At 37.7% G+C, this 72,089-nt stretch overlaps 1 protein-coding gene, 1 non-coding gene and 1 pseudogene across 3 annotated transcripts; all 3 read right to left on the bottom strand.

Moving 5' to 3' along the window:
• Nucleotides 1–15,033: 15,033 nt before the first annotated feature.
• On the bottom strand, nucleotides 15,034–41,860 carry Rnpc3 (RNA binding region (RNP1, RRM) containing 3). 2 transcript variants are annotated; one of them, XM_059266126.1, is made up of 15 exons: nucleotides 41,603–41,860; nucleotides 39,980–40,027; nucleotides 35,872–35,990; nucleotides 33,287–33,370; nucleotides 32,775–32,886; nucleotides 31,870–31,938; nucleotides 30,738–30,880; nucleotides 26,974–27,099; nucleotides 25,580–25,728; nucleotides 23,542–23,703; nucleotides 22,140–22,234; nucleotides 21,975–22,033; nucleotides 18,691–18,823; nucleotides 18,034–18,105; nucleotides 15,034–15,215 (listed from the first exon to the last, which is right to left on the bottom strand). In XM_059266126.1, exons 1-14 carry the CDS (start codon nucleotides 41,792–41,794, stop codon nucleotides 18,049–18,051), a joined length of 1,548 nt encoding a protein of 515 aa, XP_059122109.1. In that variant the 5' UTR covers nucleotides 41,795–41,860; the 3' UTR covers nucleotides 15,034–15,215; nucleotides 18,034–18,048. The 2 variants fall into 2 exon arrangements, with proteins under 2 accessions (XP_059122109.1, XP_059122108.1); XM_059266125.1 differs by having other exon boundaries at nucleotides 15,034–16,985.
• LOC131913906 (U6 spliceosomal RNA) lies at nucleotides 28,499–28,601 on the bottom strand. Its single transcript, XR_009379981.1, has one exon. It is a non-coding gene; the product is annotated as a U6 spliceosomal RNA (small nuclear RNA).
• Nucleotides 41,861–43,790: 1,930 nt separating the features above from the next.
• Nucleotides 43,791–44,659, bottom strand: LOC131913846 (large ribosomal subunit protein uL18-like; annotated as a pseudogene).
• Between the last annotated feature and the right edge of the window lie 27,430 nt (nucleotides 44,660–72,089).

The following is a 72,089-nucleotide window of genomic DNA, read 5'->3' on the forward strand; positions in this document are numbered from 1 at the left end:
GGCTTCCTTCTGATTCCTCAGGTTACAGGCCTTCCCAGCCTTGGATTTACAACCCTGAAGCCTATTGAAGCCAAGCAGGCCCCTAGAAAGGATCCCAGGAACTGATTCAAGAGAATGAGGCTACCCAAAGCCAGAAGGGCAGACCTGGGGAAAACAGGAACCCCACATGGAAACTGCTGGCTGCTGTGGAGAGCGGCTTGTTCTGGCTCCCTTCATGCAGGTGCACCGATATTGCCTGGACTCTCACCTCGCTGCCTGCTTGCTCATCTTGCCACAAGGCTGTTTGTGAAAACCTTATATATGCAGGTGTCCATGCACTTTATGTGTGTCATGTCTGGAGATGGGGGTGTATTAACAAACAGATGTATGTATGTATGCACCCCAGTACCAGGCTGGGCCTATATGTCTATGAATTAGAATTGCAGACATGGGTGGGAGTAGAGGGTCAGGGACACATTCAAAGTTAGTAGGTTCCAGATCCCTGTTCTTGCCAGCCCACTAAATAAGTCTAGGGCAGTAAAAGAGAGTTCATATAGTGAGAACTGGGGCTGGTGGTGTTTGTTGTTTTATTTTTGTTTTTGTTGTTGTTAATTGAGACAAGGTCTCAAAGACACTTGTCTCAAGACACGTCTGGCCTAGTACTTACGTAGCTCTTTCTAGCCTACATTGATAGCAATCCTCCTGTCTCAATCTCCCAAATGCTAGGATTACAGAAATGCACTAATATGCCTGGCTGCTGATGTTTAACAGAAAGACAACTACTGTATATTCAAAGGGATGGGAAGGAAGAGAAGCAGGAGTGAGTGGAAAGAGATGTTAGAGACAGAAAGAGCTTGAGAAAGCACCCAGATGTCCATAGAGTGCAGTCGAATTGGCCCCACATAGGGTCAACATGAACAGCAGGATGTGCACGGGGTAGAGAAGAGGTCCAGAAAGGAAAGCAGAAAGGACAGAAGGGAAGGTGACTCAGAAAAGGAAGGGAGCCAGAGTGGGAGGTGACCAGCAGGGAGGACCATTTGTTCCAGAAGGCACCACGACCTGGGTTTGGCAACTGTTTCCAACATAACCACATCTGTGAGTGGCAGCTCACTTGGCAGCAGGATCCAGGGCAGCCTGCCCTCTGGCTACTCCCCTGCCACAGATTGGCAGCCACCCAACCCCAGCCCAGAGCACAAGACTAATGAGCCAAGCCAGGCCAGGCATCCAGAAGCAAACTTGTCACCTCTGAGAGTGTGTGTGCACAGAGCAGGGGCTCCATGTGCAGACATGTGTGAGCTGATGTATGTGAATAGGCACCTGGCAAAGTCCAGCTGGGACCACTGTAGAAGTGTGATACCCTTCACATGCCTGGCGCTCCACAGGACATTTCTGTCTTGACTACCCTATACCGCTGTTAAGAGAGAAACTATTTAGCTATTTCTTTCTACAGCCCTAGCAGTTCCTTCACTTGGCTCTACAAAGTCTTCCCTTTGTGTCCTTGACTGTGTAGCACAGGAACTTTTGACAAGATTGGCTGGGTTGGGCTGGCTGGACTGGGTCAACTCAGTTCCAGCAGCCTGAATCAGAAAGGCCAGATCTGGTCCTGACGATGAAAGTGAACTTCAGCTCACTTCTTCAAACCAGACTACACTGTCAACCCCACTCTATGGTTTGAGGTGCTGTACTAGATAGGGGAATCTGTGTTTGTAAGTGTGCATGTTGCATGTGTCTGTGTCTCTACGAGTTATGGATGTTATGAAAGCATCCAGAAAGATCAGATGTAGGGATTGCTCAGCCAAGTATCATGTGGACCCCAGGTGTCAGGAAGAAGCCCCTGTGACTATAATTCTACAATTCCCATACTTTACTAGCTCAAATGTATCCTTCTCCATGAAGCTTCCTTAAGACATAGCTAGAAATGAGCACTCTTCCTCTGTGCTCTGCTAGGATGAACAGAATACAGCAATTGTTTATTGTCAGTGATTTTTATGCATCCAGACATGCAAAGTGACATAACACCTTGTGCAGGGAGGTGTAGGGGTTCCTGTGATCTTCACCTCCTGGTGTTCATGACTTTGTATAATAGCCCCCATCTTTGAATGTAGGCAATGCCTCTGATTTGCTTCTGATATAATCAGGAAAAGGGGATAAGACGCCTCATGACATTGGGTTGAGTAGAGCTTGGTCTATTTCCTTCTAAATTCAGATGGTGATTCTTTCAGATGGTGATTCCATGACCATTATGGCAAGGAGCATAGCAGCAGACAGGCAGGCATGACCCCAGAACAGTAGCTAAGAACTTACATCCTGATCCACAAATTGGAGGGAGAGAAAGAGATTTTGGGATGGTATGAGCTTTTGAAATCTCAAAGCCCACCTCCAGTGACATACTTTCTCCAACAATGACATACCTCCTAATTTTTTTTTTTTTTTTTTTGAGACAGGGTTTCTCTGTGTAGCTTCCCCCTTTCCTGGAACTTGCTTTGTAGACCAGGCTGGCCTCGAACTCACAGAGACCCGCCTGCCTCTGCCTCCCAAGTGTTGGGATTAAAGGCATGCGCCACCACCGCCCGGCACCTCCTAATTTTTTTCAAACAGTTCCACCAAGTAAAAATCAATCAGCCGACCATGTGAGTCTATAGGAATCATTCTCACATTCTCATTCAAATCACCACAGTGGTCCTTGGCTCTTGCAGTGAACATTGTCAGTCTAAATGAAAAATTTTTATTTAAACTCTACATGTGGATTTATACAAATTTACATGTATTATGGGGCTTTAAAATGTAGTTAATAATAGGATTTCATATGACTTTTGCAGATATCATTATGGTTATTCTACCATCTCCCTCCCCATACTTTTCTCCCATCTCACTCCCCAATTTAGAATCCCCCTTTTTTCCTATTTCACCAATCAGGTCTTTTGTACCCTGGTATTCTTCTCTATTGATCCCACAACCACTCACCTTGTCAATGGTCTCATTTCCTGGTTTCTGCAGTTACTCCATTATATGTACTCATATCTAAAGATTTAGAGCTAGGAGACTCCAAAGAGAGAACATGTGACATATGTCTTTCTGGGTCCATGTTACCTCACACAATATGGTCTTTTCTAGTCCCATTCATTTATCTGCAAATTACATGGTTTCATTTTTCTTCTAAGTGAATAGTATTCCATAGTGTATATGCATACTCTCATTATCCACTCCTTGGTTGAAGGACATTTAGGTTATTTCCGTTTGCTAGCAAATTTTGAATAGAGCAGCAACGACTATGGCTAAGCAAGTATCTGTGGTGTATGATATTGAGTCCTTTGGGCATGTGCCAAGTAGTAGTATACCTCAGTCATATAGTACATTTGTCTTTAGCTTTCTGAGAATTCTCCACACTGGTTTCCATAGTGACTGCACCAGTTTTCAATCCAACCAGCAATCAGTGTGGGATAACTTTTCTCTCAACCATCTCTATCATTTATTGTTGGCTGTTTTATTGGTCTTTGCCATGATCACTGGGGTAAAATGAAATCTTAGAATTGTTTTGATTTGCATATCCCTAATTGTTAAGGCTGATGAACATTTTTTTGAGATACTTCTTAGACTTGGTTTCTCTTTTGAGAACTCTCTTTTTGGATTTCAAGCCCATTTTCAATAGCTCATTTGATTTTTGTTGTTTTAGGAGTTTTATAGTCTGGATAGTAATCTTTTGTCTGACATATAGCTAGCTGGCAAAGATTCTCTCCCGTCGTGTGGGCTTTCTCTTCACCCAGTTGATTTGTTTTGTTTTAGCTGATTGTGCACATTTTTAGTTTTATGAAGTTCCATTAGTCAGTCATTGGCCTTAATTCTTGGGCAAATGGAGTCCTATTTAGAAAATATTTTTCTACATCTGTATCATGAAGGGAACTGCCTACGCTTTCTTCTAACAGTTTTAGTATTCCCTGTTTGTTTTAGGTCTCTGATCCACTTGGAGTCACTTTCTGTGCAAGGTAACAGATATGGGTCTTATTTCATTTTTCTCCATGTAGACATCCAGTTTTCTCACCATCACATGTTTAAGACACTTTCCCCGTCCAGCTTATAAATATTAAATGTCTAAAGTTATGTGTACTCATGTTTGAGTCTTTGATTTTTTTCCCCCGCTGGCCTAAATGTCTGTTTTTGTGCCAGCATCATAGTTTTTATAACTATAGCTCTGTAAAATATCTTCAAATCTGGAATGGTAAACCCTACAGAATTTTCATTTTTGTTCAGTATTGTTCCAGTTATTTCATCTCTTTTGTGTTTTCATATGAATATAAGATACCTTTTTTCTGTATCAGTGAAGGAAGATGAAGTTTTTGATTGAGGTTTATTGGGTCTGTAATTAACTCTTATAGTTATTTTCAAAATATTCAATCTCTTACCCCTTGAGCATTGTGTGTTTTTCCATTTTTCAGTGTCTTTATCTTCTCCTTCATAGATTTGAAAGTTTTATTGTAGAGGTTCTTCACTTTCTTGGCTCTGTTTATTCTTATTTGTCTTTGAGGCTTCTGTGAATGGGAGTGTGTTCATGATCTTTTCTATATGTTAGCTGGTGGTGTATAGAAAAGCTGCTGATTTGTTCAGATTGATTCTGTATCCTGTCTCATTGCTGAATTTACCCTTTCTGGGAGGTTTTACATAGAACTTGAGGTATCTTTATTGCAGAGTATAATGCCTTCTGCAAAGAGCAAGTTTGATTCTTGTTTCCCTACACGTATTTCCTTTAATTTCCTTCTCTTGCCTTATTGCCTCAGTTACTACTTAGAAGCACAACATTGAAAAGGAGCAGGGATAGTGGAAATTCCTATTTGGTTTCTGACATCTATGGGATTGCTTCAAGCTTTTCTTCATTTAAGATGATGTTTTTATTATGTTGAGGTATATTCCATCCAGTTTTACATTCTCTAGGATTTTTTTTATCATGAAAGCCCACTGAATTTTGTCATAAGCTTTATGTGTGTGTGCTTATGATCGTCTGATTTTTGTCTTAATTCCATTTACATGGTTTACTACATTATTGACTTGAGTCATCCCTATAAGGATAAAACCAACTTGGTCATAGTGTATAAACTTTTGCAGGCATGTCTGTATTGTTACATGTACTTTATTGAGCATTTTTGAGTCTATAGTCCTTAGGGATATTGGCCTGGTATCAAGGTGATACTGGCATTTTAGAAGGAGTTTGGGAGTACTTTTTCTGGTTTCTTTGTATAGTCTACAAAGGACTGCTGTAGATCTTCCTTAAAAATATGGTGGAATTCTGTTGTAAATCTATCTGACCCTGGATATTTTTAGCCGAAAGGCTTTTTATAACTGTCTCAATCTCATTTATTAAAGATATGTTTAGGCTGTTGACTTCATCTCAGTTTAATCTTGGTCATTTCACTGAATCTAGAAATTCACCCATTTCACCACCCTCAGTTTAATGGAGAACAGGTTTTTAAAACACTGCCTTGTAATATTCTGAATTTCTTTGGTATCTGTTGTAATAATTATTCATTTTTAATCTGTATTTAGTGTCCTCTTTTTCTTTTGGTTAGTTGTGCCAAGGGTCTGTAAATTTTGTTTATCCTCTCAAAGAACCACATCTTAGGTTCATTGAATCTTTGTATTGTTTTCTTTTTTTCAATTTCTCTGACTTCTGCTCTGATTTTTAATATTTCTTGTCATCAACTGGATTTGGACTTGAGTTGTAATTGTTTTTTCAAATTTTTTTTTAGTTCTACATCATGTATTAACAAATTTCCTAATTTTTTTTTTTTTTTTTTTTTTTTTTTTTTTTTTTTTTTTGAGACAGGGTTTCTCTGTGTAGCTTTGCGCCTTTCCTGGAACTTGCTTGGTAGCCCAGGGTGGCCTCGAACTCACAGAGATCCTCCTGGCTCTGCCTCCCGAGTGCTGGGATTAAAGGCGTGCGCCACCACCGCCCGGCCCAAATTTCCTAATTTCTTAATGTAAACACATAGAGCTATAAATTTCCCTCGTAAGACTGCTTTCAATGTGTTCTGTTATGTTTTCATTTAGTTCCAGGAAATCTTTGCTTTCTGGATTTCTTGTTTTACACTCATCATTCCATAATGATTTCTGTAATCTCCACTAGTGTATTTACTACAGATTTGTTTGGTGTCAATTTGTTTAATTGCACAGTGGCCAGATGAGTTACAAGGAATCATTTCAAGCTCTTTGAATTTGTAGCAATTTGTGTCCCAGGATGTAGAATATTTTAGAAAAGCTTCTATGTGTTGCTGGGTAGAATATTTTGTAGATATCTGTTAAGTCCACTTGACTTTTATCAATTAACTGATATATTTATTCACATGACCTACCTATTGGACAAAGTAGGTAATTGAAATCACCTGCTATTAATGGGTTGATATTAATCTGTCTTTCCATCCAGTTGTATATTTTTAACGAAACTGGGCAACCCAGAGTTTGATGCAAATATGTTTAGGACAGTAGTATCGTCTCAATTAACTGTTCCCTTAATTAGACTGAAGTGTCCCTCTTTCTCTTTTCTGATTAGTTTTAGTTTGATGTCTCTTTTTTTCCCCAGATATTAGGGTAACAACACCCACTTGCTTCCCAGTCCCATTTGATTAGAGTACTATCATCCATCCTTTTACTCAAAGGCGGTGCCTATCTTTAAAGCTGTGGTTCTTGTAGAAGGAAGCCAGATGGATTTTTCTGTCATTCCTTATAGATTTTGGGTCAGTACAAAATCTTCTGTGAAGCTTAGCAGTTGGGGAATATTAGAGAAATAATAGTGATTCTTTTTGGTAAACCCCTTTAGCAACATAACTGCTTGCTTTTCCTGAATTTACAGTGGGACACTGCTTTCAATGTTCCCAGAAATGACATATTTTCTATAATATATAATTACTTTGTAAAGTTTGTCACACACAGACACTCACAGACATAATATATATGTCATGTAGTAAGTAGCAGTAGTAACAAGTTTTAAATGTTTATGTGGACATTTCTGCTAAACAGAACTGATAAGTTGGTGTTATACTGTTAACATGGAAATCAAGGTTCAGAGATGTATGAAAGGCAAGAATTAAGACCAAAAATTGCATTAATAGCTGCAGATACAGGTAAAATGTTCCAATTAATAGCAATAGTAACAACGAATATCCTCAAATGGGCTTACAGAAATAAAAATCAGTGATGAGCCTGGCTCTCCACCCAAACTGAAGACACTTCATACATAAAATAGATCAGATTTAGAAAAATCCTTGAAAGGCATTCTTAAAGGAAATTACTTTAAGGGAGAAAATGACATGTTTAATGTTTGCTAATAGCTTGGTATCTAATAACAAAGACACTCAAGGTGAATCAAAGCTTATCATGAGAAATTCTATACTACTTGTCACAAGGATATACACAAATCACAACGGGCATAAACAGGACAAATACTTTATTATGAAAATTTCACATACAGTAAAATCTATTGTCTGATGTATAGATCTATAGTTTTGAGAAAGTACCTTTTTAAATAGAACCACAATACAGAATGAAGTTACGGTATCCTAAACTCTCACATCATTTTGTACTCAACTTGTTCATCTACTTTTGAATTCTGACTAGTTGTGCCCTGTGTATCCTAGAGTCTGCCTTCACATTGTTTTTTTAAAATGCCGTCACAATAAATTTTAAGCTTGTTGTCTTTATAGTTATTTCTCAATTGCATGTAATGTTAACAATTTGGTGCTAAGTTGTACCCATTAGTCCTTAAATTAAGTGTCTATTCAAATTTGTTCCTCATTTTTGTATGTTGCCCATTTTCTGCTCTTTCCTATTTTGATTCCTTTATGTGTTTTAGATACAACTGTCATCAAGATATGCTTTACAAAAATGTTTCTCTATCAATTGTCTCTTTATTAAGTGCTTTTGCAATGCAAAATGTTGTCTGAAATCCATCCCTTAAATGAATCCAACAAGTGGTGGTATATGAATTCGTTGCTTAACTGTAGTCAGTGATTTTATCTTTTGTTTTTAATTTTCAGTTTTCCATTCTACAATAGACACATCTTGAATGTTTCTGTGTGAACAATATATAGTTTTTAAATGGTGTTCAAATATTCTATTTTGTGCACAGATATACTTAAAAAAAAACACCAAGACACTACTTTATGCCTACTGAATTGGCAATTGGTAGTAGTAGATGCTGAACGAGTCCTGCATCTCCCAAAATAAATACATGGCAGAACTGATGGCCACAAAAAAATTACATCCCCTTCCCCCCACTCTCATCCATTCTAGCTACCCTCCAATGTCCTCCTCCCACTCTTAAGTTGCCTTTATTATTATCATTACATAATATATACCTGTTAAGTTATGCATGTGTCTTCACTAAATTTAAGGAGATGTTTAAAATGTTAGGTTTTCACAATTTGGTGAATATTTGAGAGATTTAATGATACTATGTTGGTTACTGGTCTTTTGTCTCAGCAGTGTGGGTAGGACAGAAGATTAATTGCATGAATCTTTTCTCTGAACCAGGTTTGTGGATTCATTTTTAAATTCTATTGTTTTCTTCTACCTGTTTAGTCCATCTAAAAGCTTCTGAAAGTACAAAGCTATTAAATTAGCCTTCCCTTCTAAAATCAGTAACCTTTATACACTCCTTTCTTTAATTGTATCTCATAATTAAGTTTCTCATTTCCAATCTATTAAAACACTTGATTTCCTCAGAGAATCTTGCTTTGACCCATGTTGAGTAATGTTAATATTCAAAAATTTTAAGAATTTTCAAATTTTTATGTTGTTGAAGCTTTCAGTTATAATAGAAGAATATACATTACATGATCTTTTTTAGATTGTAAACTTGTTTAGTTTTTCTTACATGTGTTTTGTCCCAGAGTGCAGAGGGAGAAAAATCTGTGCATGGACAGAGCATGCACAGTATAGAAACAGACATACAGTATATTGTGTTTGGAATATTTTGTCGTGGAAATTTCATGAGTTATTTAGTAAAATTTAGCTAAGGTTGGCCAGGACTTCAAGATCCTCTTGCCTCTATTTCTAGAGTACTGAGGTAACAGGGTACATGCTGTTAGCAATTTTAGTTCCCTGTTTCTTTTAAGGAAAAAATAAACTATTCACAGAATTGCTCACTGACCCTCAAACTTTCTACTAGGAAACCAGAGAAATGGTTCAGTAAGAGTGATTTCTTCAAAGCCCAAAAAGCTGAATTTGAACTCTGGTACCAACATGGTAGCAAAGAGGTGTGCACCCACATACCCACATAGATACATACCACACTCTCACAATCTAAATGTAAAAATTAAAAGATTGTATCTTACAAAGTTGATAGAATCATTTCCACATGTCATATATAATGCTGTATTAGTTGATTCTATTAATGTGAGCAATGTACGGTGATGGAGCCCATTTGGGTTTCCTAGTGGCTTTACCCGGCAGGTCTGCATAGAGAGGATGATTGGTCCAAGGGCCTGAGTGCAGGTGTCTGAGATGGTCTGCACTTGGCTGTGCTGGGTGGAGGTCCTTTGCTCCACCCCTTGGCATTCCTATAAATACCCTAGGGCAGAGACAGTTGGGGCCCAATGGATTCGGATCCAGGCCCTCTCGAGGCTAGCCTGCATTTTCTGTTTCTCTCCCCTCTATCCTTCTAATATTTCCTGCTGCTCCTACTCACGAGTACTCTGGGGAAATGTGGGGGTGAGGGATGGTCCCCCACAGTAAGGTAGCATCTTGCATAGCAATCTTTTTCTAAGTTCTAGAATATCACATGCAAGTCCTCAGTTTCTTCTAGCCTTTAAATTTTCAAAGATCTGGTAAAAACCATCCCTTTCTTTTTTAAGATGCATTAATATCTTTTGATCTTAAGTTTCTTAAGTGTTTCCTTTACAAAACTTTCCAAGAAAAAGCAACTTCCAGGCTAATTTGTGTGAAAATAACTTAATTAGGATTATGCAATTCCACTAGAGACAGTAAATTTACATTCTTGTGGGAGTGACTGTTCCCTTAACCTTTAATCCTGACCAGATCATCACACAGCAGCCTGGCCACCAGGCCATGTGTGGTATAAATGGGAAAAGATATGCAATTGAGCTTTATACAATGAACACCAAGGTAAGCCATATGCTTTCAGACACTTCCTATGCAGTCTTCTGCTGACTTTTCAGTGCTATACTTTCCCTGTGTAGAACAAATTCCCCTTGTCATGTATTCAAGAGAAAACTTCCTCTCTGTAGTGTCATTATCTGACCTCCATTTAACTAGTTATGCCTAATTCTTCCACTAAATAGTAAGGGACTTGGTTAAAGTAACAGAGTATTCATTTGTGGTGACATTTTATTTATATGTTAATAAATAAAGTTGCCTGGAGATCAGAGGACAAAGCTAGCCATAAACAAGTCAGGTGGTGGTAGCCCATGCCCTTAATCCAATCACATGGCAAGCAGAGTCTCTGTGTGGTCAAGGACACAGTCAAACGTGGTGACATAAGCCTTTAATCCCAGTACCAACCAGAGGCCTGGAGGTCTGTACAGACAGGCAGTGATGAGGAAGTCATGTGGCTGGGCTTAGAGCCAATGAAAAGGCAGAACAGGAAGGCAATAAAAGCTCAGTTTAGACAGGAGGAAGCTTGCTCTGTGGAAGCTACTATATGGTGGAAAGCTAAGGCTAGTCGTGGCTATTGGCTCTGATCTCTTAGGCTATTACCTCTGTTTTGGCTTGGGTGTTTCTTATTTAATAAGACTATTTAGAAATTCGTCTACATTCCTTTTCTACAGATTCAAATTACATTCTCATTACTTCTCCTCTGTGACAACTCTAGTTTTAGTTCACAGATAATGACAATGAACTGTGGATGACTCATAGCACAATGGAAGGCAACCCTTGACTTGTGGCCTTATTGCAGGTGTAGCCTTGTTGGAGAAAGTGTGTCACTGGGGGTAGGCGTTGAGGTTCCAAATGCTCAAGCCAGGCCCAGTGGGTCACTTTTTCTGCTGCCTGCCAGTCCAAATGTAAAACTCTCAGCTCCTTCTCCAGCAAGCACCATGTCTGTCTGCATAAAACCATGCTTCCCACCAAGCTTCAGAGGACTAAACCTCTGAACTGATAAGCTAGCCCCAATTAAATGTTTTCCTTTGTAAGTATTGCCATGGTCATGGTTTCTCTTCACAGTTTTAGAACCCTAACACCTGCATACATGCTTTCTTAAACTTGTCAAATAACTCAAAGCTCTAGATGAGGAAAGGGAGGTTAAAAAAAAAACATAGAGGGCATCTCAGAGATAATTAAATTGGAAGGATGACTAAGGAATTTTCAAACACTTTGTGATCTCTACCCAATTTACAACTGAGTTAGTTTGATACTAGTTTTGACATGTTTTAGTTCTTCCTGTAAGAGGTTAACATTAGTGGCTTATTCTTTGGTGTGATAATGTTAAAGTGATAGAATCTTTTATGAGATGGAGCATGGTGCTAGGTGGTTGGGTCTCTAAGAATATATCCTCAGAAAGGATTGAATATTTCTCATGGAACCCCAGTTAGTTCCCCCAAAATAATTGCTATAAAAGGGCAAGAGCACTCCTTCAAAATCCATTCTCTGCTCTTCTGCTTTACTGCAATTTGTCCCTCTAACCACGCATTCCAATGATGGTGATGCCATTTTACTATGGAACCCCATCAGAATCCAGTGGAAGTCAAAGCCAATCCTGGCCCCTCAGAGATATGAGCTAAAGAAACTTTATTCAATCTCAGATATTTCCTTATAGCCACGGAGAACAGATTAATAAGTTGATAACATAACTAAAATCTCTTACTTAAATCTTACCGTTTTATGTTTACATTTTATACTAACTTATGGACTAACACTGTAGATACTATTATCCCTATAGAAATGAGGCACAGAATAAAATAATTCTCCTCATGTTATAATTTAGGCTATAATGTAGTATTTAAATTCAATGCATTTTATTCCTGATGCTACTACCTCCAGGACAGGTGGCATATGCTTGAGATCTCCACATTGGAGGCTGAGATAAAGGGCTATAACCTCAAGGCAAGCCTAGGTCCCACTATAAGACCCTGTTTCAAACAAACAGAAAAACAAAACAAAAAAAATAACAAAACCAAACACAATTATAATGTTTGTATTATTTAAGACTGAAACTTCGTATTACCATTGTAGGACATGAACACAAAATTAAGCTTATTTTAAAAACTCCTAATTTTATTTATTCTATTCCTACTTGTATCTCCTTTATTTCCAAGTCCAACTTCTAGGAGAGAACCCTAAGCCATCTTCAGCTGTACCATTAACCTGTATATAATTATGGTATTTTCTACAGTCTCAATCTCTTCTTTTTATGTGTGTTTTGCTTTTGCATTTTGAGACAGAGTTTATCTGTGTAGCTCTGGCTGTCCTGGAACTCAATTTGTAGACCAGTGTTCTCAAACACAGAGATCCACTTGCCTCTGTCTCAGGAGTGCTGGGATTAAAGGCCTATGTCACCACCCAGCCTATCTCAATCTCTTTTTCACTTTATTCCTTAGATTATCCTTCCTATGTTCAAAACCCTGGTTCTTCTTCAGTTTTTGTTATATTCATTTAGGAAAATCTCACCTTTGATTAAATTCACATCCTGAACCTGTATTTAAGGATAGCACTTAGGCAGAACTTCAACACTCAATGCACTATTTTGAGAGGTACTGTAAATTCTTAGAAGGAACTTACATGGAAAATATTGGTCACTGTGGGTTTTTCTTAAGAGCTGTGTCTTGTCATGTCCCTTTCAAGTTTGTCTCTTTAAGGTTCCTGTCTGCTGCGATGTAGCAACTCTGTTCTAAATGGCCCTCAACCATGTTGTATTGTCTCACCATAGCTCCAGAAATAATGGGAGTCAGAAACTACAGACTAAACTCTGAAACTTTAAGATAAAATAAATCTTTCCTTCTTTCCTAATATTTCCTAAAAATATCTAGGCTGAAAATTTGTCTTTCACAGCATTAGTATTAATGAGCTACTTGTGTTCCTCTTTAAAACTATCCTTTCTACTTATATGCAAGATCTACAATTCAGAAACAGTCCTTTCCTTTCTACAATGTTTCTTCCTTTATCAGCCCCATTACCAAACCAATTTCTTTGCCAATCTTAAAAGCAAAAAGCAAAAAAAAAAAAAAAAAAAAAAAAAAAAAAAACTTGTTAACAAATGTCCCATTAAAAACCTATTTCCCTTGTCCAATTAAAAGGCAGCTTTTGCTGGGCGGTGGTGGCGCACGCCTTTAATCCCAGCACTCAGGAGGCAGAGGCAGGTGGATCTCTGTAAATTTGAGGCCAGCCTGGTCTACAAAGCGAGTTCCAGGAAAGGCACAAAGCTACATAGAGAAACCCTGTCTCAAAAAACAAACAAACAAAGCCGGGCGGTGGTGACGCACGCCTTTAATCCCAGCACTCGGGAGGCAGAGCCAGGTGGATCTCTGTGAGTTCGAGGCCAGCCTGGGCTACCAAGTGAGTCCTAGGAAAGGCGCAAAGCTTCACAGAGAAACCCTGTCTCCAAAAACCAAAAAAACAAAACAAAACAAAACAAAAACAAACAAAAAAAGAGCTTTTAAGAGTTATCTTCTGAGTGGATGATATAATAATAATGCAATACACTAATAATGCACATGTAACTTCAAAACAAAACAATTAAATTTTTTGATAACTGAACATACAAAGAATATACTTATTATTTACCTGAGAGAGAATTGTTTTCAATTTTTATTAAAAATCTTCTCGTCCATTTTACTGAATACCATCTCTCTTTTTATCCAGCTAACCAGTTCACTCTGATCCAGGTCATGTGTACAGCTAAACTTTAATCTTCTTTAGTGACTCATTGAGAAACTTCTATATTTGTCTACTGTCTGCATCAGATCTCAAGATTTTCCTTCTTGTTCTCTATTAAAGGTTCTTTAACTACTTGACCAGCTAAACATTATCCGCATTTCCTAGGGTTCACCTCTATTTCTAATTCTTATTGAATTCTTTTATTCTGCCCATTCTACAATGCCATAAATACAAGGGAAGAAGCTATAATTCTCAAGGGCATATCGGTGATGGCACCAGCTGTAGCAGGAATCTTAAATGGAGCCCGGTATTGGGGTGAACGCCAGAACATCAGAGAAGCAGAACAAGCCACAGCTTCCTCACCTCACCAATTCCTCAGCTGATCCTGTTTCCTCAGACTGGAAGCTTCTGTGTCCTCATCCAAAAATGGATCTCAGCTGAACTGCTGTTCAAAGCCTGAAAGCTTAACCAGCTAGTTCCTGGTTTTCACGCCTTATATACCTTTCTGCTTTCTGCCATCACTTCCTGGGATTAAAGGCGTGAGTCACATGCCTGGCTGTTTCCAGTGTGGCTTTATACTCACAGAGATCCAGATGGATTTCTGCCTCTGGAATGCTAGGATTAAAGGCGTGTGTGTCACCATTTTCTCGCCTCTATATCTAGTGGCTGTTCTGTTCTCTGTCCCCAGATAAATTTATTGGGTGCACAATATTTTGGGGAACAAAATACCACCACAACCAGCCTTTGGGGAGTCGCTCTAAGGTAAAGGTATATTCTATATAAAGGTATATTCACCGGTGACAAATAAGAACTTTTGTAAAAATCTAATTCTTCTACCAAAAATAAATTTTACTAAGAGAACAAAATAATTTACTATAAGAAACAGGTTTACCTTTGAGCAATGGTTCTACAGAAATTAAGTTTACAGATATAAAATTCAAATTAGAGGTTAGAAATGGTCACAAATATTAACACTTTATAACAGATAAATCTACCATTATCAGGAGAGGGGGCGGTGATAGTCTCAATAAAAATTGAAACTCTTCTTAAAACAATTGCCTAAATAATACTTGTAAAAATATGTGTAAAAGTGTATTGTATGTAGGTAAGAATGAAAAATAAAAGTATTAAGAATCATAAAGGAAAATGTATAGTAAGTACTAAAAAATTAATAGTTCATATTCACTGCTAAGTAACAATTCCTTAGATATATAAACAATAAAAAATTATAGACACTGCTGAGAAGAAAATAATTTATTATATATGCAATAAACTATTATAAAATATCTCCAAATACTAATGTGAAGATATGAGACTTTTGAATGCTTTCAAAGTTGTTACGCACAGTTCCAAGGTCCAGATCGCCAATTTCTTCTCTCATAGTTCCACAGTACTTGAAAGACAGAGAACTCAGAAGGAACCTAAAACACCACAAAAGCCCATTAAAAATAATAATAATTCAATTCATTAACTTTAAAAAGCCCAAATACTTATATGTAGAAAATTAGTGAATCATGTCAGCACAACAAAATATATATTAATGACTGCTACTTATAATATTATAATACTTAAATCTAAACTAATTCAATTGTGTATATCAAGAGAATATAATCTCAATTTTGGTAAGTTCCTAATATTAGGGTGACAAATAAGAGAATTTTGAGTAGTTTTATAGCACTTATATTAGCACCATTTCTGACAAAATGTTGAGGATTTTTATTTTACTACTAAAAAAACATTGTATGACTAAGTTGGTATGCAATGGCCAATCACTTTAACTAAGTAGCATTTAAACTTGTCAGTGGTGCTTTCTATTACTAAGGGAACCTTTCAAATTATATTGGATGTAATTTCAAGTGATTTTGATTTATAGTTCTAAGATAAAAGTCTAAAAATATTTATACATAGAAACTCTTCCTTGGTGGCTCTCTCTATATTAATAAAATACTAGAATCAAACTCTAAGTCAGAAAACGGGTGATATATTATTACCTAATTTAGAGTTATCAGGATTTAAGTGTGCAGGAAAACTTGAGACTAACTGTTCTGAGAGATTCTAGTCATCATACAGCCTGGAATCACTGTTCTTATTTCTACAAGATAATTTACTAAGCTCTCTGAAGTATAACATGTTTTATCTATTATTCTTTTCAAATTTATATATGTCTATCAAAATTTATATATACATATATATATATTTAAATCTACTTTAATTTTTCATTTTTGTTTTGAAAAGACCAAGAGTAAGAGAAATCCTTCCACTTGTCAAAGACATTTCATTTAGACTGTCGATATGGTATCTGTTACTCTACTTTGAGATTTTTATAGAATTTTGTTAATTTCAATATATTTATTAATAAAGGGAAAAAAGATCCTTTCCCAGTCAAATTTTAGAACATGTTATACAGAACAACTCTGCTGGATAGCCTTGTCAACTTGACATAACATCGAATAACCTGGGGAAACAGTCCTAATAAACCATTATCTAGACTATGCTGGTCTGAGGACATAAGATGGTCTTGATTATTAACTGATGAAAGATCCAGCCAATTTTGCATAGCACCATTCCTTAGGAAAGGTGATCCTGGACAGTGTAAGAGAGCAAAAAGCTAGCTCAGACTAAGCAAGTGAGGATCTATACATTTATTCTCTCTCTGCTCGACTGCAGATATGAGCTTTTAAACTCATGCCTCGTCTTCCCCACAACAATGAACAGTAACTTGGAATCATAAGACAGATAAACCCCTTCTTCCCTAAGTTGCTTTTGGTCAGGGTATTTGTCACAGCAACAGAAATGAAACTAGAATGATACCTCAATGGGATATACCAGGAAACAGAAAGCCAACAGAGAAGAAATACTACCACACTCTGCAGTCAAACATAGGTATACACTAAGTGACCTGATTCACTAACTTTCTCTGAAAAAAACTCCTTGATTATATGACAACATAGAAAGTTAAACAGTGAATCTAGAATACATGTAAAATATTTGTTCAGGCTACAAAACTAACTTGAGAACCATTTCATTTGAATGAAGTATAAAAAGTTTTGCTTAATCTGGATAAATGATAGAAGGAAGACAAAGCATTTCTAGAAAATAAAAAGAAACAAAACCACTGCCCCAAAAAGGATACAACAAGAAAGGATACACTTGTATGACAGTATTACAGCAGTATTTACGCAGGAATGCTTCTAAAGAAGAACAGCAGAATGTAGTTTATTTTTTTTAACTTGGTAGCAAATAGATTTATAAACGATTTACTAAAACACAGACTGAAATTCTTTATTTTTTTCTGTACAGTACTTATGAGACATCTGATTGTCTTGAAAGAAAACTGAAATACTCCAAGAAACTCAGAGAGTCAACATTAAGCAAATTTTTCTATTTTTATAGTGTTTTTCCCCAGTTAAACAGCAATTTTGACCAATTATTTTCATGTTCTTCCAGGTTCTAAGAGTAGAAAAACTACAAGTAAAATACCTCTAACTCACACCCAAAAAAATCCAGAAAGAACTATTTCCACTCATTTCCCAAAATAATATAAAAATTTAAAATCTATAGCTCTACCACTTGGAATCATTTACTTACTTACATAGGTAGTCAATGTGTTCCAAATAAATTATGCCTCAAAATCGTGTTTGTAAAGAATGTTAATCATTATAAATACACAGTATTGTAGAACTGTAGTAACTGTTTCCTTCAGTTTTCAGTGCCATCCCTGACCAAACACCTCACTGTCACCTAGGAACTCAATGACTGTGCAATTGGTCTGGTGTCAGTAAGAATACCCAACTAGTCCTGGCTTCCATGATACTGCCCCTTTCAGCACTGTAATTACTGCATGCTGAGAAATTCCTTAATTACAGGATAAATGGGACTACCTGTCACCAACCTCAGAACTACTGACACAGAAACTCTTGGAGGGAAGGACCAGCAACCTCTTTTTATCAAGCTCTCCAAGTGAGTACAACATAGGTTAGAAATTAAAAACATTATCATGCAGGAACATATACAAAATAACAAGCAATACATTCCCTTTACAAAATTCTCTAAAATGGTTACATACAAACTGACTTTATTCTAGTCATAATTTTGAAGTTAATGAGAATGAACTATATACACCGCAATTTTCTTAAAAACTCATAAAATACATCTGAATTAGTAACCCATAAGATTTTATGCTTCCTTACTTTTACTCCAAGAAATTGTCTTATCTTTTACTGTTTTCTCCATACTTACCTTTATCCATTCCTATCACTTTCGTTTTCCTTCTTTAGAGTCTTGTTTTGGTCTAGCAGATCGAGCAAACTGCTAATGCATTAAAATTAAGGCTTCCATAGAGAACACAAGTGATTTTTTTATCATCAAAATCTAATATATAAAAATACATACTATACAGTTCTAGTACCTAATATAAAAAATAGCACTAAAATTATTTTCCTAATTCTTTATAACTGTCACTTTTTTTACCTGTACCCTCACTAATTCTAATTTAAAACTTGAATTTACTACAAGACAGTTATGCAATGATATATTTTGGACATTGGAATACCAAAGCAGAAATGTGAATTATAATAAAACTTCAGTGGAATCCCTTCCAGTTACCCCAGTATATTTCTAGATAGTATGTCTTGACGTTAACATGAGGAAATAATTCAGAGCTGAATAAATGTATAAACTTGGCTGAACTTTTCCTTACATTGCAAAAGTTATATTATTTTCCAATAATGATTAAGAAAATTTGTCATCTGACCTAAGGCACGTTGAACTGTTAAGTAAAAATGCAACCTTGAATAACAATTGTTGATATTATCATAAATGGTAACTTGAAATTAATTATTTATACCCCACTGCCAAAAATCCCAGGAATTTAGAATGGATTGGTTTAAAGGATACAACCACCATGGGTTTTCCAAAAAGAACATAGCCATTAGCTTCTTTTAAGGCTTTAGCTGCTGCTTTTTCATTTGGAAGTCCAACGAAAGCTTGTCCTTTCATGCGCCCTTCTTTCATCAAGCGGATATCAAACCTAGAAGTAGTAAAAAAAAAAAAAAAAAAAAGTAATTATGACTTTAAAACCATGGGTCAAAGGTTTTAACAATCCACAACTTGGCCATTTCAATGTAACAACAGAACTATTAGATAAGTATTAAAACTAGATATTCTAAAATTCTATTTTGTATTATTCTTAACAAGGAACAATTATATTATGCTCATAATTTTAAAATTATATCACTAGCAAAGATAAAAGCGAACTCTTAATTTGTTGTACTATGATCCAGGGTTCTAATAGAGTTATATTATTAACAAAGCAAGCTCAAATTTTTTATTTAATCTTTTTTATCACACAACTTACAATGAGTTCAATATTATACACTCAATGATTTATGTGTAAACCACGTAAGTGGTTTACATTGTTGAATTTACATTATTATAAACATTTAGAGACCAAAACGGTAGATACTTAACAGATACTCAAAGCTATCATTTTATTAATGGTACGTGGACACAGAATGACTCTTCCAAGCATAAGGATAAAGTCATACATTATTCCTAGTATACTCTCCCAGTATCTTATTATACAGTACAATCATATATAAACATTTTCAAGAGATAACTGTTTTTAAAAGCTATTTATAAAAATGAGATTGCAATTTACAGTGAGAACATGATCTAATATTATAAACCCCAAAAACATAAAACAAAAAGCTGGGCATGGTGATATATGCTTATAATTGCAGAAGTAGGGAGATAGAAACAGATGACCACGATTTACTGGCCAGCCAGATGAGCCATCTTCACAACCTGGTGAGTATTAGGTCAATATAAACTGTGATGTAATTCTGAACAGTTTTATTGAATAAGAAACACAGAGCCAAAGGCAGAGTTAAAAGCCCAAGAGGTCAGAGCAGCAGCCAAGAGCTAAGACCAAGACCATCTCACTGTCACTGTCATCTTTCCTGTCAGGAAGAGACCTACTTCCTATGTGTCTGTCTTTTTATTGACTTTCTGTTCTGCCTTCTCATTGGTTGTAAACCCAACCACATGACCTCCTCGTCACTGCCTGTTTATACAGACCTCCAGGTCTCTATGGTTGGTATTAAGATTAAAGGCGTGTGTCTCCATGCTGGTGGTGTCCTTGAACACACAGAGATCTGCCTATCATGTGATCGGGATTAAGGGCGTGTGCTACCACTGCCAGACTTCTGTAAATGGTTTGTTATTAGCTGACACCCAGGCACTTTTATTTATTAACATACAAATAAGATCACATTTCAGCACAAATAAAGTATCACCACAATAAACACTTGTCTCAAGCAAACAAACAAACCTTAAAAAAGGAGGGTGTTTCCATGTTCTGGCTATTACAAATAATGCTGATATGAACATAGCTGAACAACTGCTCTTGTGGTGTGGTTGAGCATTGGGATCGCCCAACGACAGAGAAATGGAATGAGATCTACATGAACAGCCTGGACATGAGTGGGGGTAGTGAAGGGCGAGGGTCGAGGGAAAGAGAGCTTGGGGGAGCGGGAGATCCCAGCTGGATCAACAACAGAGAGGGAGAACAAGGAATAGGAGACCATGGTAAATGAAGACCACATGAGAATAGGAAGAAGCAAAGTGCTAGAGAGGCCCACAGAAATCCACAAAGATACCCCCACAACAGACTGCTGGCAATGGTCGAGATACAGCCCGAACTGACCTACTCTGGTGATGGGATGGCCAAACACCCTAATTGTCATGCTAGAAACCTCATCCAACCACTGAGGGATCTGGATGCAGAGATCCATGGCTAGGCCCCAGGTGGATCTCTGGGAGTCCAATTAGCGAGAATGAGGAGGGTTTATATGAGCGAGAATTGTTGAGACCAAGGTTGGATAAAGCACAGGGACAAATAGCCAAACGAATGGAAACACATGAACTATGAACCAATGGCTGAGGGGTCACCAACTGGATCAGGCCCTCTGAATGGGTGAGACTGTTGATTGGCTTGATCTGTTTGGGAGGCATCCAGGCAGTGGGACTGGGTCCTGTGCTCATTGCATGAGTCGGCTGTTTGAAACCTGGGGCCTATGCAGGATCACTTGGCTCGGCCTGGGAGGAGGGGACTGGACCTGCCTGGACTGAGTCTACCAGGTTGATGTCAGTCCTTGGGGGAGGCTTTGCCCTGGAGGAGGTGGGGATGGGGGGTGGGCTGGGGGGAAGGTGATGGGTACGGGAGGGGGGAGAACAAGGGAATCCGTGGCTGATATGTAGAACTGAATTGTATTGCAAAATTAAAAAAAAAAAAAAAAAAAAGGAGGGCGTGTGCTGAACACATAGAGGCACATACAAACACACACAGGTGTAACCACCCATCTATGCATGTTTGTGAACACACGTGAAAATGCAATGCAATTATTTTTTTTTGCAGTGAAATTTTTTTAAACATCATTACTTGTCTCAGAGGAAACAATCATTTGGGGATCTACAGCTTTTTCTAAATTGATATTTTCTTTCACCTCAAATTGTAAGAAGAAAATACCGAAAATAATCTTTACAATATACATCTTGTATGTACTTGTATATGAACATAAAATATATCCAAAAGACACACAGGCAAGTAAGATTTTAAAAGTATTGGTTTCACTTAGAAATTAAATAGCTAATGTTATTTTAGAAATGCAAATTTATGAGCTCTGACCCAACTAGAAAACCTATCTTTGGAGGTGGGCCAACAAAACCAATGAACCTAGCTCTCCAGGTGGATATTAGGCAATGCAAAAAAAAAAAAGAAAGAAAAAAGAAAGAAAGAAAGAAAAAGAAAAAAGAAAAGTTGAGTAACAATGCTTTAGTGTCAAAGGGCTTTGGACAAAATATATTAGAAGACCTGTATGTATAAATAAGGATTTAGCAGAATATAACAATAAGGATTTCTTTACATTTAGTTTATCAGCTTTCATACTAGGAAAAATTGAACAGTTGTAACAAATATCTGATTTAAAATATTAAAAATTTTATTTGCTCACTTATCAAGAAATTCATCTATTCCTGTTCTATACTTCTAAAAAGACATTTATGTAAGAGAACAAATGATTCATCATGTGGGTTTTAGCACTAAAAAAAAGAAAAACCAAGCATAACATGGTTAATATGTAACAGCTAAAACATAATTTGAGATTATGTCTGCCACTTACATTATCCGCTGTGTTTCTGAAGAAAAGTCAACATATCTTCCAAAGATAAATTTAAGGTCCTAGAATTTGAAAGTAATAATAAAAAAAGGTAAGAAAAAAATAGACAAATAAGATAACTGGGGGAAAAAGTACAATAACAAAATCAAATTGCAAATTTTACTTTACCTTTTCTTGAACATGTCTAGCTAAATTCTTTACATAAATTCGGCAGTTTGGTTCACCAGGTTCGTAACTTCTGAAAACTGAAAGGTTTTCCATTTCTTTTTAAGAACAAAGCAAAATAAAGATATAAAATTAAAATACAATTAACAAGTTTTTAAATAAAATAACATTCAATTGTAACTGCTAAAAAGGCAAAAATAAGCTTCATGAAAATGTTAACAGATAATAGTAACATTATAAAAATAGATATGAAATTATTCACTAAAATCTAAAATGAATTATATAAAAAAATTGAACTTTTGTTTAAAATTTCTCAATTCTATAGAATTAAAATTTGTCCCCAAAACCAGATTAAGGGGTCTTTAAGAGGAGTCACTTTATTAAAAATCCTAAATATGTGATGATAACCATTTATATAACTATTCTGCTTAAAATGAACTTCCCAAATCACTAGTCACTGTCGTATTCAAACATAAGAATAATGCATTCAAAATTAATAGCCAGAAATATCAGACAAAAGTCTTCAAAGTCCTAACAGTTCCTCATATTTACTGCCAGTTATCTGCTTTGGGAAACTAGATTTTATATTCAAATATATTAATTGGAGGCTGATTCCTAATTACTGTGGAGAAACGTATTTGTAACAACAATGACAAATCATTAAATTAAAAAATAAATAAATAAAAAATCATTTAGTAGTGTGGTGGTTTGAATGTGAATGGGGCCTATGGGCGCCTATGTTTAAATACTTGGTCCCCAGTTGGTAGAACTGTTTGGGAAGGATTAGGAGGTGTGGCCTTGGAGGAGGACATGTGTCAGTGGGAGCAAGCTTTGAGATTTCTAAAGACTTGCACCATTCCTGGTATGCTCACTCTTCCTCCAGCTTGTGATCAAGACATGAGCATTCAGTTGCTCCTACTATGATGTCTTTGTTCTGCCATCATGGACTCTAAAACATGAACCCAACTACATGCTTCTTTTTTAAGTTGCCTTGGTCCTGGTATTTTGTCATATAGAGAATTATTAAAATATATGAAAAAAATTTTAAAGTAAAGAATATTGGAATATTAAATTCTAAATTCATATTTCTAATCACCTTGTATCGACTTTAGATATTGTATAATGATTTCTCAGCTATTTTATATACAGAATATGTAACTTCAGACTTGTGAGACTTACTGATTACCCAAATATTTACTGCAAGCATTGTATAGTAGAAACTTCCCCCGTGCTAGGTGAGTCTTTAAAAGAAGAAATGTCAACAAACTAATTATAGAGAGACACTAAAGTGTCCATATTAATGTAAATGACCCATAGAGTTTTCTAATTTCAGTAAGACATGAAAAATAGAAGTAGAACACTAAATACAAGATGGATTATGAGGTGGTTTATGTGATTATATTACCTTCTCTAGAAATTCGACCCTTTTCCAACTCCCTTCGAGAAATACATTGTGAGGGCATTTCATCAGAATCATCTTTAATCTCTTCTGTGATGCTCAAATTAGGCTTGGGGAAAATTTTTCCAAATCCTGTATTTGAATCATCAAGTCCAGTATCTGGTAAATCTAAAAGTTCAACATTAGCATCAGTCATTAAATAAATAAATGAATGAAACAAACCAAAAAAAACCTCATGTTTGAAAACATACTTTAGGTTTCTTTTCCTGTACAACTTACAAAAGTATCATTTGGCAATTTTTAGTGTTTCTCAGTATCTCAGGACAGAGGCAGGCTAATCTTTTTCTGTAAAGTCCAAAGAATAGTGGTTTAGGGTTTTGTGGGCGAGGACAAGAATTTGATTTTGACTATTTAGTTCTGTTATTGTAGCATGAAGGCAGCCATAGACAACAGCTAAAGAGTCAAAGGTTTACTTTGAAGTGTTAGTTAAGGGGCAAAGAGAAAGTAAAAAGGAATTAAGCTTTAGCATACTCAGTTTGATGTACCAAATGGGAAAATGATGAAAATCTTAGATAAGATTGTGTATATTGGTATGTAACAATTGATTGTTTAACCTCTCCCTCCAAAATAGTAATAACTACATGTTAAAATGTGTAATTAGTTAAATTATAAAATTAATAGTATTCTAACCAAATACAGTGACTCAAAATAACATACAATGGTTATAAGAACTTCATAATACAACATCAGAATATTGTTAAACAATCTTACTGCTTTCAACAGAAATTAGAAGATTTGTGTCAACATGTTAGGCTGAAATGAACAGAACAAAAGAGTTCATTCCATTTGGGGATACAAAAAGATTCCATTAACCCCCTCCCCACCGCTCCAGGAAAAGTAAATAATAATGTTCATCCTTCATGGACAACTATTTCATACTTAAAAAATTATTTAACTAAGCATTTTTCAAGTTAACATTTTACTTTAGATAGCAACATACTAAATTTTAAAAATATGAATTTTAGCATTAGCAGTAACTGACTAGAACTGGCAAAAAATGTTGGATGATGAATAGGGTTAAGTACTACTAGAAATCCTCCAAATAAAAGCAAACACTGGAAACTCAAAGGTTAGCTGGGGAAATGAAACAAAACATGTTACATATAAGATTATAAAAGTCTTAATATAGGAAATATATTATACAAATAGAATATCTGTAGTCTAAAAACATAAAACAGTGAAAAGACCTCATGTTTCTACTATCCAACAATTACAGTTTTGACACTGATACAGAATGGGATGATGGACTTCCTTTCATAAACATATAGAATGTTTTATTCGAGCATAAAATGTATCCCATAAATGTGTTTAATTTTTATTTATCAATTATACTAAAAGAATATTAATGAAAGGTGACTATCCGTTAAATGAGAAACAATGAAAAATAGAAACATTAAAAATAATGCTAATTCGGGGTGCAGAGATGGCTCAGCAGTTAAAAGCACTGGCTGCTCTTCCAGAGGTTCTGAGTTCAATTCCCAGCAATCATATGGTGGCTCACAACGACCCATAATGAGATCTGGTGCCCTCTTCTGGCATTCATGCAAGCAGAACACTGTATACATAATAAATAAATAAATCTAAAAAAACAACATAAAATAAAGCTAACTCAAAAGGCAATACATTGTTACTTATATGCACAAAAAAAGGAAAAAGAAATGGACCAAGAAATTAAAAGTTCACTCACTACATATACAGTCCTTAATAGAATTCTTTATTATAAAAAGTAATCAAACATGCAACAAGAAATATACTCTAGTATTTACTCAACAAATTAAAAAGAATGAGGCTGGAATTACAAGCTTGCTCAGTTTAAGAAGTACTGGTGACTAACCCAGAGCTCTATGCATGCTCTCTACCAACTGAGCTACAGCCTCAGTCTGTAACTGCATACTTCAAGTAAAGCAGACAAACACTACTATAAAATTTGATTTTAACATAAAAAAAGGTTGTCAAGTGTATGAAATAACTAAAGTTTTCTTACCAGAATTTTTTTCCTCGTTGTTCTGTTCCTTCTCCAAATCGTTCTTAAATGCTGCTGGCATGTTGGTAGATATATTGAATTCAATTTTTTTATTGCCTACAGGTTGTGGTTGGTCAAATACATCTGATGGCAACAGCACAGGATGCAAACTGGTATGTATAAACAATCATAAGATTATTATTTAAAATAAAATTCTAAGAACATTATTTCAGATTTTCTTTATATTTAAAAAGCTCATGATGATAAAACATTCTATACATTTTAGACACTACACAAACTGACTAGGTTTAGTACTCCAATAAGCTCAACAGATAGTAATGGTACTATTAAACACCTAATTTATAAATGAGGGAACTGAGGCCAAATCAAAGTTTAATAAATAAAGTCATTTGGTAAATAAAGAAGTTGGGACTTATCTATTCATTTTAAACAGCAGATTTACCAGGGGCAGGGAGGTGGGCACTTGTTCAGTCAGTGTAAAAGAATAACTTTTGTTTGTTATTTATTTTTTATGTGTGGTGAGGAACATTTTTAGGTCAGAAGACAAACTGTAGTAGATAGCTCTTTCCTTCCACCATGTGGATATTTAGGATCATACTCTAGTCATCACCACTGGCCACAAGAACCTTTTCCCATAAAAGCACCTTGCCAGACCATTTAGCACAGGAGTAAGCTTGGTAGATGTAGCAGAGAATTACTTTGAACTTCAAATCATTCTGTGTCCCTCTCCCAAGTGCTAGGATTACAAGTATATACCTCATCATCTGGCAGTATTTTTAATACAGTATATATTGTATACTATGTAATCAGTGCTGTGGTATGCAACTTAACAGTCACTAGCTACATGTAGACAGTGAATTTCTATAAAGAAAAATGTCTAACTACTCAACATTTTTATACAGATTGTATGATGAAATATTTTGAGTATAATGGATTAAGTAATTATAACTAGCCTTGATTTGCTCATTTTTACTGTGTAGTACGGCTACCAGAAAATGTGGCTTACATTGTTTTTGCTGTTTAGCATTGTTAAGAGTTAAAAGCATGGGACTGCCATGTCAACACAGAAAGAGGTTAAGGTGTCATAATTTACACATAAGATTATTTCTATTAAAACGTAACTTGTAGAAAAGTTAAATGAAGTTAAAATTGCAATCACTAGTAAGAAGTAGTAAATATGCCTAATAAGAGAAGATACGAATGTGAAATGAATACTGAATATTATTAAATGCTAGTAAACAAATAGAATTTTGAAAACTTCCTAAGTTTGGCAAACAGAAACCCAGTAATCAAGTAAGAAAACTGACAAACTGCCAGACTGAAGAATAATGAGTTAAGTGAATAATCAAAGCACATACAAACAACCCTCATTTCATACGTATACATAAAACTACCTGTGTGAAGTTGATGAAGGTATATTCAACATATCCTTTATTTTTCGCTTTTTTCTCACTTGGCGTGGCTTTGTGGCTTTGGGTCTTTTGGGCTGAAGATTTGCTAGTTCCATTAGTTTGTTCATTCTGTTAAGAAAAGGGAAGGTAAACAAGAGTTGATATTCTAGAATATGGTTTATATCTCTAATACGAATATATTTAAAACTAATTAGGATAACTTTAAAGCCACCAATAGGCATAATCAATATGAACAAAATTCACATTCTAAATTGACCTGTACCATTTAAATCTTAAATTTTTAATAAAACCATGCGTTTAAAATATTTACACAAAGTGACTAGAGAGTCTGTCTAGTTTTTTTATCATTGATTTTGGTGTATCCTTACAAAACAATGTAACAAAAATTCAGGACATTTTCCCTTTCTATTTTTAAGCATTCTGTCTTATTAACCTGTTTTCCTATGGAACATGAACAATGCATCACAAAGGTATTCCATAAATTCCTTGTGCATGACTAGATGTCTAGAAATTTCTTATTCTGATCATTATTTCTCTTATTACCTCATTAGCATCACCATATTTATTAATTTCTCTATCACATTTAGTTGAAGAAAAAAGTTGCCAAATACTAAAGTTGCTTATAAATAACAAGTAGAAACTGACAACTGTTATCTCATATACAACTTTCTTCCATTATGACTCTGGTCAGTTAATGTTTAGAATGGATCCTATTTGGATAGTTTGCTATCCGTCACAAAGAAGCAATTAAAAACAACTCAGTACAACTCTCTCAGGGCTTCATTTATGAAACTTGAAGGTAAAATGGATATACACATACAACACATTATATAGAAAGGTGGGTAGGGCTAAAAATTTTAGGCTATTTTTCTAATAAACAGGTGAAAGTATAAGCATGTACTACATAGTAAGAAATTTCACAACAATCAAGTCTCATAAAAACTTGCATTAAAAAGTTGAGCACAGTAGCACACGGTTGTAATCCAGCACTCAAGGAGCAGTGGAAGGAAGATTTCAAACTTGGCGCAGTATATATATAGCAAATTCCTGGCAGCTAGGGCTAAAGAGTGGGACTGTTTCTAGAAGTCTCCAAACCAAACACAATAAAAATGTTATTAAAAATACAAACATTTGAATATTCAAAACACACGCTAAGCATTAAAATTATCCACCCAAAATATAACAACCTTCTAAAACAAGACCAGGCATATAATAAAAATTTAATATATATTTGACAACTAAATATATTTCTTAAAAAATTTGTCTTATTCCCAGCAGGTAATAAAAATATTCATTAGAAATTGGATTTGTTTTCTTAAGACTCAAGATGAATTTTAGGCAGAATTTCATGCTACATTTCTAATTAGAAACTTACAAAAATTAAAATGGGTTTAGTCTAGAATATTAGAGCATTTATAATTAGGATCACTACTTTTACTTTTTAAAGTATTCCTAAATAGCACTACAAGTTTACTAAAAAATTTTTAAATTATCTAAGAGAATAATTAACAAAATGTAATATTTTATATTACTCTTTTGCTTGAGCAGAGGTCACACTAATCTTCTCTGTATCGTTCCAATCTTAGTGTATGTGCTGCCGAAGAGAGCTCTACTAGCTTGTAGTAAAATAGATTACCATGAAGAACTACCTGCTTTGCTAAATATCTCCCTTCCAAAAAGATGCTTTCCATCTTACTTAGTAGTTTGAGTCCCACCAGCAATTTGACTTTTCCAAAGAGAAGAAAAATCACTATTTAGATGAGCAATGGCTTAGTAAAACTGTTGCTGATTAAATATGTTTTCCAAGTCTCTGTTTGGGTCCTGACTCATACTAATACTTCCTTTTATATCTGACTTTTTGCATAGTTAGTGAAGATTCACGTCATTACCCATTAATTACCATAAGGTAGGGGTTGGCCCAAGGACCAAATCAAGCTAGCTACCCACTCTTGTATATACATAAAGTTTTGCTGGAACACACCACACCTATTCATGAGGTATAAATATGGCTGCTTTCCTGCCATGAGAGGAGAAGTTGTGATATGTGACCAACACCACACCTCACTCATGAAGTAAAAGCATTTCTTCTTTGGATTTACAAAAAAAAAATGTTTGGCCAATTCTTGTACTAAGATAGGTTTAGTTATATGCCAGAAAATTGTTAAGGAATACACAATTATTTTTTTTTAACAGAAACTTTAAATAAACATGTAGAATCTCCAGGTCAACCAATGACGGCAGTAACTAGCATGAATGGTTATGCATAGAGAACTTCCAAAATTCCTCTAGAAATCCTCTAGAATATAGGGCAATCAGCTGTTCAAAATATGAAGCCAATTAATGCTTATTATCTAAGAAGATTTTTCTATGGAAGTCATGACAAACACTGAATAATTAGTGAATAAAATAATATATCCAAAGAAATGTGGGTTATCTTCCTTACTGCTTATAGTACATGATCAGATGATAATACACAACTATGTTTCATGCAAGAGATGTCTTATTTAACAAATATTAATGATTTAACATATATTCAATGCTATTACAACTTTCGCCCAATTTTCTCTGTAAAGTATAGTTTCCTTGAGCTTATCATCACTAGACCACAGTTAAACTTTATAACTGAAAATCATTTTGAATGTATTAATTAGCAATAAAACAAAAGAAATTAGACCATTAAAAAAAAAAAAACATGGCCGGGCGGTGGTGGTGCACGCCTTTAATTCCCGCACTCGGGAGGCAGAGCCAGGCGAATCTCTGAGAGTTCGAGGCCAGCCTGGGCTACCAAGTGAGTCCCAGGAAAGGCGCAAAGCTACACAGAGAAACCCTGTCTCGAAAAACAAAAAAAAAAACAAACAAACAAAAAAGAACATGACACACGTGATTAGTACGAGAATTAAAACAAGAATATAGGAGATAACTGCTATAATTTGAATATGAACTATTTCCCAATGGCCTATTTGTGAAAAGCTTGATTTCAAACATGGTAGAAGCTGCTGAGGACCCTTGGGTTACTTAGGATATACTCTCAAAGAGGTTGTGGAACCCTGATGTCTTCATTTCTCTTGTTTTTATGGTTCTAAGTTGAGTACTCCTGTGCTGTCTTGTGATCTGCTATGATGGACTGTTTAACCAGAGATCTAAAGAAGTGGGAACACGGCTGGCTGGTCATGGACTGTACCCTCCCAAACTGTGAGCCAAAGACAATTTTGTTTTTGCATATTGACTCTCAGGTACTTCAGTATAATGCTGGTATGTTGACTAACAACTGGCTACTTTGTATCTCATTTAGGCTCCTATGTGTCAAGTGTGTCAGTTTTTCAGGACATTGTTTATATTCTTATCTATGAAACACCTTATAAATACATCAAGCCCTTGTAAAAAAAAAATTACAAGTTAGAAAAACAATGAAATTTTTCTTTTTAAAGAAGACCAAAGGTAATTTTGGAGCTACTAAAATTTTAACAAGCAAAGTAACAAATACAGAATCATAAATAATGAGGCTCAATTGTACTCTGTGATATTAAAATCATCAATCTAAAAAATTATTCTTTATCCAAAAACTTTTTCAAAGACCCTAGTATTCACTGAGCTACTGCATATGCTCAAGATCTTGGGGAGGTTTGAGATACAATTTAATGCAGTCTAATTCTGAATAAATTATATGTGAAATATAGGAAGAGCCAAGTCTTTTCCACATTCTTATTCTTAGAACAAAAATAAGTCATATCTATCATATTACAAACCTCTGTCGGTCCTCCTCATCACTGCTTTCATATTCTGATTCTTTACTAGATAAATCCTCATCCTCATCTGGCAAGGGAGGTTCCTCAGGTGGTTGAGGTGATGTAGGTGGAAGGGGTGCATGCAATGGCACATAGTCCTCATACTATTTAAAAGAACAAAACAAACACTATGGAAACTAATGATATTTAGAGAGTAGACAAATTATTTTGTATAAATTCTTGATTCTCATGAACAGACTCTCATGCCACAAAAATACTTGATTCTTATTTCTCTTCCTCGATACATTCAATGTACATTCAGAAAATATCTGTGATGGTAGACTATTAGATGGTAATAGTTTGTCTTCTATATTCCTTAGCCATCTAACTATATAAAACTTGGAAATATACCTTGTATTTCACCATGTAAATTACCCCATGGAATAAGAACTTAAAGTCTACATGTAATCCTCCCTGTTTCTAATCTACAATATGTTCTAATCAGCATGGATAGGCACATAATGAAGACAACTTGGGTCTTATGAATGACTCAAAACATCCCTCCTTCCCTATTATTGGAAATGGAATAGCCATTACAAGACATGACTTATTGTATTAATAGTATCTAATATTACCTTAATAAATTTCTAAGCAACAAGTACATGGTAGTATCATAATAAAAGTTAGAAAGCTAATAATTCATACAACAGAATAGTAGTCACCTTCAAAGAAAACTGTTTTATCTGTATGTTAAAAGACAAAATAATTTTCCATTAATACAGGTACCACTGTGAAATAACTTCAAGAGCTGAGAGCCTACTATGTAAATTAGTGAAAAACTTTAACAACCTTATTTACCTTTCCAAATGAAGCTAGCTGTATCTGAATTAAAACAACAGCAATGAATTTTTAGATAATTCATTTAAATAAAATTATCTTTTACTTACAGGATAATATGATATTTGGGATCAAAGGACAGAAAACTGGAAGAAATTTTGGCTTTATTAACGAAAGCGATTCTTCCATAGTCTCACTCTCTTCCATTTTCAGTTCTCAACTTTACTATTAGTATATCCAAAGTTGTTACAAAACTGCTAACATTTACCACTCAGGAAAGAAAATGGTGGCTTCCAAAACTCTAAGAACTTCTTACCATAGGGGGTCGTGCAGTAATAGGTCCAAAAGGGGTGGGCAAATTCATTTTATTCATAAGATGAAGCACCTTAAAGGAGCAAAATATTTAAAAGTTACATGGAATTAAAGTCATGATTAATCTCATATATTTTACATAATTAAAAAAATTCAGAAAAACATTCTTTTGTTTTGAGAAAGTCTCACTACACAGACCAGGCTGATCTTGACTCAGAGATCCTCCTGCCTCTGCCTTCTCAGTGTTGGAATTTAAGGCCTGTACTACCATACCCAGCATGTAAAAACACGTTTGATTAATGTAGTAAAAACCAGTCACTCTCTGGCCTTCATAGTTCTTAAAACAAGAGAAAATAAGGCACCTGTGTATATCAGAACCTTGATCCTCCTACAATATTTCTCATTTCTACAAATACATTGATTTTAATTCCTATTACTAAGAATACAAATGTCTCATAATGTAAAAACCTACTGAAAATGTTCTCATACAATTGTCCTTGTTTACTGGGAGACCATAAAACAAAGAAAAAAGAAAATACATACCATCTATATTTTATAATTCTAAGAAGTAACATATTACCATCAAGTTTTTCAAGCATTTGCCAAACCAATACCTTTTCTTTAAGGATTTCTATAAGTCAGTGCTATACTCAAGTAACAGTTATAACAAAGTACATCATCCAATGTAGCCCTCTATTAGTATCCATTCACTGTATTTATGAAGTTATTATTTGAGAGTAGTATGTGACAATTCACCACATTTAAAACACTAAATAGAACATGTCTCTCTGGAATTAGTAAGTTTCCTATGTTATAAATATGTTACAAGCATCAGCATCAGCACAGCTATCTGAAGTACCAAGTTATAAACCTCATCCAATATGCGAAAGTGAAGTGGACTCTGCATACCTGCACATAGAACTTGGGCACACTTGCCAGAGCATTCACTATATTTGCAAGGATTGTACTTGAAGGTGGTGGGTACATATATTTGAGGCATGAATTTAGAGGAAAAGTCAGCCTAAAAAAATGAAGAAATATACTTATTACATTTTAATAATTCCCTATCAGTAACTCATTTTAGATAATCTATTAACACACAAAGCTGCCAAAATGTTAACAGTCATGCATTTATCTTATTTCTTAATATTCCTATTACCTTAAAGAAAATGGAAGCATTTCTTATCAGCGTTCACTTACAGACCTGAACACTTTAACACACTTTATGCCTAATTAAATTCAGTGAAGAAAAAAAACTCATACCTAAAAACTTTTTTCAAAACATTAAATTATACATGACATATTAAAAAGTTGACTTTAAAAACTATCATACTTACAGTATATATGTATAATATACATATACACACACACCCACACATAGCAACAAAGGCAGAGTAATAACAAATAACAAAAATGCAAACCCATGATTTGGTGCAATTCCATTTTCTATTGTTAAAAAGTCAGGCTCTTTCTTCTCTTTATCATCTTCCACAAGGTCATCCGATCTAGAACATACAGAATCACAAATGATATTATCTTTAGAAAGAGTGAGAAACTGTATACAGAAAAGAAAAATTTTTTCAAATATGTCATTATGAAATCAATTTCATTAGAAAAAAAAAACAAATAAGCACTGATGAGAAAAAAGAAGAGTATAATTAATCTCTACTTAATCCCCATAGCCAGTTTATGAACATGGTATGGCAATTTCAAATGATCCCAAGAAAACTAAAATACACATTATATTATTCAGGTATTAGGGAACTCAGATCTTTTTAATGTGCATCTATAAACAAAATTACAGATTTGGAGGGCCTTACCTCTTTCACCTTCATCTCTTAAATTTCTGATTCTAATGAGATTGGGTCTTACATTAAAAGGCCTAGGATGTTGTAATTCAGCCAAGTTCCTAGATGATGAAGGTAGTTTGGGTATTAAACTTTGAGGTCTACTAGTGTAATGAAACTCTGCAAACGCTAGGATTGGAACTAAAATACTGTGCTTTAATTTTTTTTCTTTTATTGAAAATAGATTTTTTTTCCCTCATACAATATATCCTGATTATAGTCCCCTCCTTCTACTCTTCTCAGCTCCTCTCCACTTCCCCTCCCCTCTGGATCTGCTCCCTTTCTCTCTGTCATTAGAAAAGAACAGGCTTCTAAGAGGTAACAACCAAACATGACAACATATAATAAGGATGAAGGAAAAAACTATTACATTGAAGTTGAATAGAGCAACCCAGTAGAAGGAAAAGGGTCCCAACAGAAGGCAAAAGAGTCAGAGATATTTCCACTCTCACTACTAGGAGGCTCACAAAAACACCAAGCTAACAACAATAACATATGCAGAGGACCTAGCACAGACCCATGCAGGTTCCATGACTGCTGCTTGAGTCTCTGTGAGCCCCTATGAGCCCTGCTTAATTGATTCTGTGGGCTGTGTCCTCCATCTCTCCCTTGGCTCCTACAATCTTTCTACCTCCTCTTCTGCGTGATTCCCTGAGTTCTGGGAGGGGCGGGGGGGGGGAGGGGGGATATCTGATGGCACTAGGGGCAGCTGGGGACTGGAGTAGAATAGGGGAGAGATAAGGTGGAGGGAGAGAATTAAGGGAGAGACAGCTGGAACTGGGGGAACATTGGGGGAACATTGGTGGGTGGTGTGGAAACCTAATGCAGTGGAAACTTCCTGAAATGTATGAAGGTGATCCTAATGTGAGGATCCCAGTAATGGGGGATATGGAGTCTCAACTGACCATCTCTTGTTGCCAGACAAGGCCTCCAGTTTAGGGACTGGGTTACACTAGATTGAGTTGCTGGCCAACAGGGTCTCATGGGAATTCTCAAACAACTGTTTGCTGTTGCTAAGACAAAGGGTTGCTCTCCATAAACTGACAGTGAGGCCCCAATCCCAAGGACAACATCCATACAAACTCACTGAACAAAAAGGGAGAAATTGAGTTGGTGCCTACATGGAAGCTTTACCCCTATATTCTAGTGTCTTTGGTGCAGTAAGGTACTCTGCAGGCAACAGAAAGAGAAATGTGGACAGCAACCCAGTCACAAAACCTTTAACCTACACTCTGTCCTGCCTACAACATACGCTAGGGCTATAGTGGCACAGAACATGTGGGAGTAGCCAACCATGTCGGATTTTACTTAAGGCCCACTCTACTAGAGAGAACGCATGCCTAACACTGCTTGGGTAACTGAGAACCAGAGACTAAACAGCTCAGAGATCTACAGTAAAAACAAACACTATTGGTCTTTAAAAAAAAAAAAATTCATTAAAATGACTCCTGATGATATCCTGCCATACTCATGGATCAGTGTCTTATCCACTCATCAGAGACTTCCTCCAGCAGCAAATGGGAAAGATGCAGAGACCCACAGCCAGACATTATGCACAGAGGGTCCAAATGGGAAGTCAACAAAAAAGCCATGCCTATTCAGGACACCTTATTATCTCTAATAAAGAGTGTTATTCCCACAGGTTGAAATCTGAAATCTACTGAAATATGAAACTTTGAGGCAACATGTTACAAATTAGAAAATTCTACTGGTAACCTTATATAACAGATCATAGAACAGGGATACACTGAAAATATTATATAAATTACCTTCAGGCAAAGTATACAAGGCAGATATGAAACAAACGAATTCCATATTTAGGCTTGAGATAACACTTCAAAGATAATCATGTATTGGTAATAATCCAAAGAAAATAATATTTATCCCAAACATTTTGGACAATGGATAACCAAACTATAGTTGCCCTTCTTCTATAAAAGTAGAATGCCATCCACCCCACTTCCTTTCACTTTTGTTAGCACAACTAGAAACAGAACTACTGCTTTACTTTTTAGATTCATTAGAGCAACATTTTATTATGTTTTCAACTTATTTTGTCTGTCAACAATGCAACAACTGTAAAAATGATTGAAAACACACACACACACACACACACACATCCTTTTCAAGATGGTAGGAAAATATGAACATCTACATACCTTTTCTTTTTCTCTGTATTTGAGGTGGGACATGGGGAATGAACTCGATCTTGCTCTTTTGCAAATTCAACAACTAAAGTATGGCCTAGAAGTTTCAGCTGATGGAGTCTTGTCAATGCCTTTAGGTACGGCAATAAAAAGATATGATTAAAAAAAAATTACTTGTTAAATCATCTTAATTGAACCAAATTTATATTCTTTTACTATTAATATTGTATCTATTTCCTTCTCAGGCTATTTTATTAATATTACTTCTCAAATTAATGTACTTTAGTAAAATGAAATCTAACTGACTCCAATATTCTGTTAACTGCTTATACCTAAGCTGAATATAGCAACAACAAAAAAAAAACAAAACATAATAAATCTTCTGGTCATACACAGTAAAATCCAACCACAAAAATCTCAAGGTGACCCTTACTGATACCAAACAATTATATATCACAATCTTGGCCTAAACTGCACTAATCTCCAAGAGAAAATTTTGTTGTGTTTTCCTTGGTATGTAACCTCACAGTTTCTTCTCCTACCCACTTAGTATAGCACCTTCTGTCCTACTTTGGAGACAAAAGAGTACTCTGAACTATAAATCCTATTTGCATCCTCATGTTCCACTTTGTATCTGTTATCACAAATTAGCTGTCCACATATTCTAAATCCAGCTGTTATCAACTAAACTCCATCATCTATCATCTCATGTCTTTCTTTAGCTACTCTTTGGACCAGTGAGTGGTTCTCAACCTTTCTAATGCTGAGACCCTTTAATACATTTCCTCATTGTGGTGACCCCCAACCATAAAAGTATTTATTTCATTGCTACTCCATAACTTTAATTTTGCTAGAGTTATGAGTTGTAACATATAACTGATATGTAGGATAGCTGATATTTGACCTCAAAAACGTTGTGACCCACAGATTGAGACCCACTGCAATAAACATGAGGGAATGTTTCAGAATACTCCTTTACACTGTATGAAGATGTATCACTGTGATTCGTTAATGAAGAGCTGAATGGCCAAGAGTTGGCAGGAAGAGATTAGGTGGGACTTCCAGTGAAAGAAAGGACTCAGAGAGGAAGAAAAGTGAGTTGCAAGCCAGACATGGAGAAATCAGCATGAGCAATATGAAGAGATGAGGTAATGAGCCACACAACAGAAGGGAGATTAAAATAAATGGGTTAATTTAAGTTATAAGAGCTAGTAGGACAAGCCTAAGCTAAGGCCAAGCTTTCATAATTAATGCCTCAACTGAAGGTACCAGGCTCTGCTGATTCCTCATGGGAAGCTTTATCTTGTCAGAGGAGGGAATGGAGGGTGGGTTGGGGGGGGGGGCTGGAGGTGGGAGGAGGGAAGAGAGGGAGATCTGTGGTTAGTATGTAAAATGAATAAAAAAATTCTTATTTTAAAAAAAAGTCTTCGTGTCGTGTCGTTATTTAGGAGCTGGCAGTACAGAGAAAGACTTGCTACAAGGGCAAGTATTAACTACATTATGTTTTACGTCACCATTCAAATACATAAACTATATTCTCTAATAATCATATAAAATCATTCAGACAATTATGTGTGGTGGTATTGTGTTCCCCAAAATATTGTGTACCTTAATAAACTTATCTGGGGTCAGAGAACAGAAAAGCCACAAGATACTTAGGCTAGAAAATGTTAGCACACGCCTTTAATCCTAGCATTCCAGAGACAGAAATCCCTCTGGATCTCTGTGAGTTCAAGGTCACATTGGAAACAGCCAAGCATGGTGACACACGCCTTTAATCCCAGGAAGCCAGCCTTTAATCCCAGGGAGTGGTAGTAGAAAGCAGAAAGATATATGAGGCGTGAGGACCAGAAACTAGAAGCATTTGCCTGGTTAAGCTTTCAGGCTTTGGAGCAACACAGTTCAGCTGAGATTCATTCTGGATGAGGACTCAGAGGCTTCCAGTCTGAGGAAACAGGACCAGCTGAGGAATTGGCAAGGTGAGATAGCTGTGGCTTGTTCTGTCTCTCTGATCTACCAGCATTGACCCCAATACCTGGCTCAGGTTTGATTTTATTAATAAGACTCTCTAAGATTCCTTCTACAATTATGGGCCAAAATATGTATGCAAAGAAGTTTAATATCCTTTATCCGATATGTCTGGGATCTGAATTCAAATTTTTGGGTTCTTGTATGTTTTAAATATTCACAGACATAATCAAGCATCATGGGGGTAACATCTAAGTCTAAACATGGTATTCACTTGCATCATATATGACACACAGACTCAAGAAACTTATACAATATTTTTAATGTATGCAGTTTGACTGTGGCCTGTTAACTGAGATAGAGAGTAAAACTTTTCACTTGTGACATGTCAGAGGTGAGAACATTCAAGTTTTGGATCATCTCACAGTAAGGATGCTCCATATTTTTAAAATTACAGTATTCCTCCTTGATGAAGCTTTAGGTTATTGCTATTTTTTTTCTCCCTGTTTTATGAAGAGTATGGGCAGAGTGTGGTTTAATCTCAAAACCCAGAAGGCAGAGGCAGAAGCAGTGGCAAAGTAAATCTCTGAGTTGGATCCCAGCCTGGTCTACACAGAGCTCCAGGTCAATCATGACTACACTGTGAGATCTTGTTTCCAAAAGAGGTCCTGATTAACTCTGATTAGTAAGACTATGCTCATATCTCAGTTATGTCTCAATCACAGACTCCCTCCCTAATTTCTCTTTTGCATCAATATAGCATGTTTTTCAGTTTTGCATTTCCTTGTTCTTCCTTTCTTTCTTTTTTTAAAATGCAATATTTCTCTAGGCTTATTTTTTCTTCTTGATTAATTATCCTTTGGCCCATCATAGCCATTTACATATTTGAAGAAACTTTCTTAAACTTGCTCAGCACAAGAAAATATTTTAAAATGTTTATGATTTCCATAGAAGTATTCCAAAGACTCCTCGAAATTAACAGATAACGTAAGAATTCATTACATGTCTGTGTAAAGACCCTCATCTTCCTTTTTCATATAAGCTAATCAGTCCAAAGACCTTGAACTAGGGCTGGGAAGATAGCTCACCTGGTAAAGGTGCTTGCTGCCAAGACTGATAATCTGAGTTCTATCCTGAGACATATACTGTGGAAGGAGAAACCAACTCCTGTCCTCTGGCCTCCATATCTGTGTAGTGGCAAATGTGCAAATAAAACATGCACATACGTGAAAATAAATAAAACTTTTAAAAAAATGTTAAAATCCTGAACTACTCTTTTGTTGTTAGTCCTTCATCACTAAGACCTACAAACTATTTCTGTAGAACTGGAATTTCAACTCAGGACCCTGTGTATCCTATGCAACACTCTACTGAATTACTTCTGTAGCCTAAGACCCATAAACAACTTCTCTCCAAAGAATACATGTATTTCTCTCTCTTTATTTTCTGATTGCCCTCTTCAGACTCATATTCTTGCCTCTGCCTCTAAAACAGCTCCCCATGTTGTCTATCTCCAATTTTTCTCTTCATCCAATCTACTATTTAAGTATCAACGCTATCAGACACTTTTCCTATTTTTCGCCTTCTCAAAAGTTTCAGTTCTTTTAAGTTATTTACTGAACAAAATTTAATAACTCTCTTCTACTTAAATATACTCAATTTTTTAGTTCTATTACTGCCACTGCCTTTAGCTCCTGCCTGACTTATTAAGAGTCCATGCCCAATTTTATTGTTTCAGAAACTTGAAAGAACAATTTCTCCTGTTTTAGTCTCAAAATTTAATGACTCATTTGAGGCCTACTTCAAAGATAATAGCTTTTACAAGTGACTCCTTAGGTTTATACCTTTTAATATTTATAAAAAGTACTATAAACATTACAGAGATATTTATATAATATCCTTTAGAATTTCCTTAAAAACTTATATATGATGTTATTCTTACCCTGCTTAATAATTTATGATTCTTACATCTCAGTATCTAACCACTGGACAAGCTCTAAAATCTGCTAAGCTAATTATAACCTTTTGGGGAAACTCTTGGAACAGAAATGATTTTGCTTTTGAAAATAACAGTTTACTATTACCTTCCACTTCTGTCCTAAGATGGGATAAGAAATCTCTGAAAGCTTTAATAATAAAGAAAAAGACATACCTTTATTGCTGCTTTTTCATTAGGGAAAGTAGCAAATGCTGTATGTTTCTGAAAAAAAATTAAGGTACATATTATTTCCAGTATGATTTGTTTCTCATAAAATTTTAACGGAATTTAATATACTAGTAAAATTATAGGAAAGGATGGAAATTTTAGACTATTTAACTGTTTGCTTATTCATTCATTCAATTTACTTATTTATTTATTTATTTGCTAGCTTCAGTTTATTATTTGTTTGTACTAATTTCAGTCTAGTGGTTCGAAATCTTTCTTGGGTCAAATTTCTTGAACTTGAAATCTCTTCAGCCTTTGAACATAAGTGGATAAGGACAAACACAGTATGTTTATAATAGAAAACAGTTCAACAGACCACAACTTCAAAATTATCTATATTGGGGGGCTAGAGGAATGGGTCTGTGGTAAAAATGGGTAGGGCTCTTCCCAAGGACCTCAGCTGGGATCCCAATCAATATCCGTGTCAGGAAGCTTCATAACCACCTGTATAACTCCAGCTCTAGGAGATCCACTCTAGCCTGCAAGGCCACATACACTCCAGCACCCCCACCCACTTCCACCCCCACCCAAACGCATATAATTTAAAGTAAAATAAAGGGTAAAACATCTCCACTTTTCAAAAAGGATCAATCTTAAAGCATTTAAACATATGGAATACCCTCTTATTCACCACACCCAAAGATCTTAAATTTTCATACTGTCCAAGATAAAATTTAAAAGCATTTATTAATAGCAGAAGCACCCTTCAAGTTTAATGTTTTCTTTCTGCTTTATTTTTCTAATTCGTTTCAACAGTATGAGTCTAGTTTTTTAATTCTGGGTATTTTTAAAACCATCCAGAAAAGGTGAAAGGAATTATGTTACTGAAAAGTTATATTTTGGTAAGTTTGAGTTTTTTTTATTGTAAGTCTAAAGTTGTCCAATCTGACCCAACATGACCTTAATATACTTAAATTGCGCCAGAGAATATTTTTATTTGAATTTGTTGGAAATACATAACACTAAGTGCTCAAATCGGTCTTTCTCCTAAAATTAACAAGTCTGAATTTTGAGTATACAATTAAGTCTCCTGAAATTTTAAAACCATTGGTGTCTTGGCTCCATTATCTTGTATAGACTTAGAAAAATCAAACCTTCGCTCGAAGAAGACAAAAAAAAAAAAAAAGCCTAACTGATCATTCCAGAAGGACTTTCAACTCTCAAAATAGCGTTCGCTGAAAGATTACTTCGGGAAAGTTTCCTGACTGTCAGAAACATATGACATCGAGTTCTCTCAGCTTTCCGAAACAATGTAATTCCTGCTCTACAAAACCCAAAATTTAAAAAAAAAAAAAGTCCTTTCTTCACACGTCTGCAACAACCTAACAGAAATCTGTCCATGTCCAGCGCGTTTTGAATTCGCGGGGTGGATGCACAAACGGTCCACAAGACCACACAGCGTCACTCCGCAGCCACGCCTCTCCTCCGCCCGCGGCTGCAGGGCCGTGATGACGTCACGGCCGGGCTCGCGGCGCACGCGCAGAGCGCCGGCCTCGTCCCCGCCCTCCGGGTCGCGTCGCTTCGCCCCGCCCCGCCCCGCCCCGCCCCCCGCGAAGTGCGCACGCTTACCAGGCGCCCCTTATCGGACAGGACGCGCACGGACTGCGCCCCGAAGTACTTGAGCAAGTCCTCCTTCTCCTCGGCCGTCAGCTCGGCCGGCAGGTGCCGGACGAGGAGGGTGCGGTCTCCCCGGGGCGGGGAGAGCGAAGCGGAGCCTGGGCCTCCTCGCGGCAGCGGCAGCGGCGGCTCGGGCACCGCCATCGTCCACGCGGAAGCGGCCAGAGACAGACGCTCCCTCCGCCGGCGCGCGCCCGTCCCGACCCCGGCGTCCACTCCTGCGGGGCAGGAGTGTTCCGCCTCGCGCTAAGGATTCTGGAACCTGGGGAATACCGCGAGAGTTGGCCTCCTCGCGCGAGAAGGGCCTCCCGGAGCTCTCGGCGGGCTCTTATTAGACAGAGTAGGGAGAGCCGCGGTTTAAATTCGGGGAGACGTTGAAAGAGAACAGGGGCGCAAGAGACGCCATTGTTAAAAGACCAGACGTCTACTCGAAGAAGAGGAACCTCAGTCGTGTGAAAGACAGAGGCTGTGTAGCCCCAAGGACCGAGTGCTGACGGAGCGGGTGTTAGCATTTAACGCTAACACCGTGTCCTGTTGCTCTCTGGGAAGTCAATCCAGGTTTTCAGGAAATCAGTCTGACTGGCGGAAGAGAACTCTCTAGAAATGCTAAGTGTGTTCCTAGAATTTGGGAGTGGTGAAACCCAGAAGTTGCCATCCTAAGAATGAATCATGTCGGCAGGAGAACACACCTTTGTCAGTAGGCATATACAGCCTGAAAGCCATGATTCTTTGCTATGGTTTATTAGACAGCATTGGTGACCTCCGGGAAGAAATGCACTAAAACGTATAAGCATACATATACGTGTATGTGAGTGCTCTAACCACCTCACGAAGGAGAGTACTGCCATAGATTAAGTCACATTGCTGGTCCATAGGTGACATTGATCCCTTGCACCTAACTTGAGATCTACACTCTTGTGATTGAGATTAGGCCATGAGGATCAGAAATAATATCCCTTACAGATTAATCCAAAGTGCATATGTGCAATCTGTAGAACCAGGTTATCTTTTACTTCTCTTTTAATTTGCTTGATGGATGTGAGCCAGTAAACAAATTATGTTGTGAGGAAGCATTGGTTGGGGGGTGAGGGGAGGAACTACAATAACATTGACAGGCCATATGAATGGTAGAGGTTTGTTAAGAACCTTAAGTGTAGAAACCGGCAGACTTTGTAAAGAATGTGTGGAAGGAATGACTAATTTTAGGTTTGAAATTTCCTCCTTGATTTCACTGTGAAAAATAAAGCAGAAGTCTGGCGTAGTGGCACACCCTTTTAATCCCAGCCAGGAGGCAGAGGCAGGTGGATCTCTGTGGTTTTTGAGGCCAGCATGGTCTACACAGTGAATTCTAGGACAACCGGAGCTATGCATGTCTGAAAAGAATAAGTAAATGAAAAGAATGTAAGGAAGAAAAGAAAGTGGAAACACTAAGAGAGGAAAGCCGGTTCCATTTTCACAAGAAGTTACTAGTTTCCAAGTATCAGACTGGAAAACATTTTATATTACCTCTCCACCAATACAATATTATTTATGGGGCAAGTTCCCTTCATAAGCTCTTAGCAATGGACATCTTCATTTTTATTTATGTATTTGCTGCTTGGTCAGTAAGTTTGTTGTCTTTAACGAGAAAAAAAAATCTTCATAGATGTAGCACGACTCTTAAAAGGTCTTATTAATAAAACCAAACCCAGAGCCAGGTATTGGCTGAACGCTGAAAGATCAGAGAAACAACAGACCACAGCTAACCTCACTTCACCAGCTTCTCAGCCAATCCTTTTTCTTCAGACTGGAAGCCTCTGAGTCCTCATCTGGAATGAATCTCAGCTGAACTGCTGCTAAAAACCTAAAAGCTTAACCTGGCTCTAGTTCCTGATCCTCACACCTTATCTGTCTTTCTCCTTCCTGCCATCACTTCTGGGATTAAAGGTGTGAGTCACCATGCCTGGCTGTTTCCAGTGTGGCTTTGAACTCACAGAAATCCAGATGGATCTCTGCCTTTGGAATGCTAGGATTAAAGGTGTGTGTACCACCATTTTCTGGCCTCTATATCTAGTGGCTGTTCTGTTCTCTGACCCCAGATAAGTTCATTAGGGTGCACAATATGTTGGGAAACACAGTATCACCACAATAGATGATTGTGTTACCTCTCAGCAGCCCATTCCTGAGCTCTGAGGAAGCTTGCCTGCTTTTGAGCAACTCAATCTTCTGGGCAAGGAAGGACATTTGGTTCTACCTCTTTCATTTGTCTCCTGGCCTTCTTCTCATAGACTAGGTTCTGTCAGGTAGCAGCATGAGCTTTTGTATGTATCTCCTCCATCATGTCTGGAGTTATGATGCTCTTTATGAACTGAGAACTGTTTCCTATAAGCATGTTCATCTTCCTCCATTAGGTAACACATGTAGTCTGTGGCATTCTGACCCATGCTGTGCTTTTAGTGTACTAAACAAGCACTGAACTTGCTTTCAAAAGCAAGGAATCTTTTGGTACTATGAGGGATAGACAGGCCTCCATCTACCATACCCCTCAAGCCCCCCAAAACTTTTATTTCCAGTTGTAGTTCAGGCCAGACCTGCATCCAAATAGCAAGTGAATGCACCAGGCTGACCATCACTGCTTTCCACGTTGTTTTCATCTCAGTTTGGCCTTTATATAGATCTTGTCCAGGCCAAGCCTATTGAGAAGCCTTTGGGACAGCCTCAGGCCAGTACTACAGCCTGCAGCATAATTTGTCAGGCCAATTTTCGCACTGTATTCTGGCAGTTCATGTACATATGCTACACAGACTATCATACGTCCTTCTACAGGCATACACAATCTAGCAGCTGATGTTTCTGTTAGTTACACGAACTATCATCCTGTGTTTGAGTGAGCTGTACTTATTTTAGTCCTGGATCACCAATCGTTTCTGAGCATAGTAGTCAGTTTCACCCTGTCACTGCCTTCTGAATCTCACTTGGTATCTTAAAGTAGGCCTTATTCTTGACATCTTTAATAAACCCCATCCTGAGGAAGAGAAACTAGTTAAAATGTACATGTGCTTTTTGATCTAGAAGTTCTTTTTTAATCCAATAGTGAAAAAAATGACTTCTGTGTTTAAGTAGGTGGAGTGTTTGCTTTGGTTGGACCTATGCAAACAGTGGAGCAAAAACTATGGAGTTAACCCTCCACTCAAGAAATATTCTGTTTTATGATGATGGCACTATGTTGATCGGGTCAAGTGAGCAGTAGATAGCAACCAATTTGAACTCATTGGTAACACATATGTACCTCACTTCACCTAATCCTCAGCTGATCTTGTTTTCTCAGACTGAATGCCTCTGAGTCCTCACCCCTGAGGGTCTCAGTAATTCCTGTCTCCTAATGCCATATATACTGTTCTCCACCCAGTCATGTCATTTCCTGGGATTTAAGGCGTGTGTGCTTTCCAAGCAAAAGCATGAGAGCTCAAGTGCTGGGATTTAAGACATGTGCCACCACTGCATGACTCTGTTCCCAGAGTGGCCTTGAACTCACAGAGATCCAGATGGTACTCTGCCTCCCAAATGATGGGATTAAGGGTATGCGCTATCACTGTCTGGCCTCTAAATCTAATCTGGTGACTGGCTTTCTCCACTCATCCCCAGATAAGTTTATTAGGGTACACAATATATCACCACAGACAGATGATCAAGATCCCTTCTAACTAAGTTATGATACAGGGTTGGAGAGTTAATGCATCCTTGAAGTAAAACTGTAACAGTATACTACAAGTCTTACCAACTGAAAAAACAAAAACAACAACAACAACAAAAAACTGCTTCTGGTAGTCCTATTGACAAGTACTTAGAAAAAGGCATTTGATAGATCAATAAATGCATATCATGTACCAAGAGATGAGTTAATCTCCTCAAGTAAGCACAGCACATCTAATACAGCAGCTGCAATTGGAATTACTACCTGATTGCATTTTTGATAGCCAATTGTCATTCTCCACCATCCATCTTCAATAGGAGAGTTAAAGGGAGATGTGTTGGAAACCATCACCTCTGCATCTTTCAAGTCCTTGATGGTGGCTCTAATTTCTGGAAACCTTCCAGGGATATGATACTGGTTTTGATTGACGAATATCCTTTGCAGAAGCAGCTCTAAAGGCTTCCATTTAGCCTTTCCAAACATAATAGCCCATACTCCATGGGTTAGAGAGCCAATGTGAGAATTCTTCCAACTTCTAAGTATTTCTATCCTAATTACACATTCTAGGACTGGGGAAATAACCACAGGATGAGTTCAGAGACCTACTGGACCTACTGTGAGTCGGACATCAACCAAAACTCCATTCATCACCTGACCTTCATAAGCCCCTACTTTACCTTGATAGCGACTTTTTTTTTTTTTAGAATCTCCCAGAATTCAGAACCAATACTCAATAGCCCTCAGAAAGATTGTTTCCTTTCCCCCAGTGTACAGTTACCCTTGTAAAAGGCCTTTGGGAAGGGACTGCAGAAAGGCTAACAGTGAAATTTTAGGTATTTTATCAAAGTCCTTCCTCAAGGAAAATTCAGCCTGATCCAATTTTATGTTCCTTCCACCATTATCCCTTACCCTTAAAGTCCATTCCCACACATATTCCCCAGACTTCTGCTTGAATGAACTGGTAAACAAAGCTCTTTGGGAGTGTAGCACACCTCTTGGATTATACTTTCTTCTTCCCCTTTCTTCTTCCCCTCTAGCAGCCTGCTTTGCCTTAATAAGTCTGATTATACATCTAGAGGCAACTATTGGTAGGCCCCGAGGGACATCAGTATTGTCTTGCCTGGCATTTCCTTCAGAGAAAGTCACTGCTGGTTTAGCAGACAATGAAGGATTAATTTTCTCAGTCTAAGGTGACAAAGGTAATATTTCAGGGAGTGGCTATGTGAGTACATCTCCTGCTGAGGATAGAGAGACTACTTCCTCAGGATATATAAACCCTTGAGAATCTGAGGGTTCAAAGTTCTTAGCTTCAATAAGGCCCTCCCACACATCCCAATCCCAAGTTTCAAGATCTCAGTAAAGACTTTTTAATTATCCCAATTAATGCCCTCACTTTAATTGCTAACACCTGAGGATGAGACTTGAATTTTTTAATTGTAATTCAACCATCTTCTAAAGAGGGCTGCAGTTTGATTTTCTACAACTTGAGCTCTGTGGCTGCTGGAGAGAAGATCTCTTCCAGGGCATGCTTAGAAACCTTTAGACTGTTTATGCACATCTGGAGCTGGTCAGTTTTATCTCTAAGTTCATTGTTGTCCTTCGCTGTATTCTGAGATGCTAGAAGTGGATTAATTTTATCATGTGTTCATTCCTTTCCTTGGTTAATTATCCAGAGATGCTAGGAGCAACCAGCCAGCAATGTCATTTTTCTTATTTTTCCACAAACTGTCAGAAGTCTGAGATTACAGGGTCACCAAATCCATTGCCCCCCACAGTTGGTGAATCAGGATAATCAAATGCGTCTATCTCCTTAAGTCCACAAATAATTCACACCATGGGCTTTTAGTACTCCCCAAGATCCCAGGAGAGACTTTGGGAACTTTGGGTATTGGCAAATTGGAAAGCCAAGAGATTGGTCCTTGTACTTCTGTTGCTCTAAAACCACCCCGGTACCAAAATCTGCATTAGTCAGGGTTCTCTAGAGTAATCAATATTGTTCAGTCTACTAGGCTGGACATCTCAGCTGGTCTTCAGTAGATGATGAAATCTCATAGACGTGGGCTGTAATGCCAGACAAGAAATGGACACTAGTGAGATGGAAGCAAGCAGGCAAAGAGCAAAAGCTTCATTGTTCCGTGTCCTTATACACTGCATCATATACAATAGAATATACAGGCTTCCAGCAAAAGGCATGGACCAGATTAGAGATGGATTTTCCTATTTCAAAAACTCTGGATGAAACGTGTGTCTTCTTACCTCAAAGACCTGGATTAGAAGTAGGTCTTCCCACTTCAAATTAACCAAAAATATTCCACAGGTGTGTGATCCATTTGGGGGTATAGTTAATTCTAGATGTCACGTTGACAGCCAAGAATAGCTATCACACTTACCAAACTATTTCAGAAACAAAGAACATACTTTTCAGTACTATCATTTGAGTTACTTAAGCAAAAATTTACAATTATACACTACCATGGTTTTGTACCACATTTTATTTAAGGGCACCTTAAAATTCTTGTTTTTTTTCTGTCAAAGCAGGGGCTTTTCTTGCAAATGAGTGAAGACTAGAACAGGACCATAGCCAAGTGGAAGACAAACTGTCTTTTCTTCAGACTACTTGTGTTGTGTGGGGTCTGAGAGTCCAAAACAACCAAAGCAGGCACAAAAGTCCACACAAAGTGAGATCTTTATCAAACTGGGCAGCAAAAATTGACCAGTCAGGGACAATAGTACAGATCACAGAGCTGACTGCGTCCCTGAACGTTCACTTCAGCAAGTATTTAAAGCACAAACTCCACAAACTATGCCAAGTTACAGTTACGTTTTTCCATCAATCAAGATTCAAAGATTAGGGACTTTCCTAGGAACATTTCCTTGTGGTACACTTTCCTGGCTCTCATTGGTTGGTTTACTCACCTGTAGCAGGGTTGCCCAGCATTCATGTCTCAACTTGCCAACCAGGATCTCAGTGATGTCAGTTACCCAGGAAGGTCTTGGGGGATCTTGGGAACTTAAACTTTGTTTCACTCTGCTTTTCAAGATGGAACTTTTATTCAAAATGGCTTCAGTTTGGTTCCTTCTTAACTTGTAAGCCAGTTCTAAGAGCTAACAGTTGTTTACAGCTTGTTGGTTGGGGATTACTGACAGATGCATGGATGAGTTAAAGGCTACTCCCTCAATGAAGACCCCATCTCAGTATGAGCAGTGAGGCACAAACTACATCCTCAGAGCTCCCTTCATGACTTGTATGTAGCCTCACTGATCAAGTCTCCTCTCACTAGCAATTGTCACTGCTTATATAGCCTTGGGAAGGTTCTAAAGGATCTTGTAAGTTCAAGAGCTTACTATTTTTTTTTCTTTTTGAATCATAGCTGACTGTCCTCTAGGCAAGAGTGTTTTAATTCTAAGGAAAAAATATATATGTATATATATGTGTGTGTGTGTGTGTGTGTGTGTGTGTGTGTGTGTGTGTGTGCTTATTTATCAATATTGTTCATTTTTTCAAAGAGGCAACCTTTTGGTTGATCCTATATATTCTGTTTGCTATTTCATTAAGTTCTTTCAAAGGTCTTGATTGTTTCTTGCCACTTACTGCTTTAGGGTATAGTCCACCATGTTTCGCAAGCCCTAGCAGGAGTAGATGGAGGCATCTGATGATAGTGCACCCACAGTCAAGAAGCAAAGAATGATGAATGCTGGTGCTATGCCCCTGTGGTGGTATGAATGAAAATGCCCCCCCCTCCAGACTCATAGGGGGTGGCATTATTAGAGTAGGTGTGGCCTTGTTGAAAGAAGTATGTCACTGCAGGGTGAGCTTTGAAGTTTCAGAAGCCCAAGCCAGGCCTAGTGACTCACTGTCTCATCCTGTTGCCTGCTGATCCAGATGTAAAACTCACAGCTATCTCTCCAGCACCATGTCTGCCTGCATGCCACCATGCTTCTCACTATGATAATAATGGATTAAATTCCAAACCTTAAGCCAGCCCCAATTAAATGTTTTTCTTTATAAGAGTTGCCATGGTCATGATGTCTCTTCCCAAGAATAGAAATCCTAAATAAGCCAGTTTCTTTTTGTATTTGTCTTTTTGTATTTCAGTTTGTATTTGTCTGGCTGTTAGGTTAAGTCTTATTCTCTCACTTAACCTAATCTAAATAATCCTTAGCAGGAATGCCCTAAGGCTTATCTCTTAGATGACTCTAGATCCTCTCAAACTGACAATCAATATTAACCATCTCAGTATCTAGAAATTTACAATGGTTACAGCTGTTTGATGAGTTAATCTGACTAATGTTTAGTTTCAAAACTACTTTACCATATATATCAGAATAACTTGCATTTGATTAACAGACTGTTTTACAACTGTTAACTGTAAATCTGTGGGTGTCTTTATCATTGTGCTATGTTTCTTGCAGACAACAGATAACTGGATTTGGTTTTTTAATCCTGTCAGCCAGTCTGGGTCTCTCTACTGGTGAACTGAGGCTATTTACATTTAATGTTATTAATAGAAGATGTTTCCTAATTGATACAATTGTGTTGGGTATCCTTAGCTTGACTTAGATCATCTATTTCTCTTTTGAAATTTATTCTTTCTTGTACTTTATTCTGTTTTTCTTCTCTGTGTAGAATATCCCTTTATTATCTGGTGCAGTGCTATTATGATGGCTATGAACTGCCTAAGCTTGGCAATATTTTTCACAAGTTTTAAAATACAGCTCTGCTAAAAATAGCAGTATTTTTTGGTAATTATTTACTGCCAAGACTTAAAATGTATTATCCCATGCTTTTCTAGCTTTGTAGTTTTCAGGTGAGAGACCAGATGTCATTGAAATGTCTAACTTTGTGCTTGATTACAGATTATAATATTATCCCTTTACATTTATAACATCTTGACTGATATATGCCATGGAGAGAGTATTCTCTGGTTAAAATGGTTAGTGTTAATTGCCAGTTGACAGGATCTGGACAAGCTAGGAGACCAGTCTCTGAGTATACTTGTGAGATTACCGTGGTTAACATAGCTTCTGGGTAAGTCTGTAGGGTTTCCTTAATTAGATTAATCGACTTGGGGAAGCCCACTCACTGTAGGCAACACCACCCCCTATATGGGATGCTGGCCTCTTTATAAAGGAACGGCTGAGCTGGGCCCAAATATTCCTTGCAGTCTGTAGCTGGAGTTTTTTCTCTCTGGGTCCCGCCAAGCCCTGGCAGTCTGACAGCCCACTTATAAAATAAACACACAGATGCTTATATTATTTAAACTGTTTGGCCTAATGGCTCAGGCTTCTAGCTATCTAGTTCTTACATCTTAAATTAATCCATTTCTATAAATCTATACCTTGCCACGTGGCTCGTGGCTTACCGGCATCTTCACATGCTGCTTGTCATGGCGGCGGCTGGCAGTGTCTCCCTGCGCCTTCCTGTTCTTTCAATTCTCCTCTCTGTCAGTCCCACCTATACTTCCTGCCTGGCCACTGGCCAATCAGTGTTTTATTTATACAGAATGATATCCACAGCAGGAGTCTGTTTCTTGATTGTGGATGCAGCTCCCTCATGCTCCTGTTGCCTCGACTTCCCCACCATGATGTACTGTAACTCTAAACTGAACCAAAACAAACACTTCATTAAGTTGCATTTTTATTTTTTAAGTTCTTATTCATGATCATATGTGTGTGTTTTGCTTGCCTGTATTAGCACCACATGCATGCAGGCACTTTTGGAGGCTGGAAGATGGAGTTTGAACACCTAGACCTGGAGTTACAGTCAGTTGTGAGACACCCAATGTGAGATCTGGAAACTTTAAGAGTAGTAAATTCTTTTAACTGCTAAGACATCTCTCCAGACCCTGGTAAGCTGTTTTTGTCATGGTATTTTATCACACTAACTGCAAATTAACTAAAACGCTGGTCATGCTTGTTTGTGTTGTAAATGCCTCATACCTGAGTATTCATTTGTAACCCTGGATTTGGGTAAATTTTCCACTATAATTCACTCAATGGTTTCTCTATGCATTTAGTTTTATCTCAGATCCTTCAGTACTGTACATGTTTAGGTTTAGTGTTTTGACCTTATATTAAGGTTCCTGGATTTTGTGGCCATCCTCCCCTCCAAAATTAATATTTGAATATTGTATTTCATAACCTTGTGCTCCATCCTTAGTATTGTTCTGACTCTATGTTGAGTCTATTGGTGATACTTTCCAATGTTGTCTTTATTCTACTGAGTTTTTCACTTACAACATTTCTGTATCTTTTCTTCCACCTGAAAATCTGTTTCCTTCCTGAGTTTTTCTTCCATCTTCCTGACTTTTTCATCTGTGTTAGTTGTGGTGATATTGTGTCCCCCAATATATTGTGCACCCTAATAAACTTATCTGGGGTTAGAGAACAGAACAGCCACTAAACAGACATACAGGCCAGAAAATGGTGGCACTCACACCTTTGATCCTATCACTTGGGAAGCAGAGATCCATCCAGATCTCTGTGAGTTCAAGGCCACACTGGAAACCACCAGGCATGGTGACACACACCTTTAATCTCAGGAAGTGATGGCAGGAAGCAGAAAGGTATATAAGGCATGAGGGTCAGGAACTAGGCTTTTTAAGCTTTTGGGCTTATAGCAGCAGTTCAGCTGAGATTCATTCAGATGAGGACTCAGAGGCTTTCAGTCTGAGGAAACAAGATCAGCTGAGGAGTTGGTGAGGTGAGGTGGGATGTGGCTTGTGCTGTTTCTATGATCTTTCAGCATTCACCCCAATACCTGGCTCCGGGTTTGTTTTATTAATAAGACCTTTTAAGATTCATGCTACAGCTAGTTCTCCCATTCACTTTGTTGAGTTTTTCCTGTGCGTGGATGACTTTCCTTTTCAGGTCCTAGTTTGAATTCATCCTCTTGGTTTGTACTTGTTCAGGCTATTAATCATTTTAGTAGTAAAGTTTTAAAATACCATCTTCTGGATCAGGCCCTCTGGATAAGTGAGACAGTTGATTAACTTGAAGGGTGGAAGCAGATGCAGAGATCTATGGCCACGCCCCAGGTGGAGCTCCAGGAGTCCAATGGATGAGAAAGAGGAGGGATTGTATGAGCGAGAATTGTTGTGACCATGATTGGAAAAAGCACAGGGACAAATAGCCAAATGAATGGAAACACATGAACTATGAACCAATAGCTGAGGAGCCCCCAACTGGATCAGGCCCTCTGGATAAGTGAGACAGTTGATTGGCTTGATCTGTTTGGGAGGCCCCCAGGCAATTGGACCAGGACCTGTCCTTAGTGCATGAGCTGGCTGTTTGGAACCTGGGGCCTATGCAGGGACACTTTGCTCAGCCTGGGCGAATGGAGGAGGGGACTGGACCTGCCTCGATTCAATCTACCAGGCTGAGCTGAATCCCCAGGGGAGTCCTTGCCCTTGGAAGAGATGGGAATGGGGAGTGGGCTGGGAGGAGGGTGGGGATTGGGGCTGGAGGAGGGAGGACAGGGGAATCCGTGGCTGACATGTAAAATTAAGTTAAATCATAAAATAAATTAAAAAAAGAAGATAATTGGAAAAAATAATAAAATACCATCTTCTGTATTTGCACTCTTTAATCACTAGATGGCAATCTTGTCCAGGCAACACAATTGCCTGCTTTAAGCCCTCATAAATAACGCATGGTTTCTTTCAGGGGTAAATGCTGAATATGTGGTTTTTAGACTGTTACAATCACAGAAAGGGGACAGTTTATTCGTGTAACATCATTGCTTATGACTTATTCCTGTTCATTCCATTTTGTTCTGTATCTTCCTGACAAGTTCATCTTTTGCATAATGATGTTTTTTTAAATCATCTCTACTAACCTCTTACTGCTATATTAACATCTATCTATTAGAAAAAAGTTTTGAAAGAACATTTAGTACTTCTGGATCTTATTAAACTTGGAGTCCTTACTAGTTGTCCAAAATACATTTTCATTTTGACTGGGACATAGATTACCTTATGCTATAGTTCATATCTAGTCTCACATATATAATAATATAATATATAATATGTAAAGTCTAGGATATAAAAGAGTCTATAAATAACATGATTATTTAATTGGTCATTTTTTAAGTTATAAATTTATGTATCAATTACAGAGGGCTGGATATACTTTGACAAATTAAATTTATCAAAATAAGTAATAATACTGTAAGACAGTGGTAAAAGCTTTAATTATATTAATATTTAAAGTTATATTCACATTTACCTTTTAAATTATCTTTTCAATTGTGTGGACATAAAACTAACTTTTAAAATACTTTTTTATGACTGGATATGACGTATTATAAGCTAAAATAAATTATTTTCCTTTCTTTTATCCTGTTTTAGTCCATTCTGGCTTTTGTAGCAAAATGCCATGAGCTAAGTATAAATAGAGGCATTTATTATAAACCAGAAACATTTCTCATAGTTCTGGAGTCTGGGAAATCCAATATTAAGACACCAGTTAACCTAAATGTCTGTCTGGTAAAGCACTCTCTGTTGGTGTACACATGGCATCTTCTCACTATGGGGTAGAAGGACAGAGAAAATTTCTGGGACCTGTTTTATGAGGACACTAGTAAACTTTTGACTCAGTTACCATTGGATAGGCTGTTTTAATAATATGACCTTGGGAGTTAGAATTATATCATGTCAGTTGGTGGGCAGCAGAAACATTGAAATTGCAGTGTTTCTCTTTAGAAAGAAGTATGATTGTGTAATTCTAGAGAGTATCCTTAAATGCAGGGGATGTAAAATTTTCAATGGCTTCTATTGACTTTTTTCTTCAAGTTTTCCTTAAAAACAGCTGAGATTCTGTCATTACCAATGTTGACAAGAAATTCAACCATGGGGACAATCTTTCTCAAGTTAAATGATTAGATTGAAGAAAACATTCATTGGCAGGGATTTCTTGGGAAAGCTTATAGTATGAATTTGAAAGTTTCCACTCACTTCCACATCTTCTCTATTACTATGTCTTATCCTGTTTCCACAATGCCTTTCATATTGCCTGAATTCACAGAACTGACTTGTATATCCCACTTGAGGCTTTGTGAGATGAGCTACCATAGTGAGCAGGAATCATCCAAATGTACTTTCTAGCTACATTTCTGCCCCAGAAATATCCTATACTAAGTCATCTTAAAGATTTGCATTTTAAAAATAAGTATTACTTGAAAGTATACTTTACTATTCTCCTAGAGGTAATTTATAACCACTGTTGAAACTCTATATTCCCCAACAAAATGAAATGTGTTTGTATGCACACATACACACACACACACACACACACACACACACACACAACTTTACAAATATTGACAGTATTCTTAACAACTTAATATAATTCCTTCTACTTTGTTACTTACGTTATTTATGTTTTTGTAAAAACTTAAATGCTACCATTAATATTGTCAATTAGCAAAATTGAGTGAACATCCTTCTATATGATTTTGTTCTTTAACTCAGATGTTCTGATATGTTATTTGTTACACACTAGAATGAAAGTAGGCAACATATTCAGAAAGCTAGAAGAAAATCCTTGCTGTGGAATGCTGTCCTCTAGACATGATATAGGCACTGTTCTCTTGAACTCTCAGTAACCGTGATTAGCTAAAGGAGACATGCACACAATTAGATGTATCAGTGTTCTGTCATGGACTGGGAAAGGCCTCTGAGTCTTGCCCTCCCCATCTTATAGGAAGTTAGGGGTTGCTAATAGAGAGGAGCTCACAGTGCCTTACTCTCCCATGAACATGTACAGCAACTCAGTTGCTGGGAGGTAGAGAGATGTTTCTTTCTTTCTTCTCTCCTCCCTCCCTTCCTTCCTCCCTCCCTCCCTCCCTTCCTTCCTTTCTTCCTTCCTTCTTTCCTCCCTCCCTGTCTTCCTCCCTCCTTCCCTCCCTGCCTCTCTCCCTCCCTTCCTTCCTTCCTTTCTCTCTCTATTTCTTTTTCAACTGTTCTTTTTCTTTCTTTTTTAATTAATTTATTTATTTTACTTTAATCCATACAATACTGACCATATTCACTGATTAAAAAACAAAAGTTTATGTCTATATAATACAGTTTTGATAAAGCAATGTCAAAATAATTATCATAATAATCACATAAGAACTACTTTAGAGTAAAGGACACATTCCATTCTTTTATAATTAAATTTATTTATTTATTTTACATCCTGACCATAGTTTCTCCTCCCTCCTCTCCTCCCATTCCCTCAACCCACCTCTCATCTGCACTGTGTCCCCACCTCCATTCACTGCTCCTCTGTTTCTGTTCAGAAAGGGGCAGGTCTCCCATGAATATCAACAAAGCATAGCATATCAAAATTTGCAATAAGACTAAGTGCCTCTCCTTCTATTAAGGCTGGACAAGGCAACACACAGTATGAGGAATAGGGTCCCAAGAGCCAGCCAAAGCATTCGGGACAGCCCCTGCTCACATTGTTATTAGGGTTCTGGAGAAGTCCCACAAAAGACCATTAACCATGTATGCAAACAGCAAGAGTGTTGATTATCTTGAGAAAGATTCCAGTATACTGAGGCCGACCATTCTATACAAAGGCAAAATGGCAATGACCCTGAGAGGTGCTTACGGGTCCTTTGAAGTATAGATGAGAGGAGGTCCTAGAGCAGTTAGGTCATTTTAGATATGACTGGCTTAAGCAAGTGACAATCATATTAGTACATTCTAATTGGCCAGGGCTAGTCACAGGCTAGCTAGGGCTACAGTTTTCCATTTGGGGGCAGGCCTGGACAAGTCCCAGGCTTAATTCTTATTTAGTTATCACCTTGAGCTTGCTGACTGTGGCTCTGGCCTAGCCTGGTACTCCATGTACCAGCCCTCCTCACCCTTGCTGTCAGGGGTAGGGGGTGTTGGAGATTGATTGTCCTTTGTTCTTGGCTCTCTTAGAAACTGCTTGTTCAGTCTCAGGAAACTAGAATTAAAGCCTGATCTCTGAGAAAAGAATGAGCAACCTGTTATGATATTTGCCTGGCCCTCTCAATTGTTAGGAGTCCCACAAAAAGACCAAGCTACACAACTTTCATATATATAAGTACAGGGCCTAGGGTGGTCCCATGCTGGCTCCCTGGTTATTGGTTCAGACTCTGTGAGTTCCTATGAGCTAGGTTAGTTGTTTCTGTGGGTTTTCTTGTGATGTTCTTGACCCCTCTGACTCCTACAATTTTTCTTCCCTCTCTTTAGCAGCATTCAGCCTAATGTTTGGCTGTGGGTCTCTGCATTTGTTTCCATCAGTTACTGGATGAAGGTTCTCTCACCAATCTGACATTTCTTCAATGGTGTAGCCACTTAAGTTGCCCATGCTCATGTAAGCAACAGTAATTAAATTTATTGGTATACTAAGACTTGAGTGAAATAATTTCTTCACCTTTTTTTATTGGTCTTCTGTTTGTAGAAAAAGTCTTTGTTTGTCTTCCCAAGGAAAAATTAACGCAACAGTGCTTGGCCAGTTTTCACCAAAAAGTAATTACCAATACTTGGGAATATAGATATGTTTAACCTGATTTAAGCATCACACTGTATATGCATACAGAAACGGCACAGTACCCCACTAAAATACATATAATTTTGTGATTTTCTGTAATTAGTTTAAAAATAAATTTAAGAAAACCATAAAAGGCAAAGACCTTTGCCAGCAAAAATAAATTGTTCTAAAGCTTGTAAAAATGGTTATACCAATGTACAATTATTTCAATTCACTAATTTTAGAAGCTTAAGATAAATATTTGCCCATCCATTACTCTAATTCCTTTCAAATTCACTTGATACATATGGCCTGGCCACAGCATAGTCATCTAAAATGCAATACAATGATATATTTTTAAGTAAATGTGAATTAAACCAAAGAAAATTTTATGATAGAACTGTATTTTAAATTATTTAAGATTCCTCTCAAAAACATTTTATGAAGATTTTTCATATAGTTATCAGAGCTATCACTGGTCCAGCAATTCCACCATAGGATGTCTGATCAAAGGAAATGAAATTGATATTTTAAGATAATATCTGCACTCCCATGTTTGCTGTGGCAGCATTCACAGCAGTCAAGAATGGAGGCACGTACCTATTACTGATGAAAAGATCAAGAAAACGTGGCCCATGTACTCTATGGAATACTATTAATGCAAAATGCAAAAATGGATGAAACTGGAGATCACTCGAATTAAGCCATTCACAGAAAGTACCTTGTGTTTTGTGACAAGACTTTTCTGGGGAAACACAACACAGACACACACATCTACTTGAAATGATCCATGCAAGATAAATATTTACAATCACACTAATTGAGCCAATTATAGGTATATAAGGCCTTTTATTATCCAACAACCAAGAACAGGCTCATGCCTCCAAGTCTTTTGGTGTTGAAGTTCAGGTGTACAATATTTTAAAAGACAAAACCATAATTACATCGGTGTTTTTGGGATGGGGGTGGGGGTGAAGCAACATCTGTCATTTTGCAGAGCTAGCAACATTTTTCAGAGACAATTTCACAAGACAATTTATTTCTGATTTACACTTTTTTGTAATTATCTTAGTTTTTGGTTTTAGCTTGCACAAACATCAGTTATTCTGGCTAACACATCTAGGGTGTGGTCAGGGTTACAGCCAGTCCCAAAAGCATTGCCAAGGCAGGTGTGGCCTTTGAGGGTATGAAAGGCTTGAAAGTGTCTAGACAGACACAAAATAAGAGGCAGGACAAGATGAAGCCAAGTCACACAAGACAGGGAGCCCATGATAAACCAAAGTATGGATACCACCAAAGCTCAATTTGGTGAACCAGTGTGTTTTATGGGATTACTTACAGGAATATGGGTGAGGGGTTATTTCCAACTGCAGAAAAGACCCAAAGACAGCTGCATTCATCAAATCCCACCCCATCGGGGGTGACAACTCACAAAAGCTGGAAACCTAGAGCAGACGACACAGCCTGCAAGCAGTTCAACAGGCTGGAGAGTGTCCTTTCCAAGTTACTCTGCCTAAACCTCTTTTAGGCACCTTGGCTGGATCTGGTCTCAAAGTCTTCCTTGCAGTTTGGTGTATCTAAGAGTCTTTGCAGTTTGGCTTGTGTACTCTGGGAGGGAGGAGCCTAGAGAATCTGGGTCAGTTTCAGGGACTTCCTGAGGCTGTTTTGAGTTGTTTACATTCATTTACATTCTTGCTTAAGGAGCTTCCCTGCAGAATGGAATGTTTCAATGTTGGAAGAAATTGTTACACAACACTAAGCAACCTTATCAATTTATGCATTCTGCATTCTAAAACAGTATCTCATAGAAACTGAAAGTAGAATGGTGTATATCAGAGTCTGGAAAAGATAGACTGGAAGACAAAATAGTCCATCAGGTTACAGTTGCAAAAAGCAAAGTTTTGTTTTGTTTTGTTTTTGAGACAGAGTTTCTCTGTGTAGTTTTGGTGCCTGTCCTAGATCTCAGTTTTGTTGCCTGTCCTGGATCTCGCTCTGTAGATCAGGCTGGCCTCAAACTCACAGAGATCTGCCTTGCTCTGCCTCCCAAGTGCTGAGATTAAAGGCTTGTGCCACCACCTTCAGGCAGCAAAAAGTAAAAAGTTTTAATGTACTGTTTTATAGGCACAGTATAACAGGAATATACTCCATTTTACAAAAGAGTTAGAAATAAGGATTTTGAATGCTTAGTTATAAGAAAGGAAATAATAAATAGAAATATGCTAAAGCTCATTGAACAGTGTACTATACACACATATACATATATATATATATATATATACATTACATGCTACTCCATAAAGATATACATTTTTGTTTTATGTGCTGATTTACAAATATATTAGTTAACGATGTAACAAATGTTTGATAGGATTCTAACACTACAAATCATCTATGTATCTGAATCCCCAGTGACTTTTTATATGATTATATCTTCACTGGGCTAATGTTTCTTCAGAAAATTATTTGAAGTTGTACTCTGTATGATTTCAACATTTTTTTTCTTAAGATTTTTTTTTTGAGAATACAAGCAGATACTACCATGCCCGACTTTCAAAATGTATTCAGAAACATTTTCTTTATCTCATGTGACCCTGTGTAACTCATAAATGCTTACATGTTCTACAAGATTCTATGGGTCACCAGTTGCCAGCTATCCGAGTTATCTCACTTCCCTTATTATTTTGTCACATTCTTACCTTTGCCAATCGTAGATGAATGTGGCAACAATATTTCCAGTAAAGATGTGGACCTTGCTACCTCATGTCTCAGTATGTGATAAGAATTATATTTAGTACTTAAGATGATATATATCAATATATTTTTAAAGGAATAGCTGGAACTCAAAACTAGACAGGGCTACTCCCAGATTTTATAACTTAATCCTTAATTATGCTTAGTGGGTGGTATTCTTACATATTTGTCTGTTCAACTTCTTGTTACAGAGGTCGTATATTCTTTAAAAAAAAGAATGTCATTGAAATTTCATTTCCTGAATTCTCATGCCTTAATCCTAATAAATAATTATTTTCATCTTGCATCTTCCTCCAAGATGATTGACAGCTAGAAGGGTGACTCCTTTTGAAAATACCTTGATGAGTCTTTGACATCTAGGACTCCTAATATGCAAGAAACATTCACCAGAAAATATCCAGCAGAATCACTCACCAGGAATAGAGAACATTATTCCTTAGTAAATTTCAAGGTAGAAAAGAATACCAAGTGAGGGAGTTACAGTTAAGCAATCTACTAATCTCAGATTTGCCTTGAGTTTTCTCTACCACCTTAATTTCAGTTTTAGCTTTCTCACCCACCTCTGAGTGTAATCTTGTCCTGACTTACTTATTGTCAGGAGCTAAGATAGGTAGATAGATACCACAGCTCCACAATGACTTTCAGAGACACCATGTTAATTTATACTTGAGTGAGCTGATACTTTGTAAGATAAATAAACGCAAAGGAAGTATATGTAATTTTACACAAGCCATGCAAGTCTTCACCTTAAAATGTCTATTCCAAATGGAGTCCTTTTACTTATTCATAACCAAAGTCCTACTGTCTCTGTTACTGTGGCTGTGGTGAAACACCATGACCAAAAGCAACTTGGGGAAGAAAGGATTTATTTAACTCACACTTCCATATAACAGTTATTATCAAAAAGCAGCAAGAGCAGGGGACAGTAAGGAGCCTGGAGGCAGGAGCTGATACAGAGTCCATGGAGTGGTGCTGCTTACTGGCTGGCTCCACATGGCTTGCTCAGCCTGCTTTCTTATAGCACCAAGGACCACCAGCCTAGGGGTGGCCCCACTCATGATGGGCTGGGACCACCACGCCAATTAATAATTCGAAAAAATGCCCTGTTTACTGCCTGATGTTATAGAGATATTTTCTCAGTTGAGGCTCTCTTCTCTCTGATGACTCTAGATTGTGTCAAGTTGACATAAAACTAGCAACATCTCTAATGTTTTCTCTACTTCATAAAAATGATAACATTCATTTAAAGATTATTCATGCTTCTATTTATAACCCTTTAAAAATTTTTAGCTGCTTTTAGGTAGAAGGCTTTATAAATTATTTGTTAGACATTTTTATTCTAGTTTACTAAGTCAGAGAATAGCTATATGTGAATATCAAAACAAAAATGTATATACTTCTTGGGAATTTTTATGGTATGCCTACCAATAGGAGGTTTGAATATGAGCAATATTTGCTAAATATACATTTTAGATAGTACAGTTATTAAATCCACAATTATCTTGAATTAAGAAATCCAGTAGCTTATACTGTATACAAAAAAAACCTCTCTAACATTCAAAATAGGTGTTAAAATTAATACAATAAAAATTTCTACAATGTGTGGGCATCTTACTCCCCACCCCATATAATCAACTAAGAAGTTTCTACTGCATTAACTTTGATCTAGACTAGCCTCATACTGACCAGAAGTAGTCATAATCTGAATTGTGATTATGTTTCAGTCTGAGTAAGAGAGTTTATTCAATCAAAGCATATTCAGAGCCTTATGAAAATGCCATGGGAGAACTTCTCTCCAGGGACTTAAAATAGCAGTGAGTGTGTGGAAAGCAGTAAAGCATTTGTTAAAGTATGAAGAAGGGCCTAAGATCCATTTCTCCAAAGAGTACAGCCTGGAGATTTATTCTGAATAAAATGTTGCTCTATACAAGAGGTAGATCTACCCTTGTATTAGCCAACAGCCCATCTTGATTCAATATTCAACTAGCTTTTTAGTTTCCTGTCACTTGCAAGTAAAACAATCCTAGCCGATTGATTTGTTTATAGATGATTTCAGTCCTTAAACATGTATATATGTGTGTATATTTCTTTAAGAAAAACATTAAGTTGTGTGGTTTTCAAGCCAACAGTAGAAATGCATACATGAAGGGAATGATGTTCAGGTACAATAGCATTTTAGGTAAGCTTATAGACTGGAAGACTCATGAAGTAAGGGGAAGAAGATCTTAGTTTTCTTTGTATAGTTTTTGCTCTCAATTGTCCAAATAATATATTACACTTTTCAGCTTCTTAATTAGCATGTAATAATTAATAAAATTGATATTATTATTATGTATCTACTTAGATATGTAAGCTTGGTGATCATTGGAGATGAACCCCTCCTTCATAATATCTAGCTTGTCAAATTAAGAAATCAGAACTAAGAGCTTTGTTAAGAGTCAAAAGAATAAGGACTGAGTTGCAACTCTGGCCCCAGAGTGGCCAGACATTCTAAACTTTTAGGAGGGTCATTAATAGATAAAGGTTTAAACCTTATCAGGTCACTATTTGCTCAAGGGTTTCTAGTTACAGCCAGGCTGTACTATTAATCTCTCCCATTAGAGTCAATTCCAATCAGCCTGTTAATCTCCAGAACAGAAAACACCCCTCTGGCCTTAAGCTATTAACATTTGTGGCCGTTATCCACTATTACTCCGAGTGTGTTCATTCTACTTTTATCCCATTTAAACCCAGCCTATCTTCTCTACTATGTTCTGTGTGTCTTCTCTAAATTCCTTTGGTGGATATCACAAAGACTGGGGAGCACAGGAGAGTCCAGATTGAGATTCTAGGGATGTTGTATTTAGTCTTTTCTTTTTTAAAATCTACATTATTTTTGCCTAAAATATCTAATAATTGTTAAAAAACAGACTTGGAGTTAAACATATTCACCTACAGGGCCTGCATGATTGCAAAGTGGGGCGAAAAAAAGCACTTTCTTGGCAAGCATGAGGACCTGAGTTCAGACCCAGTACTTACTCATATAAAAAGCCAAAGGGGTCCTTGTGTTCCAGTAACCTCAGTGGTGAGAGTTGAAGACAGAGATAGGAAGATCTCTGGAGCTTGCTGCTCCCCAACCTATCTCAAAAATGGAGGCCTCTAGTTCACTGACTCTGTCTCAAAGGAATAAGAAGGAAATGAATATTCTACTCTGGCTTCCATACATGTGCATGGAAATGCATGTCCACATACAACATGTGCTCACATAGAGCACAAACATATACAAATAGAAAAAATGATCTTCACTTACAATAAATGTAAAGGAGTAATAAAAATATAATTTGTTTGTGATCATGAAAAAATTGCATATCTGAACCTCATCAGCAAAATGTAAATAATTATCCTATTGTGTTAATGAATTCCTCTAATAATTTAGTAACTTACGTAATTATTGTCATAATTCAATAAATATCAACTACTAAAGTAATGACTGAATGTTCTTTGTGTTAATAATGCTTAGTTGTTACTGTGTTGTTATAACTTTCATGTTTTTTGTTGAATGATAAATTGTTTGATTAAATTTTACACTAAGAATATCCAATTAGATATGGATGTACATTAACTAGTCATATAAATTTTTCTCATCAAGTGTCTTTATTTAGGAATATTGCTGGAAGCTTCTTTTATAGAATGCCTGACAGCATGGCTGCTGAACATCTCCACTGGTTTGTCCAACTACATTTAGTTCTTTGTAGTAGATAACACATAGTAATGTAGTAGGAAGTTTTCCTGTGTCACGCCTGGTTCACAGCCGCTCAGACCCAAGTAAACACACAGAGGCTTATATTAATTAAAACTGCTCGGCCATTAGCTCAGGCTTACTACTGACTAACTTTTACACTTAAACTAAGCCCATTTCTGTTAATCTATGTCACCATGTTTTCCACAGCTTTACTGTGTGCCATTGCATGCTGCTCCCTGGATGGCAGGCTGGCATCTCCTGACTCAGCCTTCCTCTTCCCAGAATTCTCCTTGTCTGCTTATCCCACCTATACTTCCTACCTGGCTACTGGCCAATCAGCATTTCATTTATCAACCAATCAGAGAAATGCATATTCACAGCACACAGAACATCCCACAACATAGTAGGCACCTGGTATTGCAACTTGTAGTTGTGAAAATGAAGAACTAGTAAAAGAAAAATAGGAAGGCAAATTGTAGAGTCTTCACTTTTGCTCTTCCAATTAGAAGCCTACTCAATTTTTATATTATCATTACAGACTCTAATAAAAACAGTAACAAAATAATGTACATATTTATTTACCTTATCCAGCTGTGCCTTAAATGTACTCACACACTACACTTTTGCTTTGATGTTCAAAGAAAGAGAGAAAGAAATACCATTAAGATTAATTTACTTTCAGGTAACCACTTCATCTGTTACCTTCTGTATTAATATCTTTTCTCTTGAGCTGTTATATCTCAGACTAGTGATATTATATAAGCATACATATGTATGTACACATGCAGTTATGATGTAGTAGAAATGCAGGTAGATAGATGATAGGTAGATGGTAGATAGATAGATGATAGATAGAAGGTAGATAGTAGATGACAAGACTGTTTGAGGTATAAAATTATACCGCAAATGTTTCCCTTCTTCCTTTTTTTCCCTCAGCATTACCCCTATAACCTTTCACTTCAACGACAACAAAATAAAGGTATGTTGTAGACAAATTTCTAAATGGTCTTATTAAATAAGAAACACAGAGCCAAATATAGGGGTGAAATCCTTAGAGATCAGGGAAATAGTGAAAGCCACCAGCTAACCTTACCTCACTATGCTGCCGTAGCTTCCTAAGAGAGCTACTTCCTGTCTACCCAGGCTTTTAGCCTAGCTACCTCACTTCCTTGTTACTGCCTGTCTGGACAGACCTCCAGGTTTCTAAGATTGGTACTGGGATAAAAGGTATGTGTCACCATGCTTGGCTGTTCCCTAGTGTGTCCTTGAACACACAGAGACACTGCCTGCCAAGTGATTGGATTAAGGGCATGTGCTACCACTGCCTGACTTTTGTGTTAATGGTTTGTTATTACCTCTGATCTTTAGGCAAACTTTATTTATTAACATACAAATAAATACCACCACATTTTAGCACAAATAAAGTATCACCACACTTCTCCTTTTTTGTCTAATAAAAATAAAAATATTATAACTAAATACAAGAAAAACTATATACAATAAGTACAATAACTATATATAATATATACAAGCAATAAATACATCAACAATGTCTAGTCTATTTGCAGTTGACAAATTTAGAGAAAATACTCCATTATCTATCCTATTTTGGTAAGTCCAAAATGTACCTAATTCACTTTCTATCCTAACTTGTATTACCAACAGAAAACTATCCCATGATGTCTTTCAAATGTACACACTTTACACCTCTTAGTGAGTTTCTTTTCTGAAAATTCTTAACAAGGAAAATTGTTACTACAACTATCTAATCTTCAACCCCCTCAGAAATCCCAGAAGGAAATAATATTACCTAGTAAAACAGGAAATGCAGACAAGCAACTTCCAAAAAAATGTGAGTTGACAGAAACAGCCAGCTGCCTGGACAGTCACTTGAGATTTCTCCTCAATGTTGGGGTGTCATCTTTAGTCTATAGGCTTAGCGTATCTGACAGACTCATTTGTGAAGTAGGATGTACCCAAGGCCTACAGCTCAACATCACATTCAGTGCGAGTATTCCATGTACCAGATAAACCTGAATTCCGCCAGTGTCTTGTCATGATTTAGGATTTTAAGTTCTGGAAATTGATAGTGTTTTTGGAATTCAGCTGCCCATTCTTCTCTGCTTGTGTGTGGCTTCATCTCCAGGTTTCTCCCTATACTCATGATGTCTTCCTCTATCAAGATTGTGGACTTTCAAAATGTGGAATGCTTATATTGTAATTTTGATAATAATATATGATCTTGAAGAAGAACAAGAAGGAAAGGTTGGTTGAACAGTGGTTGGTAAGGGGTCAATTGTACTTGCTAGTTTTATGCCAGCTTGACACAAGCTAGAGTTAGCTGAAGGGAAACTTCAGTTGAGAAAATGAAGATCCTCCTTAAGATCCAGATGGAGGGCATTTTTTTTTTAATTAGTGATTAATAAAAGAGGACCCTGCCCATTGGAGGCAATGACATCCTTGGGCTGGTGGTCCTGGGTTCTGTAAGAATACCCACAGGCCCACCTATCCCACTCAGCTGGGGTGGGTGGAGGATACCTGGCCAGGTAGAGGACACCTGAGATGCCCTCGCCCACATCCATGCAGCCCAGGCAGGATGGGTGCCACTATGGTGAGCAAGTACATGATGGAGAGATGTACAGAAAGAAGCAGAATGGCTTGTGCACTATGAAGAGAGGCAGAACTAAAGAGGCAAGGGTGGTGAGGAACAGCCTGATGTGAGTAGCCTGTGCTGCCATCTGAGGCCACAGAGATGCCCTGGCCTGTTCTGCCACTAAGGGCCATGTCTGAGTTCGTGACCATGCAGCAACAGTGGTCTGGTTCAATGTCTATGGCCCATTTTACCGCCAAAGGCCTTAGGTATCAACATGACCCTAAGGCTACTGCTTAGGGTCATGTTGATGTCCGAGGGCTGTGCAGAGCTGGCCCCCATCCTCACTGGCTGCAGCACTAGAGAAAGCTGGTCAGAGAGGGAGAGCTGGTCTTGAGGGCACGACAGTGAGAGCTGACCTCTCCTAAACTACAACACTTGAGAGAGCAGGCCTCAGACCTCGCCTGGGCAGGACAGTAGACCTGGCCCTGGTGGTGCAGGTAAGGATAAGTGAGCCTGAGTGTGTGAGCTCCAGAGAGCTAGTCCCATCCGTTGTCAGCCTTGTGGTGGTGTTGGCAAGGGGCAGAGAGAGCTCCAACCCCCAACCCGCTCCTAGCTGCCTAGCTGCCTAAGGCAGACGGGAGAACTAGTCCCGCCCCTCCCCAGCTACAACATTCTGGAGAGTAGGTCCCCTCCCCTCACTAGGGCAGTGGTGGAGAGCTGTACCTGGTGGTGTGGGTGTGGGAGAGCTGGCCCAATGGCATGAGTGGTGGAGATCCTGCCCCTTGCCAGCTACCACAGGCAGGAAAGCTAGTCTCACCTGGGCAAAGCAGGACAGGTGGCCATGGTGACATGGGTGTAGCAGAGCAGGCTGGCTGACCAACTCAGTTACCACCCATGCTCAGATCCAGGGGTTGGCTCACCTCAGCACCTACCCCATAAGAACTGCTGGAGTATGTGAAGGGGCCAGTCCTGCAGAATCAAAGCTGCAGAATCTCCATGACACAGGGCAGCAACAGGATATTCAGAAGTCGTGGTTAGGATCCAGTATTGATGGTGCAGCAGAAGCCAGAGGCCTCGAACCAGACCAATGACTCATTGCAATGAATGCTTGCAAGGAAAGCTGTTAGGGAAAGGGTGGACTGGCTGACACACCGTGACACACGGCAGCTTCCACAGCGAGATTTTTTAAATTTAAATTTAAACTTTTTATTTTTTATCTTTTTTTTTTGTTTTCTTTTGAGGGAGAGATTGCAAGAGATGAGGACATATATAGAGAGATGGGGAGGTAAGTGAGACTAGAATGGATGATATTAAATTCACAAAGAATCAATAAAAAGCTAAAAAAAATTAAAAAGAATGCTGGCTGAGCAAGCCTTGATGAGCAAGACAATAAGTAAGCAGCACTCCTCTGTGGCCTCTAATCAGCTCCTGCTTCCAGGTTCTGCCCTGTTTGAGTTCCTGTTCTGACTTCATTTAATGCTGGACTATTGCCGCAGACTGGGTCTCAGTAGGGCCACCAGACCGAGGGAGAACGGGGTGAAGGTGCTCAGGATAATTGGGATTCGGTGATGACAGAAAGACACAGACACCAGAGTATGCTGTGAAACTGCTGCAATTTTACTGAACATCAGGCTGAGATTTTGTACAATCTTAACAAGGAACTAAGTCCAGGGGCAAAAGGAAAACAATAGACACAATCTTTTGTGGTCACACAACGTGGTTTTCAGAATGATTAATCCTTTCAGGCAGAGACATGCTGTGGCCTGAACCCTAAGAGCCAGATCATGCACTCAATAACTAGTAATCTATTTCTAGTAATTTATTAAAGACAGTTACAAAGTCCTCGCCAAGAGCCTTAGCCCACCTCTTTAGCACAGGTGCTATACCCCTTAATATAGCTGACCTTGTCTGCCTATCATATATACACCATACCTTTCTCTTCTAACCAGCCTTTCCATAAAAGGCAACTGATTCCACAACATTCTTTTTCCCCCATGATTTACCCAACTGATTCCCTTTATAGTCATAAGCCCCTGTAAAAGGGGGTGGATCTAAGTAATTTCTACTTCTGGGATTTCAACGAGGGGGTGTCCACCATTTCCCTTTAATACGGTATTGAATGTACTTTCCAACCATTCTTGTGGGAGTTGCCAGTTTCCTAAGTTCTCTTTCTTGTGAGTTTGCATGAGCTGAGTGAGGGTTACCTAACAATCTGTTTACTTTTACATTTTCTTCCTTAGAATCTGTGGGAACCTGAATCATTAGCTCTTTCTTTTCTAATCCATCCATGAGTGCCCCCACTGAAGTAGGGGTTTTTTTGTGCTATCTGCCCAAGGGCTTGAATCACTGGGGGCGGTGCCGGTGTAAGAGTTGAGGAGTTATCAGATATGTCAAGTGAGCGTCTGCAGGAGTCCAGGCACAGGGAGGTTGTTATTGTCAGGAAAGAAGAAAGAAGCAGGAGTCTTGCCAACCATCCACAGAAGGCTGGTCTTTAGGAAACAATGTATCCAGGAACCATTGCTCGGGCTGATTGCCAGGGGACCACCGGGGGCCTAGCCTAGAGAGACATGTGCCCCCCTTCCTCGTGAGACCACCAGATCGGCATTTGTCACACGGGCGACACCGTTGCAGGTGGATGTGGATGTGGAAAGGTAAGCCAAATAAACCGTTTTCTCTCTAACTTCTTTTGGTTATAGTGCTTCATTACAGAAATAGACAATAGAAACACTAACTAGGAAAATGGCCAAGAGAAAACAAACTCAACATTATTGGAGGTTCTTAATCTCATAATATCATGTCAGGGGTTCTCACTTGTCCCCTTTGGTGCAAGATATTTATAGACTGTGTGAAGATGTGTTATTCTGATTGGTTTAATAAAAAGTTAAATGGCCAATAGCAAGGCAGGAGAGAGTAGGCAGGACTTCTGGGAGAGAGAGGAACTCTGGGAAGAAGAGAGGTGAAAGATGCCAGCAAGACACGGAAGGAGGCAGACATATATTATAGAAGAAGTGTGGGGCGTTTACCCAACCACCCCCACAGTTCCCCAGAGTTTTCTTGAGTGCGAGCAGCAGGAAATATTAGATAGAAGGATTTATTGCGGAGAATATCGCGGAGATAAACAGATAGAAAATAAAGGATAGCCTCGAGAGGGCCTGGAACCTATTCCAATGGGCCCCGACTGTCTCTGCCCCAGGGTTTTTATAGAGACGCCAAGGGGTGGAGCAAAAGACCTCCTCCCCCAGCACAGGCAAGTGTGGACCATCTCAGACACCTGCACTCAGGCCCGTGGTCTAATCATCCTCTATGTGGACCTGCTGGGTAAAGCCACGAGGAACCCGAGAATGGGCTCCCACAAAGAAGAAAGGTAACAAGCCACATGGTAGAATGTAGATTAATAGAAGCAAATTAACTTATAAGAGCTAGTTGGGAGCCTAAGCTAAAGGTCAAACTTTCGTAATCAATAAGTCTCTATGTCATTATTGGGGAGCCAAAGAAAGTCCAACAAGGAAGTCTAACAATATTTGGTGCTCCAACATGTGGCACAATTACACAGAGAAATTGAGCCAGATGACTCCACAGCAGTGCCCACCTGGCCCTTTCTGCAAGCACTCATAGTAGCTGGCTGCCACTCACAAGGACTCTGGAAAGTGGGCTCAGCAACTTCCCAGAGCTGGGACAGATAAGCTTGGTGGGCATGAAGCTAGGCCCTCACAGAAAGACAAATAGCTGTTGCATCCCAGGACCAGTGGAGTAGTCTGCTGGACCAACCCTAGGGGTGCAGAGCCACCAGCTAGAACCATGTGCTAAGAGCACAGCGTGTAGCCTAACTGCCACCTAGCCATTTAAGATTTGGCTCACATGGTCAGAGAAGCCTACAGATGTGCAGAAAGCCAGGTACAGACTAAAAAAAAAACCCAAACATGTACAGAATGTTTGAAAATGTGCTTAGGTGCTAAAAAAAGAAAAGACAATGAGTAAAGACAGTCATAAATATTTTTAAAATAAAAGTCTTTAAAGTGTGAGTAAAGTAATATTAAAAAAAGGAATAAGCTGTGTAAGGATGGGAAATACACAGAGTGTCTGAATCCTGTATGGTATTTGGTGGCTTTGAAGTTTGGAAATGCCAATGAACAAAAAACAGCAGCTGCTGAGAGATATTGGATTATGTAAAAAATTACCGAATTAAACAAGCATATTTTTTTTTTTTTTGGTTTTTCAAGACAGGGTTTCTCTATGTAGCTTTGCACCTTTTCCTGGAACTCACTTGGTAGCCCAGGCTGGCCTTGAACTCACAGAGATCCACCTGCCTCTGCCTCCCGAGTGCTGGGATTAAAGGCGTGCGCCACCACCACCTGGCTTAAACAAGCATATTTTTTTAAGGATGTCTTAACTTTAAAACAGAAATCAGAAAAATGGGTTGTGTTAGGGGAGAGGTTATGATTTTGTTTCCACAGGAAACAAAAACTATAGATTTCTTCAAAATTAATAAAGATCAGATTTGACCAGGGAAATCTCCTGAAAATCTTGGTTGTAGACCTGAAGGAAGAAACCAAGAAAAACTATGAGACAGGTGATGTATATACTGATATTTCTACTATGGGAACAGCTCTGAGACTGGATGAGACATGATAAATCTTGTTGGCTATAGAGTACTCATGACTTATTTCATATGGCATAGATGGAGATTTATATTACAATTTGGTTATACAGTCCAAAAGAACTTATGAAATTGACAGATACCTTTTATCTGCTCAAACACGGAACAGAGAATCATCTTTAGCTGATTTGTACATATTCCACATTCCATCTTTGTGTTAATGCAGATATGTATGTTACCTTTAAAAGTGTGTGTGTGTGTGTGTGTGTGTGTGTGTGTGTGTGTGTGTGTTAAGAAAGAGACCAGACACCAATATAAACAAGTAGCCCAGGTAATCCAGACTTTCAAAATAACTGTTTCAGTTTCCTCAAAAATCTACATCCAAAAAAACTTCAAAGTTGCTATCTGAGATGGTCCGGCCTCACAGATTACTCCAGCTAGGACTTCGGATAAGCCCTATATTTTCCCATCACACAGAGACTGAATAAAAAATAATACAGTTAGATCTCTCAGGACTTGACCATTATCCCAATTTTCTCAGGGTCCCCTAAAAATGCTGTCACCCCCAGACAACAGGAAGCATTCTAGAGAACACATATGCCAAATAATAATGGACTGGACATTGTGAATGCAATTCACACCTGGTAATTGTTCTTGTTGTACATAGTTTACTGTGTTAGAGTTAAAACCTTCCCTTTTTATTTAGACAAAAAGAGGGAAATGCTATGAGATATTTGTATACTGTGTGATGATGTGTTGTTCTGACTGGTTTAATGAAAAGCTTAACAGCCAATAGCTAAGCAGGAGAGAATAGGTGGGACTTCTGGGGAGAGAGAGGGACTCTGCAAGGAAGAGAGGTGAGAAATGCCAGGGAGACACAGAGGGAGGCAGACATGCATTATGGAGGAAAGTAAATGAGCCACATGGCAGAATGTAGATTTATAGAAGCAGGTTCATTTAAATTACAAGAGCTAGTTGTGGACAAGCCTAAGCTAAAGGCCATGCTTTCATAATTAATTGTCATTATTGGGGAGCTGAAAGTCCAACAAGAAAGTCTAAGTACACATTTTCCTTCCTTTCTTTTCTTTTAAAATTTTTTTAAAATATAAAAACTATAATATCTTGCCACTACTTATTACCTACACTTATATTCATTTTATGTATTTTTTTCATTATTAAGAAACTTTTTATTCGTTTTATATACCAACCACAGATCCCCCTCTCATTCCTCCTGCCCCCACTCCCAGCCTTTGTCCCCAAAACCCAGCCCTCATTCCCTCCTCAGAAAAGATAAGGCCTCCCATGGGGAGTCAGCAACACCTGGTACATTCAGTTGAGGCAGGTCCAAGCCCCTCTCCCTGCATCAAGGCTGTGCAAGGTGTCCCATGATAGGTAATGGGCTCCAAAAAGCCAGTTCATACACCAGGGATGGATCCTGATCCTACTTCCCGGGAGACCCTTAAGCAAATCAAGCTACACAATTGTCTTGCTTATATAGAGGACCTAGCCCAGTCTCATGAAGGCTGCACAGTTGTTGGTCTGAAGTTCATGAGGTCCCACTAGCTTGGTTTGGTTGTCTCTGTAGGTTTCCCCATCATAATCTTGAAGTCCCTTGCT

Source organism: Peromyscus eremicus, chromosome 6, assembly GCF_949786415.1.
Source record: "Peromyscus eremicus chromosome 6, PerEre_H2_v1, whole genome shotgun sequence".
NCBI lineage: Eukaryota > Metazoa > Chordata > Mammalia > Rodentia > Cricetidae > Peromyscus > Peromyscus eremicus.

What these genes read in the sequence shown, in the direction of transcription:
- Rnpc3 (XM_059266126.1), bottom strand. Translation starts at nt 41,794, where the DNA reads ATGGCGGTGCCCGAGCCGCCGCTGCCGCTGCCGCGAGGAGGCCCAGGC. An exon ending in TGTCCGATAAGGGGCGCCTG is followed by an intron (nt 40,028 to 41,602) that starts GTAAGCGTGCGC and finishes ATTTTTTTTCAG; the next exon opens with AAACATACAGCATTTGCTAC. An exon ending in CAACGAGGAAAAAAATTCTG is followed by an intron (nt 23,704 to 25,579) that starts GTAAGAAAACTT and finishes TTGAACTTTTAG; the next exon opens with ATTTACCAGATACTGGACTT.